This window comes from Pan troglodytes, chromosome 19, assembly GCF_028858775.2.
Source record: "Pan troglodytes isolate AG18354 chromosome 19, NHGRI_mPanTro3-v2.0_pri, whole genome shotgun sequence".
In the NCBI taxonomy this organism is placed as follows: domain Eukaryota; kingdom Metazoa; phylum Chordata; class Mammalia; order Primates; family Hominidae; genus Pan; species Pan troglodytes.
The window spans coordinates 81657882-81729970 of record NC_072417.2 but is presented as its reverse complement, the minus strand read 5'-3'; the positions used below and the strand labels follow the sequence as shown (position 1 = coordinate 81729970).

Genomic DNA, 72089 nt, shown 5'->3' with positions numbered 1-72089 from the left:
GTAAACTCTCAATTAAAAATAGTATTTACTATTCATCTTCTTCTCCCTGCCAACCTCTGCTCAGGATTGTAAAAAAAGCACAACCACTTTCTCAGCTTTAACTACCTCTCTATTCTCTACTATAAAGCCATTTCCCAACCTGTACATTCCAGAAACACAGGTCATTTCATTCTCCACCAGTCCCCAAATATTCATTGTAATCGTAGACATCAACCAAAAGAGAAAAACCTACAAGTGAAGTATTAAAAGGGTGAAATCAAGATCTACCCCAGATACCGTGAAAGGGGCAGGAGGAAAGTGCCACAATTTTGTGGTATATCCCCTCACACATTCTTATGTTATTGTCGTTTACTCTCCAAGAAGTCATGTACTTTGACTATTGCAAGTCTCTGAACCTCCCTGGGAGGAGTACACAGCTCTGTACAACTGTGAAGTTCCTGCATCATCGATCACCCAACAGCCATTCTCCAAGGACATTGCAGAGAGATTCTGGGAGTCACCATCTATGAAGTTCAAGGGCATAAGCTCAGCGATCCCCAGGATGCAGTGAGTAGATTATGCTTTCATTGGCTCTCACTGTCCATGGAACACGCCTGGTGCTCTCCCAATGCTCCAGGGAGAGTAAGATGGTTTCTCCTGGCTGCTTTCCTTTAGTAGAGAAAATCCTGCACCTCCCTCCTTTAGGGAGCGGGGCACTAGTAGATCACCTGGAGATTCACAGCTGCTTATACCAGCAGCAGCAGCCCTTGGACAGCTCTAGTGCCAGGATTCCCAGACTTGTGGCTTATTACACATAACACCAGTGCAGTTTGATAAGTTTATTAGAATATGGCGCTCATGTAGAAAAGATCCTCGTTAATTTTCTTAACAATGTTCTACATTCAAATACCTTTAAAGAGGGATAGAATAGTTTGAAATGAAACCAAACCAACATGACTTTTTAAAGAAGTTGAAGGGTGGCCGGCGCAGTGGCTCACGCCTGTGGTCCCAGCACTTTGGGAGGTGGAGGCGGGCGGATCACAAGGTCAGGAGTTCGAGGCCAGTCTGGCCAACACCGTGAAACCCCGCCTCTAGTAAAAATACCAAAAATTAGCCAGGCATGGTGGCGTGTGCCTGTAATCCCAGCTACTCGGGAACTCGGGAGGCTGAGACAGGAGAATCACGTGAACCCGGGAGACGGAGGTTGCGGTGAGCCGAGATCGCTCCACTGTACCCCAACCTGGGCGACAGTGTGAGACTCTGTCTCAAAAAAAAAAAAAAAAAAAAAAAAGAAGTTGAAGGGTACAGGATCAAAGAATCACAACTAATTGATAAAGATTAAAAAAATAAAACAAAAAAACTTCCATAATAGTTAATCATCGATCAAGTTCTTGCTACATTCCAGGCAGCATACTAAGTGACTTACATAGAGTTTCTCATCAAATCCTCTCAAAAAAACTCTTTAAGAGGATGCAGTATTATCCCCGATTAAAACTGAGAAGACACGGCGGCTTAGTGGTGTTAAGCAACTTGCACAAGGTCATGTGGTAAGTTTTCAATGCCTCGTCGTTTCTAAAAACTTGTATTTAGAGAGTTTCAAAAGCCCTGGAGAGGAAGAGAGAAAACATAATTTCAACATTTCTTGGGTTGCATTTGTAATGGGTCGGGGTACGGACTGGTTGAATGAGTACGATCGTCAGTACCTTTAGGTGTTTGCTGGTTGAGCCGTCTTCCCTGGCAAACGACTATTTCCGAAGCACGGACTGACGTCATCACCTAATTCTGAAAGTAAATATATGGTCTAAGTGGTTTTACAGTGGTTCTTAGCCTCACTTCAGGCTGGGACGATCTTCTGCTAGAACGGAGGAGGGCCAGGAGTTCTAAACAGAGCAGAAAAACTCAGTAACCTTCCCTTCTTAAGCCCTCATGGGCTTGTTTTCCTGTTTGAGGCATAGACACAGTTAACTCCAGCAATCAGAGCCCTCAGAGTACTGCTGATTCCAAATGAGAGAGTCGTATTTCTATTATGTTATATTCCCAGATGCCCCCTCAAGCTCTCCATTCTGTTCATCTGCTGAAGATCACTTACTGAGTTTAAGATTATCCTTGAGTTTATGTACATTCTAATGCAAATCAAAATGGTGATGAAGAACAAACAAGCGTCACAGGAAAGAATCTGCCTTCTTTAACCTCAGAAAGTAAAAATACACCGTTGAAAGAGATTCCACAGTTAACAAACTTTACAATTAAAAAAAAAAAGTCCTAAATTTCACTTGGAAACGCAGCATGTGAACTCACTGGCTGATGAGAAGCAGCTTGCAGAGGCTCAGCTTTGACAGCAAGGAGGCCAGCATTCTGGTTCTAGCTGTGCCACCAACTAGAAGGGTAGCTTTAGAAAAGCTAATCCACTCAAGAAACAACAGATGCTGGTGAGGTTGCAGAGAAATAGGAGCACGTTTACACTGTTGATGGTAATGTAAAGTAGTTCAACCAGTGTGGAAAGACAGTGTGGTGATTCCTCAAAGACCTAGAACCAGAAATACCATTTGACCTGGAAATCCCATTACTGGGCATATACCCAAAGGAATAGAAATCATTCTATTACAAAGATACATGCACATGTATGTTCATTGCAGCACTATTCACAATAGCAAAGACATGGAATCAACCCAAATGCCCATCAATGATAGACTGGATAAAGAAAATATGGTACATATACACCATGGAATACTATGCAGCCATGAAAAGAAACAAGATCATGTCCTTTGCAGGGACGTGGATGGAACTGGAAGCCTTTATCCTCAGCAAACTAACGCAGGAACAGAAAACCAAGCACTGCATGTTCTCACAGTGGGAGCTGCACATGAGATCACATGGACATGAGGAGGAGAACAACACACACTGGGGCCTGTCAGGGAGTGGGATGTGGGGAGAGAGAGCATTAGGAAAAATAGCTAATGCATGCTGGGCTTAATACCTAGGTGATGGGTTGATAGGTGCAGCAAACCACTAGTGCACACGTTTACCTACGTAACAAACCTGCACATCCTGCACATGTACCCGGGAACTTAAAAATAAAAATAAATTTAAAAAAAGAAAAGCTAATCCATGTCCTCACCTTCCTGTAGAGAGGAGCAAAGTCACATGAAACACATTTGATAAATGTTGCATTTTGCTTTCATTATTATAATATTAATCATAGTTTGAAATATCATGACTTTTCATGATGTCAAGTGTACTGGTAGCTCTCTCCCAATTGATGACCTCACTTTGCATTTCTCTAACTGGAAACACTCAGCCAAGAACTATCTCATCTTTCCAGTTGTCTCCCACCTGGTCTCCCTAATTCTGCCCTTGTTGCCTTGGGCCCTTTCTCTGACCAATAATTAGAATGAGACTTTCAAGTCCTAAATCAGGTCACGTTGCTCTGACACCAGAATCTACCAGTGGCTCCCCTTCATTCTTGATGTAAAATCTAAACTCTTTCTCTTGACCTACAAGGGCCACAGGATCTGATCCCACCTCTGACCCCTTTTCCTCGTGTTCTCTTTCTCTTGCTCTCTGTGCTCCAATCCTGCTGACCTTGGATACACAAATTTTGGGGCTTATATTGTTCTAAATTTAGATTCTAAATCTTTGCACAGGTGGCTAGTTTACCATCTATCTAAAACTGACCTCCCATTTCTATGGCCTACTACCCTGGTTTATTCTTAAAGTATATTATTTCTTCATTTGTTTACTTTTTCTTGTAGCCCTCACAATTCCCAAGTGTCTACAATAATGACATGTTGTAGGTATTCAATAAACGTTTATTGAAACAGATGGAGAGATGGATGGATTCAGTTCCAAAGCCTACATGTGTGTATGTGTGTGTTCATTTATTTACTATTCTGGAAGACTGACACTTAGCTCTACAACACTAGAGCAGCTAATTGATCATTGATGCTGTGTTTCTCAACAGTGACCTCAAATGGATTACTGACTGACCACCTGCAGAGGAAATTATCATCACTTCCCTTGTGGGACTCAGTATCAGAAACAGTGAGAACTAAGGAGTATCTGTGATAGGACAAGTAAACCGGAAATCAAAAGACGTATGTCTAAATAGAATAACTTAGGACCCAAACTAGAGGAATACAGAAATGAGCGAAGGAGTCCTGAACCTAGATGAGAAAAATCACAATCTCTGTTGGAGAAGAAATTTCTTCATTTTCCACCATGTTCCAAACTATGGATGCCTTATGTCTTCTGCCCACTCTAGCCCTGCTCCTCCTTATCTATGTCCTAGCTTAGTCAATGTTCTCATCATTCACCCACCCACCCTCCCATGCCTACAACCTTGGTGTCAGCCTACGATTCCTTCCTCAGCTTCATGAATGTTCCTTGTATTCAATCGATTTGCATATCAGGTCAATTTGATCTCACCTTCTCCTTGCAACCACAATCTTAGTTCCTGAGCTCTCGTCTCTAAGCCGACCTCCACATTACTTCTCAAAGGATCTTTCTAAGTAGTAAATCTGATTATATAACCTCCATACTTAAAACCTCTTGAAAGGATAAAGTCCAAATTCTGTAATATGGTTTTTAAGGGTCTTCCGCTCATCTCTCTGGCTTCAATATCTGCTTTACTCTCTCACTTTTACCACCGTAAGCCACACGTACACAGTCACTCTCCTTAATCTCTTTCTATCTCTCACACATTCTGTCTGTAACATTCTGTTTTTGTTTTGGGGGGTTTTGGTTCCGTTTCTGCTTTGGAGATGGGGGTCTCCCTATGTTGCCCAGGCTGGTCTCAAACTCCTGGCCTCAAGTGATCTTCCCACCTCAGCCTCCCGAGTCGCTAGGATTACAGCCATGAGATGCCACATCCATCTCAAACATTCTTGCTGCCTCGCCTTCCCTAATTACTTAAAGCTCCCTAAACACATCTTGATCTTTCTAGTCCTTCCTTAGCACATCTTGTTTCCTCTACTCATCTTACAGGACTCAGTTTAAGCATCTCTATGTTCAGAAAAAAACAATATTTTCCCTGATGTATGAGAAGACATTTTTTGCTTTTTTTTTTTTTTCTGAGACGGAGTCTCACTCTGTTGCCCAGGCTAGAGTGCAGTGGCGTGATCTCGGCTCACTGCAAGCTCCACCTCCCAGGTTCACGCCATTCTCCTGCCTCAGCCTCCCAAGGAGCTGGGACTATGGGCACCCACCACCACGCCAGGCTAATTTTTTTGTATTTTTAGTAGAGACGGGGTTTCACCGTGTTAGCCAGGATGGTCTTGATCCCCTGACCTCGTGACCCACCCACCTCGGCCTACCAAAGTGCTGGGATTATATGAGTGAGCCACCGTGCCCTGCCTTTGTTTGCATTTTTAAAATAAGCCCTTTTTACATGATATTCTAATTATTTATTTACACGTCTGTTTTTCTAGCTACATTGAGTGTTTCTTGAGGGCGAGGATTATATTTTACGTTTGTTTCTCCCAGAACCTAGTTCATAGTCAGTACCAATAAATGTTTATTAAATGATAGAGACAAAGGTAAGATTAAAATGTATTATTGATTTATGTCTTTCTTTGGCTGCTGGACACAAGCAATCGCCATCCGTCTTAAATAGATAACATCAGCATAAGGCTCTTTTCCTTTTCTATACATGTATCTTGGCCATCAAATTAAACGGGTTATCATTGGAATGAATCACAGCCAACACACTACTATATATTTAACATTCAGGATGTTGTGGGTACACAAGCCCCTTAGAAGTGAGTTAGGATCTTCAAATAAAAGAACTTAAATCCAAGAGCCACAAACACAGGGGATTTAGATGGATTTCCTGATCTGCACAAGAATGACTGACATAGGATTCTTTAACATTAACACAATCCAGAAACTCATGGAAATGTTGACTTTTATTCTTTCTTTTATGATGGAAGGTTTCGGGCATCCTCTCCTACAAGTGTCTGCAGACCATGATGCTGAAGGATCATATCGCCCACATCTGAATGACCCTCCAGAGGAGCAAGGCAACTTCTCCCTTGTGCTTGTCCAGCAGCCTGTTCCCTCCTTCTGATCTCCAGTGCTGATTCAGCCAATCTGCTCAAACTGATGCAAGAATCAACCTGCACCAAGGCGCCACTGTGTGAGTCTTGTATGATAGTTACCACCAAGCTAGACACCACTGAAACAGGAGAAGTTTCTTTATCCCCCTTGCAGGGCATGAAACAGGAGTGTGGCTCACTTCTTCAGTGCCCCGCTGCTCAAACCCCTAGGGGAAGCATGAAGATGGGCAGGTTGTGGGGAGTGTTTTGGGGCTCCAACCCCACAGCAGCATCTAGGGTTGAGTGTTTACAGCTCCCAAAGCCCCAGTGGACATGTGTTACATTGTGCTCCTTCAGCTTTGCCATCTGCAGGTGGCTTGTGTTAATCAGCTCAATTAGACCTTCTGCCTTATTGCAAGGACAGAGGGCTTTCTGTATCCTGGGTTCTTCCCTTAGTGTACAGGAAAAATTGGATCACTCGTGGGCTTGGAGAATGAGTGCAAGGTTTTATTGAGTGGTGAAAGTAGCTCTCAGTAAGGTGAATGGGGAGCTAGAAAGGGGAATGGAGTGGGAAGGTGGTCTTCCCCTGGACTTCGTCCACCCAGCAGCCAGACTCACCTCTGACCATCCCTGGCCAAATACCCCTTGGCATCCACGTTGTTCCACCATCGATGGCTTGCTGGTGTCTACTGGTGTCTGTCAGTGTGTTCTGGACATTGTGCACCTCCCAATGTCCAGCCACTTGTGTCCATGCCTGCTATGGTCTCGGATTTTTATGGGCACAGGATGGGGGGCATGGTGGGCCAAAGTGGTCTTGAAAAATGCAACATTTGGGTTCAAAAACAAGAGTGCCTGTTCTCACTTACGTCCATGGGCTTAGGCCCGAGGGTAGAGCCCTCACCAGGGACCCCACCCTTCTCTACCCAGCACTTCCCTGCCCTCTTCCCGTATCATTATGATTAAAAACTCTTAGGGTCTAAAGCCATGCTGATGAACCATGCAGAGGATATGACAAAAGTAGATGTGGCCTCCAGTCTGCTCCTCAGTTATGCTGGCCATTTCTGATCTAAACGGTGAAAGTAGGGATGTATGAGGTGAAAGAAAAGGGAATACAACCCTCGTATGAGTTCAAAAATGCCCAAATGCAGGTGATCTGGAGTAGATATCTGCTCTTCAAAACACTTAGCCATTTGTGATAACTTGTGGTTATCTTCTTGCTTTCACTTCATCTGCAGACCTCAAACAATAGCCCCTGGAATAATATGTGGCTCAAACACTTCTTCAGTTGTGATTCCTAAATAGAAAACATTATCCTCTGGCAGAAACAAATGCTACAGAGCTGCGAAAAGGAAATCCAAGTACAGCCAATGTCTCAAAGAGTGTTTTAAAAATGAAGGAAAAACAAGCTTTCAAATACACTGTTACTTCTCGACAGCACAATTGCTCCTTCGATGTTGAAAACACTCTCTCTAGTATCAGGAAATAAATTATCTTCATGCTAAGTCAAACAACAGGCTGGAGAACTGGGTAGGAATTTATCCCATTTTCCCCACCTCCACCCCTCACCACTTTCCCAGGAGAAATTTTAAAGTTACACCCCTTCTCAACCAGGGATCCTGCAGGGAATTAAGCCCTCAGATCCTAGGGCATCCATTGTATTAACTTATTTGTGTCGAAAATGCTCCTAACTCTGTACTATCTATGGGAGAATTGAGAAAATAGTCATTCAAAGCATTTTCTGTAGGACTTAATTCTCTCAAGGAACACCGGTTGAATAAGTCTGTAGGTAGGAGACTAGATTTTGTTTATTAGCAAGCAGAGCTGAACATCTAAGTGAATATTGTCTCTTATAAAGTAAATATCTTCCTCTGATTCTCATATCTCAAAACAGCTTTGGGACTACTTTTTGGGAATGAACTCCATGGCCCATAGCAACATTCCTTTGACTCTTCAGCACTGGCAAATTTTCATCTTTTCTATGAATTGCATTGAACTAAACACACATATAGTGAAATGTGCAAGCCTTAAGTATGCAGCTCAAGAAACTTTTACAATGGCAAGACATTCACTCAACGGCCTCCTAGAACCTCCTACATTTTTTATTTTATTTTATTTTTTTGTAGAGACAGGGTCTCACTATGTTGCCCAGGCTGGTCTTGAACTCCTGGACTCAAGTGATCCTCCCACCTTGGCCTCCCAAAGTGCTGGGATTATAGACATGAGCCACTGCACCCGGCTTCTCACTTTTTTTTCCCAGTCATAGCCTTCCTCCCAAAGAAAACCACAATTCTGACTTCTATTACTATAAATTAGTTTTTCTGTTTTGGTACTTTATATTAATGAAATTTAACAATATATAAAAATTTCAGTCTACTTTCTTATTGTCACATGTAGCCCTCATTCGTATTTTTATTTTTCATTACCATATGATATGCCACTGTTTGAATACATCATATCCATCATAATTTGAAGCATATTTGGCTTTTTCTCACTTTCCGGCTACGGTGATAATGCTTCCGTAAACATCTCTCATACATTCGTTTGGCAGACGAAATGTTTTATTTCTATTGTTTATGTATCAAATAATGTAATTGATGGGTAGTAGGGCATGCATATATTCATAGGTTTAATAGATATAGACAAACAGCTTTTCAAAGTGGTTATATAAATTTACACTGACTAGTATTGTATGAACATTCCATTTACTCCAAGTTCTCAACACTGCTTAGTAACCAAAACACAGGTTCAGTCACTCACCACCAGCAGAGTCTAACTAACAAGAGTGAGGTCTGGTATAAAGAAAGTGACTTTTTATTCCTAAAGTAGTATAGGGGAAGTACAGGCTTCCTGCCTTAAGTGTCCTTAACGGTACTGCTTCACTTTTGCAGCAGAAAGTGGGTGCTTTTAAAGAGGGAGTCTATGCAGAGGTGGAAATGAACAAGTCGGGGCCTGCATATCACATTGGTGCCTTACCTATCGGGCAGTAGAGTTGGCATTTTCATGGGCAGAAATAGGTTGTAAAGGTGGCTGAAAACTCTCTGGGTGGGAAAGAGTTTTGTAGCAAACATACTTTGGGTTATGAATTGACTATTATCTCTCAAGGCAGTCTCCTGGTGGGTGAGAGTTCCTCTCTGGAGCTTCTAAGCACATAGTTAGATGAACTTGATCTGCAGCAAGTATCTGGTGAGGGGAGGTAAGAGGTTATAATTGCATTTCTAAAGGGCTAAGTAGGAAGTCAGGAATGGGGGAAATAGAGTAAACAGAAATGAAGAGAAAACAATTTTTAAAAAGAGTAACTCATTCTCTTTTTCTTAGAAAAAATAATATTGCGTTTTGTACTAGGTTACACTAATGACAGTTAAATAATAATGTTGCATGTCGTACTAGGTTACGTTTTTGGTTTTTTTAATTTGGGCCATTTGGGTGTCTAATAGTATCTCATGTAGTTTTAATTTGCATTTTCCTGATGACTAATAACGTTGAACATTTTTTCTTTGTTGAATGTCCAGTTAAATAGTTTCTTTGGGAAGTAATTTGTTTACCCATTTTTTTGAGTTTTTTTCCTTAATGATTTGTAGAAATTCTTTATAGATACTAGATATAAGTCCTTTGTTAGATATATATTTCAAATTTCTTTTCCCAGTCAATGAGTTTTGTTTCTTACTCTTTTATTATAGCATCTTTTGAAAAACAGAAATATTTTATTTTCATGAAGTCCAATTTATCAAATATTCTTTCCTTTCACTTATTGTGAATCCTGTTTAAAAATTACTATCCACCCTAAGTTTAAGTATTTTCTCTTTTTTATAGAAGTTTATTGTTTTACCTTTTATATTTTCTAGAATTGATTTTCCTATTTGGTGTGAGTAAGCAATGGAGATTATTATTCCCATGTGAATATCTAATTGATTCAGCAACATTTATTAAAAATGCCATCTGTCTGTGATGCTGTAACGTCGTTGTAAATTAGGTGACTGTCTATGTATGGAATTGTTTTTGCACACTCTTCTCCTCTACCATTGGTATACCCTTAAATCAATAACATTCTTCTATATTTACTGTAACCTCATAATAATGTTATCTGTAGTGTAGAGCCTCCAACTCTATTCTTCAAGATCATCTTTAACATTGTTGGTCACTTGCTTGTCTATATAAATTTTAAAATTAGTTTGTCAATTTAAAAAAAACTTCAAAGATTTGATAGGATATTGGATGTATAAGTTGGTTTGGTGAGCATTACCATCTTTACAATATTTAATCTATGACTATAATATGTTTTTCCATTTATTTAGAGTATTACTAATTTCTCTTGAAAATTGTAGTGTGTTAGAATTGTGGGTCCCCCAGCCCAAAAGATATTTCCACCCAAAACCTGTGAATGGGACTTTGAAACAGGAGAGTTCCCTGATCGCCCTCACAAGACATATAACAGGGGTGTGGCTCCCCTCTTTGGTCTCTGCCACTGCTCACACCCCTGACAGGAGCAGGAGCACACAAACAGGTAGGTGCAAGAGCCGGGGTGAGTGCTTTGGGCTCTGGCCCCATGGTGGCGTCTAGGGGTGGGTGTCTGAGGCCCCAGTGTTACAGTGCTCTTATAGCCTTGCCATCCACAGATGGCTTAAGTGTTAACCAGCTCAATGGACCCCTCTGCCTTTTCACAAGGGCAGAGGGCCAATGTGACAGCTTTCTTTATCCTCAGCTCTTGCCCAGCATCCCAGAAGAATCAGGTCACACATAGGCTTGAGGAATGAACGTGGAGTTTTACTGAGTGCTGGAGGAGGCTGTCAGTGAGTTGGATAGGGAGCTGGAAGGGGGGTGGAGTGGGAAGTTGATCTTCTCCTGGAGTTTGGCCATCTAGTGGCCAAACTCTTCTTCGACCACCCCCAGCCAGACTCCTCTCAGTGTTTAGACGTTCCTTCTCTTCTCTACTTCTCTGTCATGCCATTCCACCATTCATCTGCTTGTCTCCTCATCTGCTCATCTGTCTGCTTGTCTGCTTGTGGAGCCTGGGATTCGGAGTTTATATGGGTACAGGATAGGGCGTGTGGAGGGCCAAAAGGCAACTTTTTGGGTGTGAAAACAGAAATGCCTGTTCCCACTTAGGGCCACGGGTCTCCAGGCTTGAGGGTTGTGCCTTTGCCAGGGAACCACCCTCTTCTACCCAGTGTTTCCCTTTCTCCTGTTCACGTCATACTTATCAGGAAAAGAGTCTTTGTAGATATAACTAATGTTAAGGATCTTGACATTTAAAATTTTTCGAGATCATCCTGGGTCTAGCATAAGTCTTAAATCTAATGTCAGGTGTCCTGAGAAGAGAAAAGCAGAAGGAGATTTCACACACACACACACACACACACATATACGGGAGAAGGCTATGTGAAGATGGAGGAAGAGATTAAAGTCATGCAACCAAGGAACGCCCGGAGCCACCAGAAGCTGGAAGAGGCAGGGAAAGAGATCCCCCTGGAGACTCCAGAAGGTGGATGTCCCTGCCAACATGTTGGCTCAGACTTCTGACCTCCATAACTGTGAGAGAATAAATTTCTATTGTTTTAAGGCACTAATTTGTGGTAATTTGTTACAGCAGACCTATGAAACTAATACAATAATTTTTATGGTGTTCTATGCAAAGATAATAAAATCTCATTTAGACATATTTCTAGATTTTTTAAGTTATTGGTGTGACTGTAAGAGGTGTCATTTAAAATTTTTCATTTGTAATTATTGGTACTGTATAAAAATACAGTTGATTTTTCTATGTTGACCTTTTATCCATCAACCTTGCTAAATTTACTTATTAATTCTAATTGTTTGCTAGTAGATTCTTTTGAATTTTGTACATGCACAAATAGTGTTTATATATGTGGCTTCCTCAAATAGTAATTGTTTCATTTATTCATCTGCCATTTTTAAAGGCTTTTTTTTTTCATTGCTTTATTGCACTGACCTTCTATGCCATACTGAAAATAGGTGGTATTTGTAAGCATCCTTATCTTGCCCCTGATCTCAGCGGGAAAGCTTTCAATATTTCACCATTAAGCAGGATGTTTGCTATAAGTCCTTTATAAATAACCTTTATCAAATTTAAAAAGTTCCCTTTGTTTCCTAGTTTGTAAGGTGATTTTTTATCATGAATAGGTGTTGAATTTTATCAAATATTCTTTCTGCATCCAATGAGATTATTATGTTTTTTAGTCTTTATTCTGTTAACATGGTGACTTACATTATTTGATTATCAAATGCTAAACCAAATTTGCATTCCAGGAGGCAAATTTGCATGATGTGTTACCTTATACATCACTGGGTGTGATTTGCTAGTATATTGTTTAAATTTTTACATATTTTTGTAAGAGAGATTGGCCTATAGTTTTCCTTTCTAGCCAAGTTTTTGGTATCATTCTTTTACAAAATGAAAATGAATAACCTCCAATTTTTTTAATCTACAAAATTCTTTCTCAAAATGTCTATATTTCATCTTCATTTATTAAGGGATAGTTTTTCTGGGTGTAGTTTTCTATATTAGCACCTTTTTCCTTCGGCACTTTAAACGTATCATTTTATTATCTTCTGGCTTCTATAGTTTATGTTGAAAGACAGCTTTTGGCCATATAATTTCTCCTTTGAATATAATATGTCTTTTTTCTCCAGCTGCTTCTAATATTTTTTTACTTTCTTGGTCTTTCTGCAATTTTAATAGGATGGGCTGTCTTTACATTTACTTCGCTTAGTGTAAGAGATTCTTCAATTTGTGAATTGATGCCTTTTGTCAACTTGGAAATTATCAAGCAGCATCTTTTCAAATACTGTTTCTCCCTAACACCATTTCTCCTCTTTTTCTGGCACTCCAATTACACATGCTAGCCAATTTCAGAAATTTTCATATGCTTCTTATACTTTTTCTATATTTTCCATTCTTTATTTTAGTATCTGTGCTCCAATCTGGGTATTTTAAAAAGAATTTACTAACCATTTCTTCTTCTGTGTCTAATCTGCTATTAAATCCATTTATTAAATTCTTCATTTCTTATGTTATTTTTTAACCTATAAATTTCTATGTCTTTTTATCTACAATAAAATCATGTCCAATTCTCTAGTGAAATTCTCTATAGGTTCATTCGTTTTTTAACATATTTATAATATTTATTTTAAAGTCTGTGTCTCACTACTGTCTGTTTTTCCTCTTAGGACTGGGTTGATTGGCCCTGCTTCCTGGTATATCAGGTCATTTTAATTGACTGTCAGACATGGTATGTAAAAACTACAGTGGCTCTAGGTGATGTTATCTTTCTCCAGAGATGATTAATTTTCTTCTGGCAAGCAAATATGGTTAGTCTCATCACCTTGATCCAACAAGGGATGAAAGCTCTGTTTCAGGCTTTGTGAGAGCTGGTCAATTTCTGGTCACCTTAACCCTAGTGCATAGCACTTGATGAGGCTCAACTAAAAGCCTAGGATGTTCGCCAGGCCCCTCCTCCTTGGCAAGCTCTGAATTTCAATGTTTGTCTCTCCAGCAGTGAGACTGCTGAAATCTCTGCTTAGCTTTTTATCTTCTAAGCTACTATTTTCTGCTTGTTTTTTTTAGATCAGCGCTCTAGGCATGTGGAATTTAGTAATCAGTAACTGCTTCAAGGAGAAATAGCACTTAGAATGTGAGGCTTATTTCTCTCCAGTTTACTGTGCTCTGGGACATAGGTATCTCACGTCCTGGCTGCCTTGGTAATCCTGAGCTCAAGTTTTACCCTTAGTCCAGTGTAACTGCTACAAGCTCCAAGCAACCTCATTTTGTTCTCTATGACCCATGATGTACATTTGCAAATTCCCTGAGGGGAGGATAACACGTAAACCTCACTTCAAGGTATTTTCCTTCTCACCTGAATCTGGGCCCCTCTTGTTCAACTGCTTTGGCTGCCTTCCAATACCTTCACAGAAATGTTTATGAATGTTATCCATCTTTCCTAGTTATTTTCAGCAGGATCGTTAATCTGCTATAAGTCATTCCATAGTTGTTGGAAGCAGAATCTTTATTTTACATTTCAAATTTTTTGAAAATGAGCAAATTAGCCACAAACAATTTCAGCAAAAATGTTATATATATATATATACACACACATCTAGGGTTGTATTTTGTAGGTTAAGAAAAAGGATGGCTATAAAACAATTTTGCCAGTATGTGCAAGGGTTAAATGAAAATACAGATGATTCATACTGGCCAGATGTAAGACACTAAGAAATGGAAGACCTCTGCTAACTACTGGAGACTGTGTGTGTCCCGTGTAAAGGGGTCAATAGCTTTTCAGCCCTAGATCTAATCAGCCAAGCTTTTCTGTAAGGGCCAGATATTAAATGTGTTAGGCTTCGTGGGTCATACGGTCTATCAAAACTACTCAGCTCGGTCATTGAAGTGTGAAAGCAGTCATTAGACAATAAGTAAACAGTGGGTCCGGCTGTGTTCCAAGAAGATTTTATCTATAAAAACAGGTGGTGGCTATATTCATGAGAGACATTGGCTTGTTGTTTTCTTTCTTTGTACTGTCGTTTTCTGTTTTGGATATCAGGGTAATACTGGCCTTAAAAAATGAGTTGGGAAGTGTTTCCTCTTCTATGTTTCTGAAAGAGATTTTATAGAATTAGTGTTAATTCTTCCTGAGACATTTGGTAGAAATCTCCAGCAAAACCATCTGAGCTTAGAGATTTCTTTTTATGAAGTTTTTAAATTAAAAAATTCAATTTCTCATATAGTTAACAAGGCTATTCAAATTATCTATTTCATCTTTTGTAGTAGTTTGTGCCTTTGGGGGAATTGGCCCATTTCATTTAAATAGTCTATTTTATGTTTGTAGTGTTGTTTGTAGTATTCTCTTATTAGCCTTTGGATGCCTGTAGAGTTGTAATGATATCTTCCGGTTCATTTCTGGTGTTGGTAATAGGTGTTTCCTTTCTCTTTTTTCTTTGTAAATTTTGAAATTGAGGTTTCTCAATTTCATTGATCTTTCCAAAGAATCAGATTTTTGTTTCATTTATTTTTACCTATTTTAGATTATTTTTTTAAAAAATCACTCTGCCACTCTCTTACTTTTCTTTCCTTTTCTTCATCTTGCTCTTCCTTTTATTTCTGAAGGATATTTTCACTGGATGTAGAATTGTGAGTTGACAGTTCTTTTCCTGAGCACATTATGCCATGTCCTTCTGGTTTTCATGGGTTCCAAGGAGAAATTATAGTGAAAATGTTATCTTTCTTTCAATCTTTTGCAGACTTTTTCTTTGTTCTAAGTTTCTGGATTTCGCTTATGAGGTGTGTTGGCATCAATTTCCTTGGTGTGGATTTCTTCAGGTAGGGGGCTGGATTTGGCCCACAGGCCCTGGCTTGCTATACTCTGCCTGGATGATTGATGCTACATGAAAATCCAGGCTCAGTATTGTCAGACTTTCTGATTTCTTTAAGAGAAACTGGAAATCCAGAGTTCTTTAAAACTTGAAATCACCTGAGTTTTTAAGTCTCCCAATAAATTCTAATTTTTTTCAGCAAAGAACTGGACAAAAAATGAAAACAAACAAAAAATCTTCATACCTTCAAAGGCCATGGGACATATTTGTTAGATATTAATGTGGTACTGTTTAAAATTGTAAAGTGTCATTCTTTGTTTCATTTAATGCTTTTTTTGTGCCTTTACTTTAACTTTGATACAAAAATAGAGATTCATACTTTTTTTTTTTCAAGACAGGGTCTCACTTTGTTGTCCAGGCTGGAGTGCTGTGGTGCAATCACAGCTCACTGCAGCCTCAACCTCTCAGGCATAAGCTATCCTCCCATCTCAGCCTCTGGAGTAGCTGGGACCACAGGCATGCACCAACCACCAAGCCCGGCTAATTTTTAAAATTTTTTTTGTGGAGACAGGATCTCACTATGTTGCCTAGGATGGTCTTGAACTCCTGGGATCAAGCAATCCTCCTGCCTTGTCCTCTCAAAGTGCTAGGATTATAGGTGTGAGCCACCAAGCCTGGCCCATACTTTCTTTTAACTTATATTTGCTTGTCATGCATTTTCCCATCCTTTTATATTGAATTTCTATGAGTCACTTTGTTTTAAACATGTTTTTTTCTCAGCTTATAGTTGGGTTTTGAGTTGGGAAGTGTTTCCTCTTCTATGTTTCATATTTTTAAATCATATTTTTAAATTATGGGTTTTAGCTCAATTATAGTAATTGACATGCTAGATATGATTAGTCTTAATTTGTTTCTTCTCTGATGAATGCATGGGCTTTTATGCATGGCTTCTGAAGACAAAGAAGTAATGATTATAGAAAAGGCCTACTCCAGCAAAGATCTGGAATAAGCATGTCATCAAGATGACTACATTGATAGGGTTTAATGATGTTTAATGCTCCCAGGGATGTACAGCTTTTGACATAGCAAATATTTAAAAGGCCATTCTCATTTATTTATAGTTAAACCACAGATTCCTTTCAAAGAAAATCATTGGAGAATAAAGCAATTATACTTCCCTCCTTTCTTTCTGCTTCCAATGCCCAAAGGAGCCACAAACCAGTTAGGGTGGTGGGTTTTTAATGTTTCCCATACACCAACTGGCACCTCCACATCCCTTAGCTGCTGGCTGTCAAGCAGCTGGCCCTAATTTCAAGAAGTGGAAGAGCTCAGGCATGTGACATTTGGGACTCACTCTGCTGCCCAAAGCAATTGGAAAAACCTGTTCTGTTTTTGCATTCCTAAAACTCAAGCTGCCAAAAGGCAGAAAGGAATCATGAGAAAATTACTTTTTCATCTCAGGCCTTCTTTTTGTCCTAAATAGGGAAAATTGATATGGGAGAGCTATGTCATCCCTTGGTCCAGTGGCCCCTCTCCTATATCATGGACCCTGGATTTACTTCCTTCCTCCCTTGTGCCCTATGCTTTTTGGATCCCATGTTTACACTGAGAGAGGCAGGAATCAAGGGGGTTGAGGGCAGAGGGCTGCTGCCAGGAAATATCGAGAAGCAACGGAAAAGCAGAGCATCTCTTTGGCACGTGGTTGATGAGATAATGGACTCTCCAGGTGAACTCCCAGGCACCTGGGATGGAAAAAAAAATCACCTCTCCTTCCACTGAAACTGAAGGGCTCAGAAGGATCAAGTCATCCTGATCCCAGCCAACCTGAGCTGGCAAGGACCTGACATTGTGTTTTCTCAGCCTTAAAGACCAGCTGTGTTTTGTACAGCATAGCACAGTGAAGCAGAAAGCCCAGTTACTTGATTCTCCATTAGTTCCTCACACAAACAAGAGTATCCATGATCCAAGTTCTAGTGAAAAGGCCTCATTTCCTGGGGTGGCACCCGAAGTTCTTTGTCTGACAGCCAAGGAAATCAAGGATGCAGACACACCAAGGGTGAGGTTAGAGCAGAAGTTTACTGGGCAAAAAAAAGAGAACAGCTCTCTGCTGCGGAGAGGGGTCCCAAAAAGGGTTGCCATTCTGCAGTGAAATGCAAGGGTTTTTATAAATGAGCTAGTGGGGAGGGGGTACCTTATCTACATAGGGTACAAAAAACAGTTAAAACGAGGTGTGTCATCTGCATAGAGCATGAATCTCTGGCAGTCCCCATCCCAATCTTTTATTATGCAGGCGGGTCCTTAGCCTGAACTACTCTGTCTTGTTTATCTCTTTCCTACAGTGCATGTGCTAAAGGAGAGGGGATGGTGCTCCCACAATGAGCATGCCTGGCCCAAGGTAATCCTTTCTATCAGTGCAGCTGCAGGCATTCCCCATGCAAGTTTCCAACTTTCTTATCTGAGTATGCCTAAAAAAGGAAAGGAATGTGCTTACTAAGCCCCACTGTGCTTGCTGGGACCCACCGTATGTATGTGAAGCTAGCTGATTACCCAGGAAGCTCCCTCTCTGTGCCAGAGTGCACTTCCTTATCTATGTTTGCAGCCCAATCTTCCAGGCTGCTCTTTGTTGTTTCTTGGGCTGCTTTTCGTTAGAAGGAAAGTTCTGCCGAGGACTCTGCCCTATCTGCCTTGCTAGTTTCTTTCTACTGTCTCTCTCACTAGTTTTTCAAAAGTCCTTTTCTGGGCCCCAAGGAGGGTGATTTGATGAGGATAACATGGGACTTGATGTGGATTTGAATATTGTCTCTACCACTATTTGTAGCTATTTGACCTTCAACAATCAATGCCCTTAAGAATGCAGTGAGATATGCACAGAGTGCCTGTGACATCACTGTATGGGTCTGAACTCTCCAGAGAAACAGAATCAAGTGGATATGGAGAGAGAGAAAAAGATTTATCTTAAGTCATTGGCTCACACAATTGTATAAACCTGGTGAATCTAAAATCTGACTGGGGAGGCCAACAGGCTGAAGACTGACTCAGGAAAAAGTTGAAATTCAAGTCTGAAGACAGTCTGCTGGTGAGCCAGGAAAAGCCAATGTTGCAGATGAAGTTGGAAAGCAGTCTGCTGGCAGAACTTCCTCTTGCTCATGGGAGGTTAGTCTTTCTTCTACTCAGTCCTTGAACTGACTGGATAAGGAGAACTCATATTTTGGAGGGCAATATGCTTTACTCAAACTCTACTGACTTAAGTGTAAATCTCATTGAAAAACCCCCTCACAGAAACATCCAAAATAATGTTGGCCAAATATCTCAGTGCCATGGCCCAGCCAACTTGACATTACCACTGCCAACAAACACTGGAGATCCAGTAAATATAATTCCTTCTTTCTCATTTCCCTAATTCCTGAACTATTAACTCCTCTTTCTCCCAGCTCCTTTACTTTTTTCTCTGTCTTGGGCCCTTTGGTCACTGACAGTCTCTGTCACTGTAACTGCCCAATGGGTTCTTCCTTACTATTGCACAAACACATACCATGGCATTGCAGTGAGGAAAGCATTTAATTGACATGAAGCCAGCCATATCACACAAGAGATGGAGTTATTACTCAAATCAATCTCATTGAAGGCTTATATGTTAGGGGTTTTTCAAAGATCATTTGGGGGAAGGAGTAGGGTCTAGGCAATGGGTGCTGATGGTTGAGTTGGAGATTAAATCATAGGGAGTTGAAGCTTTCTTCTTGCACTGAGTCACTTCTGGGTGGGGCCACAGGAGCAGCTGGCAGATCTAGGTGGAGCCATGGGTGTCAGACATGCAAAAAAACCTGAAGATATCTCAAAGGCCAATCTTAGGTTCTACTGATAGTGATGTTATCTGCAGGAATAATTGGGGAAGTTGCATATCTTGTGACTTCTAGAATAATGGCTGGCCATTGTTTATGTTTACACCTTAGCAGAATTTAGGCTCCTCTCCTCCTCCTAGCCTAGTGGTCTCTCATTAGCTTTACAAAGGAAGTTGAGTTTTGGGAAAGGGCTATTATCATTTAAACTAAATGTGTCCCAAAGTTACCCAGCCTAAGCCCAGGAATAATTAAGGCAGCTTGAAGGCTAAAGGCAAGAAGGAGGTTAGCTAGATCAGATCTCCCCCCCTCCCATTTCACTGTTATAATTTTTGCAAAGGCAGTTTCATGATTGCTGAGTGAGAATTGTCTCCCAGAATGCTTGCCCCCAGAATATTCTGCATGTGCTTTTAAACTGCTGTCTGCTTTGCTCCTGATAACCCTCTGTCCTTCACTGTGCCCTTGCCTTCTTGTTCTACTGGCCTAGGCACTTACCAAATGTTTACTCATCCTCAAGGCCACCTGTCTGACATTACATGCAGTCTCCCCTCCACATTTTTATCTCCTCTCAAGAAAATTAATGATGATTATACATAAAAATAACCATGAAGAGGAAATAGCAAAGACTGAATTTAAATTCTTCTTGATAATCACCTGTTTCAAATATTTCTGTGTTCCATTTCTCTTATATTTGGCTTCCTGGTCTTTGCTTTTGAGAAAACTGAACAAACAGCCTCCCCACTTGGTTGCTTTTCCCTTGCTGCTTCTCCTCTTTCAGTCAAGGCAGTGGAGCTCATTTTGCAAATCTCTTCAGGTATTTTCTTTTAACAGATGCAGAGTGAATGAAGATTTTCTCTAGGCCATCAGTGACCCACTGATATGGTTTGGCTGTATCCCCACCCAAGTCTCATCTTGAATTGTAGTTCCCATAATCCCCACATGTCATGGGAGGGACCCAGTGGGAGGTAATTGAATCATGGAAGCAATTACTCCATACTGCTGTTCTCGTGATTGTGAGTGAGTTCTCATGAGATTTGATGGTTGTATAAGAGGCTTTTCCCCCTTTTGCTCAGCACTTCTCCTTCCTGCCATCATGTAAATAAGGACATGTCTGCTTCCCCTTCCGCCATGATTGTAAGCTTCCTAAGGCCTCCTCACCCGTGCTGAACTGTGAGTCAATTAAACCTCTTTCCTTTATAAGTTACCCAGTCTCAGGTATTCCTTCACAGCAGCATAAGAATGGACTAATATACCCACTGACCAATTAACAGAAAAAATTAATTTGGGTAGAGAAAAACTTTCTCAAAACTAGAAAATATGCAAAGATTTATAAATGCATATTAATCTGTAATCTGTCTCTAAGAGATAAATGTAATGGTCTTCTATATAAATTACAGAACAGGAAAAGAAAGATCACTTCTTGAATATACAGTTTTACAGAGCTTGATCCGGGGTACTGGGAAGGCACTCTAAAGATAAAGAAGGCACAAAAGGCCAGTCACAGTGGCTCATGCCTGTAATCCCAGCACTTTGCGAGGCAAAGGCAGGCAGATCACTTGCGGCCAGGTGTTCAAGACCAGCCTGGCCAACATGATGAAACTCCATCTCTACTAAAAATACAAAAATTAGCCAGGCATGTTGGTGCAGGCCTGTAGTCGCAGCTACTTGGGAGGCTGAGGCATGAGAATCGCTTGAACCTGGAGGCAAAGATTGCAATGAACTGAGATCATGCCACTGCACTCCAGCCTGGGTGAAAATGTGAGACCCTGTCTCAAAACAAAGAAAGCTACAAGAAGCAATAGACAATGAAGATGGAGGAAATTTAGAAAATACCTTAAATGGCAACCAATGCATAATTGAAAGAATGCAAAGAGTAACAAGCACTCCTAGATTCAATAAACACCCAGAAGAGCATCAGAAGCACTTTGTCCTCTTCTCCAGACAGCTAATTTCTACCCAACTTAAATCCCCAGATCAAAACTCTCCTCATTCTTAAAGATTTCCTAAAGCACTCCAACTCACATGTTATCACTTTCTTCTCCAAACTCTTAGAGAAGTGTGTTGCCATAAGCTTTGTTCAGCACAAGATTGTGATGTCTAATAAACTGCGACAGCTTTGCTTTGCTATTGATTGATTTTTCACCCTTCTATGTCGTGCTTTTCTCATTAGACTGGAACATACTTGAGGACTGTGCATATGACTTGTTTCTCCATGTCACTCGGAGAACGTAAGACAGTGACTGCAATGGTCACTCAAGACATAGGAGTTGTTTGTTAAAATGTGTCCTATTTTACCCACACTATCAGGAAATGACCCAAGAACACCCACCTAGTATGGTGAATTCTTACAATTTTATGTTGCCTCGGCATTCATTTTGAACATAAGTTTAACTTTCTCATACCAAAGCAGGGCTCAGTCACACTTAACACAGTTTCTAGTTCTATATCTCCTTACAGTACCTCAGTGAGGCTGATCCAGTTATTTGCCTGTAACAGGAATGGCACAGCAGAGATTACTGCCCAGATATCAGAAGTAAAAATCACCATACCTAAATGGCCCAAACCAGTGGCCAGAGATAAGAACTTAGAGGCATTCTTCCTGCCTACTACACTGGGCTCCCACTTTTCAGCTGCTTCCTTTAAACTGATCATTCAGACATTTACCCAGGAACTTAAACGTGATCCACATCCTATTCTTCTATATTCACTGCTAGTTGTTGCACTCTCTCTCAGGCTCCTTTTTTTTTTTTTGAGATGGAGTCTCACTCTTTCACCCAGGCTGGAGTGCAGTGGTGCGATCTGGGTTCAAGTGGTTCTCCTGCCTCAGCCTCCCAAGTAGCTGGGACTACAGGCATGTGCCACCACATCTGGCTAATTTTTTTTATTTTTAGTAGAGAGGGGTTTCACTGTGTTAGCCAGACTGGTCTCCATCTCCTGACCTCATGATCCACCTGGCTTGGCCTCCCAAAGTGCTGGGATTATAGGCATGAGCCACCATGCCTGGCCTCAGCCTGACTCTTTATTTCTGCCTTGCCTGACCTGGAGATGGAGGACTGCCCTTCTGACTCATTTCTCTAATGATTAGTGATGTTGAGCATTGTTTCTTATGCTTGTTGACCACACATACATCTTCTTTTGAAAAGTGTGCCCTCCCTACCTAGGATCTGTAAGTAATAAATCTTTGAACTTATTTCCTGCTGCAGTGGTGGATTGAATTTGTGCCTTCCATCTGAGGAACCCAGGCTGAGTTTTCCCTAGGATGTTGGGAAGAACGCAAGGCCAGGCTCCCAGTGTCAGAGAGATGGTGATGTGGGTATAAACTGGAAATGGCTCATACAAGAGCCATCAAGATGTCTGCCAGTACAAACAAGTTTCCCATGTGAGGGTCAACTGGTCGTAGGTTGGGCAACTAGGCATTAGGCCGTTCATAAGGTAAGAGAAAGATCCCATGAAAGGCAGTCACTTACAGACACCCACTCCCAGCTCCCTTTTATTTACCACTATCACAGGGGTGCTAGTTGCTTTGGTACTGGAACACCAATTTAGCTAGGAGCTCTCAAGTCACCTCGTCATATATATAAATTACAGAACCGGAAAAGAAAGATCATTTCTTGAATACACAATTTTACAGAGCTTAGGGTCACCCTTAGCTAAACTAAGCTCTTTAGTTTAATTTAGCTCTTTAGCATTTTTCATGGCTGCGTAGAATTCTATGGTATATATGTACCACATTTTCTTTATCCAGTCTATATTGATGGCATTTATTATTCTATCTTTGCTATTGTGAATAGCGCTACAATGAATATACATATGCATTTTACACGTTTCTTTATGGCAGAACGATTTATATTCTTTTGAGTATACACCCAGTAATAAGATTGATGGGTCAAATGTTAATTCTGTTTTAAGTTCTTTGAGGAATCACCACATTGCTTTTCACAATGGCTAAATTTACATTCCCACCAGCAGTATATTAGCATTCCCTTTTCTCTGCAACCTTGCCAGCATCTGTCATTTTTTGACTTTTTAATAATAGCCATTCTGACTAGTGTTGGATGGTATCTCATTGAGGTTTTCCTCTGCATTTCTCTAAGTATTAGTGATGTTGAGCATTTTTCCTTATGCTTATTGGCCACATGTACATCTTCTTTTGAAAAGTGTCTGGTTCATGTCCTTTGCCCACTTTTTAAAGGGGTTGTTTGTTTTTTGCTTGTAAATTTGTTTAAGTTCTTTATAGATACCGGATATTAGATCTTTGTTGGATGCATAGTTTGCAAATATTTTCTCACATTCTTTAGGTTGTCTGTTTACCCTGCTGATAGTTTCCTTTGCTGTGCAGAAGCTCTTTAGTTTAGTTAGATCCTGTTTGTCTATTTTTTTGTAGCAATTTTTTTTGGTGTCTTCGTCATGAAATCTTTGCCAAGTCTTATGTCCAAAATGGTATTTCCTAGGTTATCATCCAGGGTTTTTATAGTTTCACGTTTTACATTTAAGTCTTTAATACATCTTGAGTTGATTTTTGTATGTGATGTAAGGTAGGGGTCCAGTTTCAATCTTCTGCATATGGCTAGCCAGTTATCCCAGCACCATTTATTGAATGGGGCCATTGCTTGTTTTTGTCAGCTGTGTCAAAGATCAGATAATAGTAGGTGTGTGGCCTTATTCCTGGGCTCTCTATTCTGTTCCATTGGTCTGTTTGTTTCTGTACCAGTACCATGCTGTTTTGGTTACGGTAGCCCTGTAGCATAGTTTGAAGTTGAGTAACATGATGCCTCCAGCTTTGTTCTTTTTGCTTAGAATTGCCATTTCTATTTGAGCTCTTTTGCAGTTTCATGTGAATTTTAAAATAGCTTTTTTCTAGTTCTATAAAGAATGTCATTGGCAGTTTGTTAGAAATAGAATTAAATCTGTAAACAGCTTTGGGAAGTATGACCTTTTTAACAACACTGATTCTTCCTGTCCATAAGCATGAAATGTTTTCCATTTACTTGTGCCATCTCTGATTTTTTTGAGCAGTGTTTTGTAATTCTCATTATAGAGCTCTTTCACCTCCCTGGTTAGCTGTATTCTGAGATATTTTACTCTTTTCATAGGCAATTGTAAATGGGATTGTGCTCCTGATTTGGCTCTCAGCTGGGATGTTGCTAGTGTATAAGAACGCAATTGATTTTTGTATGTCAATTTTGTATCCTGAACTTTTGCTGAAGTAGTTTATCAGATCAAGGAGCTTTTGGACAGAGACTATGGGGTTATGGGGTTTTCTTAGAGTGCAGTGGCGTGATCTCGGCTCACTGCAACCTCTGCCTCCTGGGTTCAAGCGATTCTCCTGCCTCAGCCTCCCAAGTAGCTGGGATTACAGGCATGCGCCCCACGCCTGGCTAATTTTGTATTTTTAGTAGAGACAGGATTTCTCCATGTTGGTCAGGCTGGTCTTGAACTCCCGACCTCAGGTGATCTGCCCACCTCAGCCTCCCAAAGTGCTGGGATTACAGGCATGAGCTACCACACCCAGCCAGGGTTTTCTAGATATAGAATCATGTCATCTACAAACAGGGATAGTTCTACTTCCTCTCTTCCTATTTGGATGCCGTTTGTTTCCTTCTCTTGCCTAATTGCTCTGGCCAGGACTTCCAATACTATGTTGAATAGGAGTGGTGAGACAGGGCATCCTTGTCTTGTGCTGGTTTTCAAGGGGAATGCTTCCAGCTTTTGCCCATTCGGTACGATGTTGGCTGTGGGTTTGTCAGAGATGGCTCTTATTACTTTGAAGTATGTTTCTTCAGTGCCTAGTTTATTGAGGGGTTTTTTTTGTTTGTTCTAACATGAATGGATGTTGAATTTTATCGAAGTCCTTTTCTGCATGGCCCAAACCTTCTTATTACTGCTGACCCCTATACTCCAGAGCTCTGACAACATTCCACCTACTTTTCAAGGCCCAGCTGAGATTTGCCCCACCCAGGAAACTTAGCCTTCTATTTCTTTCCTCATCAGAATTTATCCTCCTCTCCCCCTAAAAGATGACATTTGTAATAATTTCACCACTGATGACTTGCATTCAGATAAGCTTCCTAACACAGATGAGAGGCACAAAGCCAGAGCTGGTAAGCTGGTTGGCACACATACATCACCACGCCTTATGTCTCAGCTGAAATGAAGCAAGCACTCCTTATATAGATTCACAGGGGTATGGGGGACATGTGCATCAGGAAAAAAAATTTAAGTTGGAAACTACATATTTATGTGAGTTTCACACACATAAATAATGCTAGAAAAATTATGAAGGGTTATAGTCAAAATAACCCCGAATCCACTTAGATTTACTTTTCAATTTTTTTTTATTTCGTTTTGTTTTTATTTTTGTGAGACAGGGTCTCTCTTTGTTGCCCAGGCTGGAGTGCAGTAGTGCCATCTCATTTCATGCAGCCTCGATCTCCTGGGCTCAAGTGATCCTCCCAACTCAGCCTCCCAAGTAGCTCAGACTACAGATGCACACCACCATGCCTAGCTAATTTTTGAATTTTGTGTAGAGACGGGATTTCACCATGTTGCCCAGGCTGTTCTCCAACTCCTGAGCTCAAGTGATCCTCCCACCTCAGCCTCCCTAAATGCTGGGATTACAGGCATGAGCCACCGCACCTGGCTAGATTTATTTTTCTTAGTGCATTTTATTCAGTACTTTAACTATTACTTGTAACAAACTGCTGATGACATGTCTCACAACTGATAGACCCCACCAGAATGTGTTAACAGCAAGGCTGAAAGCTGCTGAACTGATAATGCCTCCTCTTGCTTCAAAGGCTTTGGAAGGCACAGACTGTATCTTCTTTGCTTAAAGGTCTTAGCCCTGTGCTTCAGTCATAGGAGGAACTTATGAATTGTGAATGGTATTGACCTGAACTGACTTTACCAGACCTGAATGAGGGTTTAATCAGAAAAGCTCCCAGAGTAGAAGAGAGAGCATCCTGAGGAATCCAGCAGTTGATAAACAAGCCTTTACTGCACTCCCTCGGGAAATGAAGCCCTGTAAGTAGGCACTCTAGATAATGGATGGTGGGGAACAAGCCTGTCCCCACCCTGTAAAGAGGGCGTATGGGAGACAAGACCAACAAATATGTAATCAGCATAAACACAACGAGAAAAATACAGTCATTCCAAGAGTATGTTGAGGGGGAAGAATGAATGGGTAAGGTGGGAGAAATGAACCACAAGATCACTGGAGAGAGAAGAGCCTGGTTGTTGTGTGTCTGGTTCAGCTAGTCATTAGTACCCTGAAAGCAGAGAAATCCCAGAAAGCAGTCTTCCAGGGGCCTCACACTGCCCATTCTCCACCAGTGCAAAGGGCTGGGATTAGCAAAGTCCTGCTCTGAACTTCATAAGGCTTTGTTTGGAGTGTGGAGAAGTCAGAGCCACTCAGTCCACTAGGGAAGGGTGACCCATCCTCGCTGGGAACCCAGATGAGTCTTTTCCTGTATGGTTCTTTCTAGAGCATTCATGTGGTCACCAATACATGAGAATGGGAGGACAGCTCCACACAGAATGTGGCTTAGCTGTGGATGACTGTTCACCTCTTGATCTCTTTGCTACCACTAGTTTTGATGGAGACATCATTGTATGGAATGTGGAGACCCCATTGGCCTCTGCTGCTTCCGAAAGACACTACATGTCCCTCTCAGAGAGAGATGCCAAATGACAAAAGAAGGTTGGAGATCCAAGCTGACTTCCTTTCAAGTTATATTAGTTGATGATTAGGTGAAAAAGGAATCTTTCTGCTGATAGACTGGCTTCCCTGTGATCAAGTTGACCCTTTAACAACACAATTTTGAACAGTTTGGGGCCACTTATATGCAAATTTCCTTCTGCCTCTACCACCCTCGAGACAGCAACACCAACCCCTTCTCTTCCTTCTCCTTCTCCCCCTCCTCTGTCTACTGAACATGAAAATGACAAGGATGAAGACCTTTATGCTGATCCACTCCCACTTAATGAATAGTAAATATATTTTCTCTTCCTTAGGATTTATTGGTAACATTTTTTTCTCTAGCTTACTTTATTGTAAAAACACAGTACATAATACATATAACATACACAATTTGTGTTGATTGTTTCTGTTATCAGTAAGGCTTCTGGTCAACAGTAGACTACTGGTTAAGTTTCTGGAGAGTCAAAAGTTATACACAGAATTTTCTACTGTGCAAGAGTTAGCACCTCAACCCTCACATTATTCAAGAGTCAACTGTATATTCACTATTTGTATATAAATCTCAGGAAATATCCTTTTATATGAAAGGTTCTTATTAACATCTTCCTGCAATATTATTTTAATGAGCTGGGGAAATGAGCAGACTTGCTCTCCTATATTTGACTATCCCAAGAATTCTCAAGTGATACAACTTAGCAATATTTGTGCGGCCTCTAAAAAAACTGGAAAATCAGTTCTTAAAGAATTAAACCATTCCACTGAGCAGTTTTGCAAATATTCAGTTGCCTGTCTGCTGCAGAAAAGCAATTAGGTTAGTAGAAGAGTACTGCATGTACTTTTCTGCTTGTACTAGATCCTAGAGGATCTAGGACTGCTGTTTTTAAAAAATTTCACAAGCTAATTTTTATTTATTTATGACCTCTTATTTCCAGTATCATGCAATGTGTTTTTATGAAGATCAATCTTCACTACCACAGATTCATTACTTTTTGGTCCAAAACAATGGGATAGAGGAAAATATTCTAAATGTCCCGGACTTACTAATGACTTATGTTATTAGTAATGATAGTAGGTAAGTCTTATAATCTCTGGACTTTAATTTCTCCCACTTCAAGAATGGAGAACTAAAGTGTCCCATGCAGGATTGAGGAGATCAAATAAGAAAATGCATATGAATCTCTTTTGTAAAGAATAAGATATACCAATGTTAATGACAGTGTTGCTGTTACTATTTTTACCCTCACTGTGATCACAGGGCATTGGTCACCAGATTCAAGAGTGTCATTAAAATCCACATTTAAGGATAAGCAAGATCCCACTCTTTTCATCAAAATTTAATAGTGTGGCATTTGACTATTTAGCTTTGATTCTCAGAAGTATAATTCATTGAAACTGAACTGGGCTGAAAGATTATTGGATAATCTATCGGCTACCCATGTTTTTATTTATGAGTATTTTCTCTGTGTCAAAGCAACTAACCTTTTCTTAATTCTTCTTTAAGGAATAAAGGTAAGTTTTAACCCATTTCTATGTTCATTTTTCCTTCTGACATCATGTGAGGCTGGCAGTTTTTCATTTGTGTAGGATGGGCTCAGATCTGCCTGATTCAAAAAGAGTAAGAAGATTATCCCAGAAGAAATAAGAGTAAAGCTGAAATGGTCTTATCCTTCCATATGATGGAGGCAGCCTACATAATCTGTCTAGTTCTATTTTTTATTTCACTCTAGAGCTAATAAAACACATTCAGTGATCATTCTATTAGCAAGAGATAGTGCAAATAATGGCAATAAATCTGCAGGACAATTCAAGCTTCTAGAGCTTCTATGGACCATCTAAAAGAATCAAGTTAATATCTGAATGCATTAATATATGTGTGCCTGGCACATAGGATGCTTCACGAACTTGGTAGCTTTTAACATTGAGTGACAGCAGTTGTTTTTTGTTTGCTTTTTTAGACAGGGTCTTGCTCTGTCACCCAGTCTGGAGCACAGTGGCGCAAACACAGCTCACTGCAGCCTCGACCTCCTGGGCTCAAGCAATCCTCCCACCTCAGCCTCCCAAGACACTGGGATCAAACGTGTGTGCCAACTTGCCCTGCTGATTTATTTTTATAGGCATGGGGTCTCCCTATGTTGCCCAGGCTGGCCTTGAACTCCTGGGCTCAAGTGATCCTCCTACCCTCAGCCTCTTAAAGTGCTGGAATTACAGGCATGAGCCACCACTCCCAGCCAGCATGTCTTCATCTATGAGGTGGGACAATGTAGCACAACTAGGCCTGTCTTGTGTTTCTTACTCTAATTTTCACCTCCTTGATCCCATTCGGTAAAGTGGAAGCCCAATAACAGAAAGTACTTCTCAGGTCCCAACTTCACCTCCTGTCAAACTCTGGCATCCTGATGGCACCATCTAGGGGTCCCCAGGTAGTGTCTCTTGATGAAAGATAAACAAGTCTTGTCTTCTAAAAAGGACTTGCATCTCAGCCTTCCCACAAACAGACCCATCCAAGAAACCCTCCAAGACATCATTAAATGTCAGGGTAAATACAGTATCATTTGCCAAAATAAGACCTGGCTGACTTATCATAGTTTCCCCACAGGAGACAGCACAGCACCTAGAACCAAGATTTTGGAATCTGACAGACCCAGAATCAAATGCAGCCACAGCTATTTACTAAGTGTGACATTGAGTAAGTCATTTAACCTTTCTGATCCTTATGTTCCTTGTAAATGGGAGCTATTTGAAACCCACAATATATTTGGCCAATCTGTTGCTTCGGTACAAAATTTGTATTTTATCAAATACTTGTATGTAATTTATTAAGTGCTTAGCAAACGTCAACTCATTTAATTCTCCTACCAAGCCTATGGTGTAGGTACCATTTTTATCCACATGTTATAGACGAAGCCAGCAAGACACAAGAAGATAAAATAGGTCACAAGGTCACACAGAGTGTGGCAGAGGCGAAATTCAAACCCAGGTATTCTGGCTACTGAATCCTTATTTTTAACCATCATCCTAGCTAATCTTTAATAGCCAAACAAGGAAGTATTTTTTAAAACTTTTTCAGGGAATTAGTTTTTAAAATAAGAAAGTATTTTTTAAACCATGTTGTCATGGACATTTTCAAACACACAAAAGCAATGAGAATTCCTTGTGCATTGCATTTTCCTCTCATTGCAATAAAAAATATCTTTGTTATTCTTTTTGATCTTGCTCATATCATTGGCTAAATTATGGTACTTACCATAATTTACCTTTCGTCTCCTCACACAATCATAAAAGTAATCATGGTGAGTTCTTATATTTGTGCAGTACTTTCTTTCTTTCTTTCTTTTTTTTCTTGAGATAGATTCTTGTCCTGTCACCCAGGCTAGAGTGCAATGGCGCGATCTCGGCTCAATGCAACCTCCACCTCCTGGGTTCAAACAATTCTCCTGCCTCAGCCTCCCAAGTAGCTGGAATTAAAGATGCATGCCACCACTCCTGGCTAATACATATATATATATTTTGTATCTTTAGAGACAGGGTTTCATCGTATTAGCCAGGCTGGTCTTGAACTCCTGACCTCGTGATCCACCCACCTCAGCCTCCCAAAGTGCTGGGATTAAAGGCGTGAGCCACTGTGCCCAGCCTTGTACAGTTCTTTCATTGTATTATTTTCTACATTACTTTGGAATGTTCACTAAGTACTTTTATTTTATTGTTTCATTGAATTCTCCAGCAATCTTCTAAGGCAGGCAGTGAACTTTCTATAACCCCATTTTACAAATAGTCAAATGCAGCTCAGAGAGCTTAAGGAATTTTCTCAAGTTCACACACCTAACAAATGATGGAGTCTATTAAAATATCAATCTGATTTTTAAAGTCTTCAGCTCATTTATTCTCTGGACAACAATATATAGTGGAAAAATTAGTGAGTTCTGGAACTCAATAGACTTCAGCACAAATCCTCATTCTTCCTCTTAAAAGTATGACCTTACACAAGTAATTCTCTAAGCCGAAGACATTTTATCATTAAAATGGGCTAATACTACTTATATCACAGGTATTTGGAAAGATTATATTTTAAATTATTATAATATATAAAATATTATATTATAAATACATATAAAACACGTGCACATATAATGTGTGTAATCTAATATGTACATATGCATAAAATCTATACATACACACATGTAAGCATGTATGTATGTGTGTATATAATCTAATACCACGGCTATCCCAAAGCAGATGCCCATTGAATGTAAGTTACTTTTTCCTGCTTCTAGATAGGATCAATCAGAAGAAACACCCTACTGATTGCTCAGTAGTCAGGTGCCCTACATCCAAATCTCCCCAAACTTTTTCAGCATTAGGATATTCACCAAAGACTCCTGGATGCTTTTTTTCTTTCCCAAAATTGCCTACTTCTTTGGTGCTCAGTTGCCCCATCAAACTGAAGATGTTCCAGTTTTATTGATTACATTACATTCATATCTTTGGAAAAACTAAGCAAAGCCTCCATTATTTTATTTCAACCTGGGGGTCAGGTTGGAGGCTATATGTTATATTCTTATAGAAAGAATCATTTGTGTAAAATCAATTTTAAAAATGCATTACAAGGCTGGGCACAGTGGCTCATGACTGTAATCCCAGCATTTTGGGAGGCCGAGGCAGGCGGATCACGAGGTCAAGAGATCGAGACCATCCTGACTAACACGGTGAAACCCCATCTACTAAAAATGCAAAAAAATTAGCTGGGCGTGGTGGCTGGTGCCTGTAGTCCCAGCTACTTGGGAGGCTGAGGCAGGAGAAAGGCGTGAACCCAGGAGGCGGAGCTTGCAGTGAGCTGAGATCACGCCACTGCACTCCAGCCTGGGTGACGGAGCAAGACTCTATCTCAAAAAAAAAAAAATGCATTACAAAAGTGGTCTTCCCACCCCTGAACTAAGCCTTCTCTATGTCAAATAAACATATCTGTGGCTTCATGTCTTCCTTCTATATTTATGAATAGTTTATTAAGAACATCATGGATGAATACTTTTTAGCTGAAAAATATTAGACTTTAACAGGAAGGCACAATTTGTCTTTTGTGACTGGATATGTCAGCTAGCCTGTTTCTTTACTCATATGTTTGCATTTAAACTCTCCTAAATCAGTAGAAACCATAAGTGACTTTTAAAGAAGAAATTCAAGAAAAGCGGTTCTTTTCACTTGTTCCATTACAAAATGAAACTTCCCTGCTTAGAACTAGATGGCATAATGCCTGGTACGGAATTGGCACTGAATATATTTTTGTTGAATGACTAAATGAATGAATGAGATCATCTAAGTATCTTACTGAAGCATATGAATTATGACACTTTCCAGAAATCCGCTTTTTGATTCTTTTCCATATATATGTGAAGTAGTTTCAATTAGAGCTAATAGTTTCTTCAAGTATTAATATTTTGAAAACCTATTTTAATGAATAGTGATAATATTTAGTGAATATATTGATCATATTATACAATAAATCTCTCAGACACATACTGTTGCTCTCTCTTTCTTTCCTAAAATAAAAAATATGAAGGTAAATATCAGGTTTTCTCCTTCTAAATAATTACAACTTCTGAATTAGTGAATTAAGTGAGGTTGTATTGTATCTAACTTTAATACTTTATGTTTAAATTGGAATCCATTTTCATACTGAGATATGAAAAACATATGGTTGCCAACTTTGTAGTACCAGCCCCTGGGCAGGGTGCATCACTTTGCAAAGCGAATGCATGAACTCACATAGACCAACCCTCAGCTGTTCCACTAGTTGAGCAATTGCAGCTCCTTAAGGCTTTTCTCAAAAGGCCTTCTTTTCTCCCTTTCAGCTTACAGTGTCCAGTGGAAAAATTCTTGTTTCTCTAGCATCATCCTACCCTTTCCTCCCTAAAGAAGGCTGCAGTCCTGATATGCTCCCATTCAGGGTCCCTCCACTGATGGAGTGTCTCCGAGGAGAGAAAGAAGTATGACAATACATAGTTCACAGTAACTATGGCCTCAAGGCACAGGGGTACACTGGGGGGTGGGAGGAGACTTGGGTGGCCTTTATACCTGGAATGGTGAATTTGGACTCAAGAAATCAATAGTCCAGGTCTGGTTCTATCATTAACTGTGAGATCCTCCTCTTCTGTATTTAAGAAAAAAAACATCAAAACTCAGTGTTTTAAATAACCTCAAATATCATCCAATCTGACTCAGAGGGCATCACCACTTCCCAGTGCAATAGGCTTAGATTTTTTTGGTTGAAATCTCCTGTTTTCACAGTCTCTTGCAGACAAAAATGGAATTAAAATGATGTGAACCAGACCTGGCTTAGTTATTATTTCACTGTTTGGAACCTCTGTGCCCTGTATCAGAGTAGCATGTCTTTATTTTGGTCTTCTGTGAAAGATTGAGATTCTTGATGGGAAGTTTCAGTATTTTTTTTTTTTTTTTTTTTTTTTTTTTGAGATGGAGTCTCGCTCTGTCACCCAGGCTGGAGTGCAGTAGTGCCACCTCGGCTCACTGCAAGCTCTGCCTCCCGGGTTCATGCCATTCTCCTGCCTCAGCCTCCCGAGTAGCTGGGACTACAGGTGCCCACCACTAAGCCTGGCTAATTTTTTTTGTATTTTTAGTAGATGGGGTTTCACCGTGTTAGCCAGGAGAGTCTCGATCTGCTGACCTCATGATCCGCCCACCTCAGCCCCTCAAAGTGCTGGGATTACAGGTGTGAGCCACCATACCCGGCCTCAATAGATGTTTTTTTCCATCTCCAATGTTTTATGATTCTGTATCCTTTGGATACTGAGGATTGCTCATTACTGGTAACTTCAGTAAGCCAAAGCTAACCCCACAGCTAACACTGATACATAAAAATTCTATGTATCCTCTTTTCACCCACCCTGCTAATGTAAAATACAATAAAACCTCAAATAAAAAAATCAGGTAAGCTTGTGAAATGGCTAATAAATACAGGAAATATTTTATCATAATTTTAAAAAATCATAATGAAACTACAACATCAGCATCAAAGTTAAACTCTTATAAAGAGAATATTAATAAAAATACATCAATTATTAAATTAATAATATTTGTTATTTTTAAACTACCATGTACTGAATATTTATTGTGAGTCAAACTCATAGTAAATAGAAAAAATAATAATAATATGCCAGACATTAGTCCAAATAGAATTTAATCAGAAGAAAGATATGTGGATTACATTTTTAAAATACTGATCAAAATAAAGATGCTCTAACCATATAAATTGGCAGATGAAATAGACTTTAAAGTAAAAACGTTATCACACAATATGTCAGAAAAATATTACAAACCTGAACCAACAAACATGAGCAACATAGCTCCAAAATATTAGATCAAACCGTAAGAAATTCCTAATAGTTGACCACTTTTTGACCTACAAAAGCAACAACTCATATAAAGTAAAGGTCAATAAAATTATGGTATATTGAATTTCTTAGAGTGTAATTTTTAATACTTAATTATTACAGACTGATTGATCAAGTGATCAAAAAATTAACGATGTTGGTGAGTTAAACAGCATGATTAAGACATTTGGTCAAATTCACATATTTAGAACTTTATGTCAACTCTTAAATAATCTGAATTCTTTTCAATTTTCCAGGGAATATTTTCAAAAACTGAGCACATACCAGACCATAAAGGACATTTCAATAAATATTAAGGAATTGATTGATAAAACATGCAGACTATATTCTCCAACACAATGCAATGAGAACTCAATTTCAAAGAAAAAAACAAAAATACTTTTGTGTGTTCAGAAACTGAAAGAAATATGGTTCTGAATTATTCATGACTCACAAAGGAAATTATAAAAGAAATTAGAAATAATGTCAGTCCAGCTTATCACGATCTGATTTTCCTATTTGATTTGGTCAGCATGACTTAAAATCTGGTAACGCTGCCAAAGCTAATGTAGTGGGCTTCAGGAACAACAAAAAGAAAATTGCTTGTTTATTTCACCCATTTGTCCATAGCTTTTGCCTCTAGGTTTCATTCAGTCTTTTCTCTATTTTTTTTTCTCCAGGGTTTATCTAAGTGTCACCCCCTTCAAAGCTGAAAAGTACACAGGAACATCATCAACGGTGTTTAGTACTTCTCATGTGGCCCCATGATCATCATGTTTGAGATACTTCTGCAAGAAGCTCCAAACAGTGAACTACTGAGAGAACACTTGTGGGAATATTTGCAGAGACAAACAAATGCCATCTTAAAATACCAGCTACTGTAACTTACCTACAACAAGTAGGCTTCTTGGTCTGTATTAACCCTGTAGGTACTATTGTTGAAATAGGCATCTCCCCTACTCAGGAATGTGGGCAAATCTGATCATGCCTCTTTAAGGTTCTAATTTGACAGAAGCACGTGAATAAGCAATCATTTAGAAGAGTATATGCCTCCAAATCAGAGCAATACAAATAAGAGCAGGGAAAGCTATTTCACTTCACTGCTCACTTCCCAAGTATCCAAGTAAAACACTTCCTTAAAGTGTCACATGCATTAGAACACAAAGGAGAAAAACAGGCAGAGGTAAGCAAAGTTTAAATCTGTAAATCTGTTCTTTAAGACTCCAGTTAATAAAAACTCAGGGATTCTACTTGGAATATCCTACGCATAACATCATAATGTCAATAATCCAACAGAATCAAGAGCCCCAGAATCAGGGTCTAGAATGCCAGATGAAGAATAGAGAGGAATCCCCATGAATCCTGGCGTTTTGTATAATGGCAAACACTAAGAAGTAAGATAGAAAGAGTGAAATCCTATTGACACTGTTGAGTCTGGACACCATCCTAAAAATGTCCCATTTCACTAATTGGAAGGGCATCCAAGTAAGGAGAAGCTTGATGCCATATGACAACATCAGGTACTCAGCTCATTTCTCTCTCTCTTTCTCTCTCTTTTCCTTTACGTCACCAAGGACAAACTCAGGATGTTGACAGGACAGACTTTTGTAGGCAAACGGTTTGGCCAATCTCTCACCAGTATATTAACCACATGGGCAAAGAAAATATTTTTTCAAAATGGATGTTTTTGCTTTAGGGTGGAGGGATATGACATTTTTCTTTCTATCTTAATTTCCTTCCATGTTTATGTTTAAAATGACTTAGTAAGTAAAAGTAATGGTTATGTTAGATAAAATTCATTCACCACCCTTAATATGACTCAGTGACTCAAAGACAAAGGTCCAGAGCAAAGGGTCAATCTTGTGAGAGAGGTCATGCAGAATTTACAAAACAAAATTTATACAGAACACTCATAAGTATAAAAAAGATGAAGTTCATTATTGTTTATAATTACTCTCTTACTCTTAAGCTACCTTTCCTCCTGCTGGCAGAGAAAAATTCAAATTAATTAAATTAATTTTAATTAAGGGCAACTGACTTTGTTCCTGTTTAAAACATTTCACTTTGGGATTAACTCAGCTTCATTTGGGTAAATTGCCCAGGAAATTCAAAGACTGCTTCCCTCCTCTCTCAAGGGGTCACTTTGCCCATATCTTCTTCCCAAGGTGATATCTGGGGGCAGAGAAAAGCTGGCATATAGTCCTTGGAGTCCTGAGTCTTCAGCTACACGCTGGTTTTGTCCCTGAATGTCCTTGGCTGGTGTTTACTTAGGTGTGGCCAATTTCACTGTCCTTTATGGGCATCCGCTGGCATCTGCTGCTGATGTCCAAGGTCTCTGGGTCCCTCAAATCACCAGCCCTCTATGGTTTGTGGCCTCTTGCTTCTTAGCCCTGAAGTCTATACCAAGACAACATTGTTCTCAGCACCTTGGTGTCCTCTCCCTGGGGCAGACAGGAACTCTGGGCCATAAGGAACCCTCTACCCTGGAAGAGGGATGGTGGAAGTTTCACCACTTCCCTAGCACAGTAGTCACAGGGGGGACACGGGGGACAAGTCAAGATGTGTTGACTCTCCCTCAAGCTATCTGGGCTTTCTGTGAGGGTTTCCAATGCCTCATCACACCCTGCCCCAATTTTGCTTAAGTAAGGTGGGGTTGGGGAGGAAACAGTCATTTCTCAGTGACCAAACTGTGGTACACATCCTGGTTGTGCCCTCTCAAAATCTCCCTTCCTTCTCCAGGGCAATGGTTTCTATTTTCTCTTCCTGTCTGGTGGAAATTTCCCACAAGTCATTTCTCCTGCCTGCTCTCCACTTGTGGCTTTGATCCTCTGTGACCTAGCCTGGCTTTCTATATGTTAATGGAAACCTCCAAGAATTTTAAAAACTTTTTTCTCTCTCCATGAAGCCTGATTTCTAGGACCATTACCTTGCTGTGGATTCAAAATATTGTCTTGAGATTAGAACCTTAAAATTAACTCCTTTTCTTTGATTTTTACTTTATTCTTTTTTTTTTTTTTTTTTTTTAGACAGAATTTCACTCTGTCACCCAGGCCAGAGTGCAGTGGTGCAATCTTGGCTCACTACAACTTCCACCTCCCAGGTTCAAGCGATTCTCCTGCCTCAGCTTCCCGAGTAGCTGGGATTACCTGTCACCATGTACTGCTAATTTAGTATTTTTAGTAGAGACAGTGCTTCAGCATGTTGGCCAGGCTGGTCTTGAACTCCTGACCTCAAGTGATCCACCCACCTCGGCCTCTCAAAGTGCTGGGATTACAGGCATGAGCCACCATGCCCAGCCACAATTCTAATTTTTTTTTCAAGGCAATGGAAGCTACATCAGCTGATGATTTACTCCAAGTAGGATAAGTAGAAATTGTTTTGATAAAAAAGATTGTCTACAAAAGGTTCAAAGACATATGAGAGCACTGCAAGAAACGTGACAGAGCCTCAGGGCTAGTGAGAGTGTCATCATTACCACCCCAGGTCCAGGACCTCATGATCTGACGGAAGGGTTACCAAACTCAGAAGGAGAGAATATTTGAAGGGAAGTAGTAACCTTCAGTGAGGGTCTCAGCAGGCTCAATGCAATGCCTTAGGGAAGAAGCTAGACAGGGGAATAAATAGTGACACCATTATCCCCTACTGATATAATCCAAACAAGTCAGCTCCCGGGTGGAACAGGGTGAAGGGTGGATGTGATAGCAGAAGATTCTCTGTCAAATGCTTTTCCCTAAGAGGAGAATGTAGAGAAGACCAACTACAAGGAAGTATGAAAAAAGAAAAATTCACTGTATTTTTCAAAAATATTATGTCCCTATAACAAACGTGTGTGTTATCCACAGTTTAATTTCTGTCGGTGTCCACTTAGGTATGTATTTCAATTAGATACCCATTAATTTGCAAAGCTGCCTAATAATGACCATAATAATAGCTAACCCTGAGTTCTTTCTCTCCACCCAGCACTGTGAAAAAAACTTTTTAATTGAGGTTTTTTAATCCTCAAAAGAAACTTTTGGGATAAGCGTTAATGATTATCATCTTCATTTTACAGACGGGATAACTGAGACTAAAAGAGTGAAAGTGTTTGTCCAATCACATGAGCTGGTCAGTAGTCAATATAAGAGGTAACACTAGGTTATCTCTAAGATAGAGCACTAGGAAGGAACAGTGGAGAGAACTGGAAAGAGCCTGCCCTTCTAAGTTACAGCTGATGGTCATGATCTGGAATGCAGGGGGTCTTGTGTTGCCAGATCTGGTTTTTCAAAAGAAGCTTGTCATCCACATTGCATAGGAAAGGTCTCCATTTTTTTTAACTTAATTGGTCAATTTGAATTTTTAACACAATTTGAAAAATAAGTGAGTTAAACACACCAGGAGCTTCCCTTTTGCAACATTTGCTAGACTGTAACAGAGAAGCCCTACCCCATCACTCCAGCGCCCTCTTACCATGGTTTTAGTGCTTGTCAACAGCCCTTACAGGGCTACAAACCAAGAAGGTATATTTCCTGTCAAACTGACACCATTATGTTTGTATATTCAATGATAATAGCATGACAGACTATTTGTGGTAACCAGCATGAAATAAGTATCATCTAAGAACTTTACATATGTCATATTATTTACTCTTCACAACAACCCAGCCATTTACATATGTATAATTATCCATACTTTACCGACGAAAACACTGGGTTCAAAGACATTAAGTCACAAGCCTAAAGTTGCAAAATAGAAAACAGCAGAACTAAGGACTGAACTCAGGGCTCTCTGACTCCAAAACTTAAGCCTTTTCTATACCAACAGTAGAGGAGTCTCCCCTGCACCATTCTGAGATTCTACACATACAAAGCAGAAACCTGCAGGGACAATCTCCTTTTCCAGGTCTGGTACCAATGCTAACATCAAAGTAATGTATTTTGCTTTGCAGACTGTTCACTAACCAACCAAATATTATGGTTTCGAAAAGCACCATGGACCCCTTTTGAACACCAAACAGAAAGAGATAAGCAAAGAGTGGGACAGCTTGTACTTGGAAATGGGAAGGCAGGTAGAAAAACAAGCCCAATCTGCTGAAAATTAATAGGAAGGCAGAGACTCCACTGAAGAAATGTTAAGAAGGGCCTCAGGTCATTTTTTTTTCATGCCTGATTTACAGAGAAAATATCATTTTAAAGAGTAGCTTTTAAAAAAATGGGCTGCACTCCATAAAACTCAAAGGACAATATTAAATAAGTACATTGTATCATTTCCTAAGTGTACCTTCCAACCCTGGAGTACTTCCTCCTCTCCCTGAATCATAAAGCTCATCTTCCTTGCTGGACGTTTTGGCCATCCCCCCTCAGCACAAGCAGCCCTCACACTCCCTGCACCCACATCTCAGTCAGCACATTTGTTTCCAATACAGAAATAAGGTCTACTCAGACAGGAAGCTACAAAGGAGAAAACCCATGTTTACACTTTCCCATATGCTATGTCATTTGCTAGATTTATTGCTAACCCTGAATCATCTCTGATTTTCCGGACTTCAGTTGTTTCAAGTTCCATCTCATGTTTTTCCAAACGTTTCCGTCATTACGTTGAGAGTTACAGCAATGAGTTACAAGGTTTGCCCTTTCAAGAGATATATTGCCAAAAGACTTCTTCATTTCTACATACAGCTTACTAACAGGTCTTCCCAATTAATAGGTTCAAGATGAATTTCCATTCCCCACCTTCCCACAAAACAGTCGTTCCTTCCCCAGGACTCTTCTCACAGTCACTAGTACTGTCAGCCACCTCATTGCAGGTCAACACGCTAGCAGCTCCCTTGAGTCTTCCTACTGTCTATCTCCTCTATCCAATGCACCCACAAGTCTTGTCAATTCTACCTCCAAAACCTCTCTCAAGCTCATCCTCCTCTCCCAGTCTCCAATGATGCTATCCCAGTGCAAGCTGCTGTGGTCCTCTCTCACCTGGACTGAGCCAACCACCTCCCACCTGGCTTCCCTGCTTCCCCCTTCCCCCTTCCAATCTGTTCTTCATAGATAAGCCAGCCTAATTCTCCTAAAATGTAAATCCAAACATGGCATTTTCCCTTGGCTTTCCATTGCTTTTGGAATAAAATCTAAAATCATGAACATTTCTCATAAAACCTCCCTGGGCAGGCTCAGGTTTCTCTCCAGCCTTATCACCTGGCATCCCTCCATGCCATTTTCCCCCTCTCTGTCCACTCCAACTACATTGGCTGGTTTTCTGTCCCTCAGATACTGCAAGCCCTTGTAGCTCAGCATTCCCATCTATCATATCAGGAAGCTATGCGGTGCATTTTTAGTCAACCTCAAGTCCACAGTGATGACCAGAGGCTTTGATAGGCTTTGACTATCTCAAAGCCTTTGCAGATGCTGTTTCTTCTGCCTGGAATCCTCATCCTTCCATTTCTATTTGAGAGGCTTGTTCTTAGCCTTCATGCCTCAGCTCTAAATTCTTTTCTAACCACCCAATCTAAAGATTGTCCTTGACAATCTTGGCTTGATTGTCTCTGTCTCCCATGTTTATTTCCTTTAGGGCAACTTTTGCAAACTATAATTACTTTACTTATATATTTACTTACTGAGTATCTTGTTCCCACTGTATCCCCAAAATGTAGCATAGATTCAGGGGCATGACAGGAAACAGAAAATAAGTGCCAAATGAATAGAGCCCACCAACATCATGCTTTACCTCCAATAAAGCACAACTCAGAGTCAAAATGAAGGGAGAAATATCGCTGGCTTGTGTAAGGAAGCAAGCAGCCAGATAAACTTATAAAAACATGCTTTCTGCTAAGATCACAGAAGATCTTTTTCTAACTGATTATGCTGAGCTGGGGAGCATGACGCAAAGATAATAAACACGTTTAATTTGAAACAGATGGAAATCTGGTCAGTTCCCCCACAGGTTCTTTGACTTGGGGGCCTTTAAAAAGCATTCTCTTCTCTTCAACATTTTATGAGTATGATTTTTAAGTGCCAGAATTTGTTCCCAGGGAGGGCATCTCAGCTCACCAGCAGTCACTGGAAAACTATGCATCTTGACAAGGCATGGCTTACTTGAGTCCTGTGGGCTCACATCATTTGCATATCTTCTTGATATGATAGATGGGAATGCTGAGCTACAAGTTTATAAACGAGAATCCCAAAGCGAAAGAAGCATTTTCAGATTCTTCAGTGGGACACTGGAGAAATGTATAATAACCTATTTATTGAGCATAGATTTCCTTAGTGTTCCAAAATATGCCTTAGGGTTGTCAGTTCAAATGTCACAACTTGCTAAAAAAGTTGGCGGAATCTAATGAACAGACACAGAGCAGATGTTTTTCCAAGCTTAACAATTTTGTTTTCCTAAAAAAAACTGCCCAGCTAGTCACAACTGTGCAACACATAAACCGCTTAAGCTGAGTCTTTTCAGAGGAGTAAAAGAACCATCAGAAATGAATAGAAGCTTCAAAAAACACAACTTTGGGCACCAAATTGAAACTCAAATGAAAAATGATGCATCTTTTTTTAATCTGGATGACATGAGAAAATTTCAGGTTTCTATCCAATATGGATGAGGATAGTTCCCATGTCTGATGTGAGTATGAGGCTCCAGTTGGGACTCTATTATTAACCATTCTCTTCTAATTATCACCTCCAGGATCCTTGTTTTCAGATTAAATTTCTTTGGCTCTCAGGGAAAAAAATATATTAAACCTATCAAATATGTTGCCACTTAGTGCTTCTGTAGGTGGGCTACCCACAAAATGCCAAAGCAACGTCATGGCCTGTTGTCTGAGCCCTTACTATGCAGCAGGACACTCTTGAACAATCCCAAACACAACCTTCTTGGGTGAAGAAGCACACCCTTGACTTTCTGCTCCTGACTCACTCTGGTCATCACTGTGGACTTGAGGTTGATTAAAAATGCACCACTATCAGCCGGGTGCTGTGGCTCAAGCCTGTAATCCTGACACTTTGGGAGGCTGAGGCAGGCGGATGACTTGAAGTCAGGAGTTTGAGACCAGCCTGGCCAACATGGTGAAACCCTGTCTCTACTAAATATACAAAAATTAGCCAGGCGTGGTGGCACAAGCCTGTAATCCCAGCTACTCGGGAGGCTGAGGCACGCAAATGGCTTGAACCTGGGAGGCGGCAGTTACAGTGGGCTGAGAACAGGTCAGTGACCTCCAGCCTGGGTGACTGAGCAAGACTCTGTTTCAAAAAAAAAAAAAAAAAAAAAAAAAAAGCACCACTATTAACTCTCTCTTCTTCATAGTTAATATTTAGAGTCTACAGTCTACTATCTATGTTTCCTCTCTACCTTCATCCAATACTTTGTAATCCATCCATCTATCCCTCCATCCATCCATCCAACAAATACAAATTGAGCATCTACCTTTTGCCAGATATAGTACTACATGGTAGGGGTACATTGGTGAACAAGGTTTGCAGAATTCTGACCTCATGGAACATATAATCTAACAGTGGAGATAGGCATGAAAACTGACCATTACATATAGCACAACTGGTCATTACTAAAAATATATAAATGAATAATTAACATAATGTGAACTGAAAAACAGAAAATACAGTCTAACATGCAGTATGTTGACCCTACTTACTCTAAAATGAAATACTTTGTTGTCACCACTGGAAGCATTAGTGTGGAAAACCTGTTCTCCAATCGTCTTACTATTTAGAAGAGTATTCCCACTTAATGAGACTATTAAGTGGGAATTACTATCTTTTGCAAGAATAAGCTGACAGTATTCTTTCTTTCTTTTTTTTTTTTTTTTTGAGTCAGGGTCACTCAATCTGGAGTACAGTGTCACCCAGGCTATAGTGCAGTGACGCCACCATAGCTCACTGCAGCCTCAACCTCCTGGGCTCAAGTGGTCCTCCTGCCGCAGCTTCTGGAGTAGCTGGGACCACAGGCATGCACCACCACACCCAGCTAATGTTTCAGCTTTTTTGTAGAGACCAGGTCTCGTTATATTGCCCAGGCTGGTCTCAAACTCTTGCCTCAACCTCCCAAAGTGCCTGGATTACAGGTGTGAGCTGCCGCGCCCGGCTCATTTCTTTCCTTTCTAGATTAAGTCATTTTTCATGAAGTTGGGGGTTCCAGTTCAACATCTTCCTCTTGTGACCCCATGGTGGGTCACCCACTGAGGTTTGTTGAGTCACTCAGCACATCACACCTGAGGGTGGATGTTTCTCTGTCCAGATTTCTCCGTGAGAGGAAGGATGGGAACAAGAGGCAAGAGGGCCGGCCTGAAGACGGGCACTTGCCTCCCAGTCAGGCGTTGCAGAAGGGGGAGGGTGCCTGGAGCACTGAGGACAAGACAAAGGAGGCAGGAGAAGATAAGGCTGCTGAACAAAGCCCTTCTCTCAGCAAAGCAGAGCTGTGTAAAGATGCAAAGGGTGAGGCCAGCCCAGGGCTGCAGACCCAGCCCTGGTGCATTTCAGTTTATGAAATGGAGCCCTGGAGCTAGGGCCTTTTGGGACAAGGCCAGAGCCAATGTCCTAGGACAAGACAAAGAAAAAAAAAAAAAAAAAGCCAGGCACGGTGGCTCACGCCTGTAATCCCAGCACTTTGGGAGGCCAAGGCAGGCAGATCACCTGAGGTCAGGAGCTCGAGACCAGCCTAACCAACATGGAGAAACCCCGTCTCTACTAAAAATACAAAATTAGCCATGTATGGTGGCAGGTGCCTGCAATCCCAGCTACTCGGGAGGCTGAGGCAGGAAAATCGCTTGAACCCAGGAGGTGGAGGTTGCAGTGAGCCAAGATTGTACCATTGCACTCCAGCCTGGGCAACAGGAGCAAAACTCCGTCTCAAAAAAAAAAAGTTGTAAACAGCAAGTCCGCAGAGCTACTACTACCCACGACTGGAATCTGGCTTGAAAACTCTAATTCTCATATTTAGGTATTATCTGGTGTTGGGCCAAAGAGGACGACTGCCAATAAAATCAAACCTGTGCATGCCACTAGCTCAGTAGCTGCATACGGCATCCTGGGTCCTGGAGACTCAGCCCCATCTTCTCAATGAGAGAATCTGATCATTTGAAGGAAATGTAGAAGTCATCACCTCCAGGGACTAGCTTGATTCTGGCCAAGGGCCCCCCACTCTTTGTCGCATTTATTGCCTTTGTGTCTGTGGAGTTGGGCTCCTCCCGGTTGGGTTCAGTCTCCAAGCTTAGCAAACCACATATCTGAGCCCCAGGCACATCCCATTAAGGCAGGGAGCAGTCACTAGCCAATGAGGCATCTCTTCAAGAGGAATGAATCAGCTGGGGATTTGGTGTCTAGAGCAGCAGGCCACAGTCATGAGCTGATGCACAGAAAGGCAGCTGAGCTGTCTGGAAGCATGTTACCACCTCTCCTCTTTTCTCGTCTTGTAAATTTTTTTCTCTTTTTTCCGCCTCTCTTTGTCCCTCCTCCCCTGCCTAACCTATTACCTAAGGAATCACCTATCCTTGCCATGGCTCTCAGAGCTCTGACTTACTAACCTGGGGTTCAACACACAGAGGAGCCTGTGCTCTCTATGCCAAGAGAGCTTGGGAAGGCACATAGGCAAGTCGTCTTTGTGTTTCCATTTCTTTCTCCAGCTAAAGAAATCAAGCCTTTTGCAAATAGCTCTACATGATGTTTCTGCTAAGTGTGCCGTATTGATGGAGGAGGGAAAGAAAGAAGGTGTTTTATCTTTAAGCCTCATTTAGTAAGTAAAATATGCAACCCTTTGTGATTATTAACATAGAGCTATTACTCCAAGTACTAAAGAGAGTGACAAACTGCAGCTGGCAAAGGGGGGGTACATAAATTCTCCAAATTTCCTCTAGAGCTCCAGTCACATACAGTCAGAGAGGGTTTTTAGTTATGCAGATGCTGTGTGCTTTTTGGAAATCACAGTTTCGATTCCCTGAAGTCTCAGCTTTAGTCACATTCAGGCCAATGAAAGCTGTCAAGATGTGAATTTGTTAAGAGAGAGTTTCGAAATGGGTCTTTTGCGAAGCCCAATCTTACCATCCAGAACTGAAATTAGCTATTAAGGAGAATTGCAGTGTAGGGAAAGAGAAGAAAAGAGATGTAGCAAAAGTGATAGGAGAGAGAGGGAAGACCCTTGATCTCAGGATAAAGGCCTTGGCCTTGAAGCAAAGCAAGGGCAAAATCTTCACTGCAGAGTTCAGAGTGAGATGCAAACTTCAAAGGTATGTGAGAGAAACGACAGGCCTATACCAGGCTGAGACACTTTCCAATGGTCTGCATATGAGCCGTGGCCTCGCCAAACATCCCTACGCAGCTATGTTGGCTCCGTTATTTTCTTTCAGCCTCCCCAGTTTATATTTCTCTCAAGTTCTGTCTAGAGATCAAAGTTCCTTTTGTTTTTTCTATTGTTGTTGTTGTTGTTTTTAACCTCCATTTCAGATATCAACCAAATACAGAGCCAACTAAGACACAGAAACTTTAGAGAGAGCTTAGGACACAAAAGTGCATTCATTCTGTCATTCAACAAATGTTTGTTGAGCACCCACTATGTGTCAGGCACTGTTCCGGGTGCTGAAAACTCGTTGGTGACTAAAACCAAGAAAGATGATCCAATACACTAACACAGGGAACTCATTAATGGGCTCCGATCCATCATTCTCCAACTCATCTCCAGCCTTACAGAGCAATGTTGGGAGGGTGAATTTGATCACCACTCCCACCCACATATGGTCCAGTCTGTGCCAAATAAATCATTTCATGAGAAAGTGAGTTCTTGCTCCCTAAGAAAGTATTGCTTTGGAAACATTTACCCCAGGGGCCTGCAGTTCAGAATCCACAGACTGCACCCATGCGAGCTTGTCTGTTTCTTATTTTCCTCCCACTTGAAAGCAATTAGGCTTTTCTTCCATTTGGGGGTTTCTACCCACTTCTGACCCTAAATGCTCAGGAAATTACAAAGCAAGTTTCCCAACAGATGCTTTTACCAGCGTCAGACAGTCTTACACAGCTGCTAATTTGCTCTTGCTACATCTTTCAAGCCTGATGCACCACGGAGGAATAGAGGCTTGAGCTGAATGGCCCTGCTCCTTCCTTATGAGATGCCCAGCTGCAAAAGTAAGGTTGGCTTTCATTGCCTGATGAGGTGCTCCCAACCCATGGAGGTTCTGCCAGGCAAGAGGTCCTAAAAGAGAAAAGCCACAGATATAAGATGTAAAGATTGGCTATGGAGTGGGGTAGTGTGTGTGTGTCTGTGTGTGTGAGAGAGAGAGAGAGAAAGATTCACAAATGTTTAAAAAGAAATTGGCTTTCTTGGAGGTGTGTGGTTTCTACAGCAATTTTTGGAATGTTAGTGCAGAGAATAGCGGGGGCGACTGAATCTGAAGAATCCACAGCCACGCCCCAGTGAGAAAGCCATGTGTTCCATCAAATCTGAACCACAGCCCTTGCATATAATCTGCCTCTGCTTGGGGGTATCTGGGGAAATTTGGAAGATTGCAGATCAAAGGGAGAGCTTGCTTCAATTTGTCCAGTCAGGAAAACACATCTTTCCGACCAATACTGGGTAACTGCACATCCTCCCCAAACGTGCTTGCCAAGCCCAGATGGTTTTTTTGCGTGTTTTTTTTTCTCTGAAAGAAACAGCCGTTTGAAAAAGAAAGGAGACTAGAGAGAGCAAAAGCTCAGAGAAAATGAAGAATCCGCTACATATGTGTTCCGTGGCTTTGTACAACTCACTCCGGATCTTGGTACATCAGTTTTCCCCATGCAAAATGGAACTCATTATACTCAGAGTATCAAAGAATCACAAAGTTAGTAGAGATTTCAAAGGTTGTAGTCAGTCAGACCAGGCTGTAAGAGCCTGACACATGGCAGGCACCAATAATTGTTAATTCATCAATTAACAATTAACTAAAAGAAATCAATTAGTTCATTGAGTGAAGAAGCCAACAGGTGAATGCATGCTGGGATCCCTGTACCACATCCCAGCAAGTGGTAGTTCCATATGTGCTTAAATACCCCCAGCAGTGGGACCAGCCACTGAGATGGGTCACTGTGTCTTTGACATATACAGATCCAAATCCCAACCCAAATCCAAATATTGCAACCTGGAAGTTTTTACCATTGGTTCCAATTCCACCCACTGGGACTGAGCCAGAGGAGATTGATCCTTGCTCTATGTGGAAGCCCTTCAGATTTGAAAATAACTGTCACGTCCTCCACTGGGTCCACTTTTCTTCAGGACATTATTCCTACTCCTATAGTCATGGCCCTAAAATAACAAACAGGGTTTTGGTTTTCTGCCCCATCCTCATCACTTTCCTCTTACTGAGCCCCAGTTGGTTGGTCCAGGTGCCTACTGGAGTCAAGCCCTTGAGCTAAATTCAGGGGTTTGGCTGTGACTGGACTGAGGAGAGAAAAGTGTGCTCATCCCCTTCTTGTTCCATAATATCTGGTGTCTATTGATGCAGATGACGTCTGATATGGTTTGGCTGTGTCTCCACCCAAATCTCATCTTGAATTGTAGCTCCCATAATTCCCATATGTCATGGGGGCACCCAGTGGGAGGTAATTGAATCATGGGGCCAGGTCTTTCCTGTGCTGTTTTCGTGATGGTGAATAAGTCTCACAAGATCTGATAGTTTTATAAAGGGGAGTTACCCTGCACAAGCTGTCTTGACTGCCACCACGTAAGACATGGCTTTGCTCTTCCTTCATCTTCCACCATGATTGTGAGGCCTCCCTAGCTACGTGGAACTGTGAGTCCATTAAAATGGCCTTGCTGGGGTATACATTGGTTACTGCCCACTTGTCTTACCCCAAATCCCTACATATTTTCTAGATCTCAAGTGAACTCTCTCTCAGGCAAGGGGTGTTCAAAGACAGAGAGCAACTCTTTCTTGGGTCTTCCCTGCCTCAGTCAAAATTAGACACATTAGGCCTGATGGGCAATTCGTTACTCTGATTAAATTATATTTTGGCCACACATTCCCATACCATACCAGGATACTTACTTCCCACAAGTCAGTACTGAAGAAGAGAGACATCCCTGTCTCTTCTCCTTTCACACTGATTATATCTCTAGAAAGGGATCTTTAATAATAAAGTTGTCAAATGACTTCTTGCATATGTTAACATCTGATGGCTCACTGAGTATTTTCAAATATTTGGGAAGGTACCTTATGAGGCAGGTTTTTACATCAGCTAGAATTGCATTTGGCCTGAAGGGATAAAAAGAAAAAAAAAAGATCACCAATAGAAAGAGAAGTATATTTCCACCACGTGTTAAGATGTCCAAAGGAAGGCAGGGAAGGGCTGGTGGATGGCTCCATGATGCCATCAGAGACCCAAACCATTCATAGCTTTCTGCTCCTCCTTATCCTTAGGCTCACAGGATGGCTGCTCACCTCAGGACATCACATCTACATTCCAGGTAGGAAGAGGACAGGCAGGTAAAGGGAAAATGAAAAGGAACATTCTAGCTGAGTACAGGAAAATGATAACTTTCCAAGACACCCCTTCTTTACCAGTAGACTTTCACTTCTCACTAGCCAGAGATAGGTCTTACAGCCATCCCAGCATCAAGACAATGAAATGGTTTTAGTTAGAGCACACTAACTTCATCCCACAGTTAGGCTCCTCCTACTGAAGAAGAGAGGAGAATGGATACTGAGTAGGAGGTCTGCCCAAACATTATTATCCCTGTTTTATAGAAGAGGAAATGAAGGCTAAGACAAGTCAAGTGACTTGCCCAAGGTTACACAGCTGCCAGAGGGTAGAGTAGGGTTCAACTACCTTTGAGTCAAAGTCCATGTCGTGGGCAGTTACAGAGTTACATTGCTCATCGGAGCTCACACAGCACCATTCAGCTTATAAATACCTATGGAATGCTCTGGTGCAGGACACCCATGGCCTTTGCACAAGATGATAGAGGGGGTGGTGACCACCTCTCTGAGAAACCATTTAGAAGCCAACACAAGAACACACACCTCTGTTCACAAAAGCTGGCTTTGGCCACCCAGCACAGCCAATATCCTGCAAGAGAGCCCATGTGGCCCCAGTCTGAGAATAACCAAATCTTAAAAGTTCTCTCTATCAATCTCCTTAAGAAAATGGAAAAGCTGGGCTGGGCGTGGTGGCTCACGCCTGTAATCCTAGCACTTTGGGAGGCCAAGGTGGGCAGATCACGAGGTCAGGAGATCGAGACCATCCTGGCTAACACAGTGAAACCCCGTCTCTACTAAAAATACAAAAAAAATTAGCCAGGCATAGTGGCGGGCACCTGTAGTCCCAGCTACTCGGGAGGCTGAGGCAGCAGAATGGTGTGAACCTGGGAAGTGGAGCCTGCAGTGGGCTGAGATCGCGCCATTGCACTCCAGCTTGGGCGACAGAGCAAGACTCCATCTCAAAAAGAAAAAGAAAATGGAAAAGCTGGACTAAAATGTACATTACTAATGAAAGTAAAGCTTAGCTTTTCTTTAAGAAAGGACCACTGTATAATTATGAGGTTTAAATTCTGGATCTGATCAGAAATGTAGGCCAACACCCTCGCCTCTCAGCTGGAGCAAAGCAGATATGGTTGTCACCAGGCGACCACAGCCCCATCTCTTTCTTTCTTAAGGTTTATTTGATGTTCAGTAAATTGGCCTTTGAGGTCCCAGTTGTGATTAAAACAGCCTTCTTCAGTCCTTCTCTTGTTCATGACTGACATACGTACCAACTTGGGGGCACAGCTTGGAGTGTGGATCTGGAAAAGACACCATTTCCACGCCTCTGGCCCTGACCCTCCACATGTGTGGCATATGCTGGCGGCTCCTGCCTCTAATTCCACATCATTGCACAAAGCAAGCAAGACTTTGAATCCACCTTGGTTTTGTCCCAGTTTATAGCTTTCAGAAAGCCAGTGGGCTAGTGCAAATGAGCCTCATTTTATAAATAAATGGTGGCGATGGTGACATGGTTAAACAGCTTGGGGTCAGAAATGTCAGGGTTTGACTCCCAGCTCCACCAGCTCATAATGTGGATCATTGGCCAAGCCCTTTAACCTCTCTGTATCATGACTTTTCCACTGGTGTATTAGTGTTCTATTGCTGCATAACAAATTACCACATATTTAGTGGCTTAAAACAACACCTGTTTATTATGTCATGGTTTCTGTGGGTTGGGAATCTGGGTGTCTTAGCTAAGTCCTCTTACTCAGAGTCTTCTCTGGAGCTCTGGGATGTCAGCAGAATCTATTTCCTTACAGCATTAGTACTCACGGTGACTTGCTTATCAGTAGGCCTCCAATCTCTAACACTTCTTTTAAAGGGCTCACCTGATAAGGCCAGGCCTACCCAAGATAAGCTCCCTTTTGATTACTTTAGAGTCAGCTGATAAGGAAACTTAGTCACATCTGCAAAAGTTCTTCACCTTTGCCATAATATAATCACAGGAGTGATATCCCATCATATTCATGGGTCTGGCCCACATTCAAGGAGAGGGGATTATATAGGGCAGGCACAATAGGGGGCAGAATATTGGCATCGTCTTAGAATTCTGCCTTCTGCACCTTCCTAAAGGAAGATACTAATAGGACCTACCTCATATGGTTGTTTTGAAGATCACATGAGGTGTTCAGTGTAACAGTAGGTACCCAGCAAGCAGCAGCTACTGTAATTATTGTAGCGTTTTTGACTATCTACCACATGGCAGGCCTCATTCTAGGAGCTGGGGATTCAGAAAACTGTAACACAAACCTTGCTCTAAAAGAAATCATGCCATTTCTCTAGCACTAATAGTCTCCACCCAATTCAAAAGTTGGCAAAAAGCAATAAAGCTTTAATCCAACTAAATGACTTTTTTATATAAAGATTCAGGGTTTGCTTGACTTGTTGGAACCACTGCCAAAAATAAAAAGTGCTGACTGTAATCAAATACTGTAATCCACAGGATTATTATTTCCACTCTCCAAAGCCCCCTGGTTTGACTGCTATTTTGCAATCGGAGGAGCAGCTATTTGGCGCTAGTGCTCCAGCATGGGTAAATGCCAACTCAGGGGTGTCTCAGCCTAGGCTGCCCACATCTGAGTTACCTGGAGAGCTTGTCCAGGATCCCACTTGCCAAGACTCAGATGCAATTGGTGTAGAGAGCACCTGTGTGTTGGGATTCTTTTAAACCCCTCAGGAGGCTCCAGCATACCACCACGGTTGAAAATTCCTGCTCTAGCCAAAGCTTGATAGTTTCCCAGTGGTCTGAAAACTGAATTCCCTTTTTAACAAAACTGTTAAAGACATGATAAGCCAAAGAGACATGAGCAGCGATAACACATTTTTCCATTTATTTTCAGCAAAGGGATTGAAATTCAACACATCGCACACCTTTTCAAGCCACTATCGCAGGTCTGGATGTTGAATGTAATTCTGCTACTTTTTGCAGATAACAGCTTGTCTCTGGGTAGAGAAAGGCTGGGATCGTACTGAGAAAAGATTAAATTTCCCACATATCCAGAAAAGCTGATGGTGCTCAGCATGTATTCTGCTTGCTCATCTGATGTTCACTCTGTCACCAAGTATTAAGCACCTACTGTATGTCATGCTTCATGCTGGATGCCAAGGCTTCAAAGATCAGTAGAACCTGAATTTTACCTTAAAGAGACTAGAGTCTAATGTCAACATGCAAACTTGCCTTTTCTATACCAGAGGAGAAATGCTTCTGGCATCAAGGGCATGGAACTAATTTTGAGGTTATAAACAATCTTTAGAATTTGTCTCAATTTGGCTAGGCGCAGTGGCTCACGCCTTTAATCCCAGTACTTTGGGAGGCTGAGGTGGGCGGATCATGAGGTCAGAAGATCGAGACCATCCTGGCTAACATGGTGAAACCCCATCTCTACTAAAAATACAAAAAATTAGCCGGGCATGGTGGCAGTCACCTGTAGTCCCAGCTACTCAGGAGGCTGAGGCAGGAGAATGGTGTGAACCCGGGAGGTGGAGCTTGCAGTGAGCCAAGATGGTGCCACTGCACTCCAGCCCAGGGGACAGAGCGAGACTCCGCCTCAAAAAAAAAAAAAATTTTGTCTCAATTTTCTTTGAATATGTCTTCTCTCTTTCCAGGGTCTCATAACTTCCAGAGAGCAACCCCTTTCCAACTTCCCCTCCTTCTCCGCCCACTCCCCCCAGCAAAAAAAAACCAAAATTGTTATTAAGGATGGGAACTTAAAAATTGCCCAAACTTCCTAGTTATCTCACAAGGAAACAGGGCAACACAGAGCCCCAGCCTCCACTTCTCCCACCCCTCCGAACCCCCAGTTCCTTCTCCCCTACAAAGGAACAGTCTCTACAATCCAGAACAAGTCCTGAGCTAGGTGGGGGCTCATGGCTTCTACGTGCTCAACATTCCCTGCTGCCAGTAGGACCAATTGCAAATGCAGCAGAAAGCAGATGCTTATTGATTTGGGCTTTGGCAAAAACCAAGGAAGCTGGATTCCTCTTTTGAGATAATGCTGAGCCAGTAGCAGCTGTTAGAAACAGGGAGCCGTGTGGACTCTGGTGTCATAAAAGTAAGACTGGATTTGACGTGCCAATTGCCTGGGATCCAAAGGGGAACTTCTCTCCACTCCTCAGAATGTCATATGTTTCTACAAAGACCTGAGAGGCAACCCAAGAGGCAGTTCAGCTGGAAGGAAACCAGAATTCCTGTTCAGACAAAATGCTCTCCTAAACCCTCACCCCCTTCATTTGTATAGTAAACCTTTATGGAGAGCCTACTAGATACAAGATACTGCACTAAACTATGCCAGTCCATCACCTCCCCACCCCCACCAATGAACATTTTTTTAAATATCAGAATCCCACCATGGTCTCAGAATTCAGCGCCTTGGCAGACTCCAGAAAGAATCATCCTGAGTTATTTTTTAAATGCCTACTCTGGTATCTTGAGAAAACTGCTACATTAAGCTTACTTTATTCTCTATTTTTAAATTCTGTTATAGTGGTGCTTCACTCTGGGCTGCTGGAAACATTCAGGAACCACATCAGCAAACACCACCCCCGTTCTCCATAACATCAGCTCCTTCCATCTAGGGAAAAGGAAATGATCCACACCTAAGGTCATAGCTGGCCCAGTAGAGGAAAATGTCAAATAAAACCCAGAAATGGAGAGTCGCCATTATTTACCCCTTTGGTGCATATGTGTAGGGGAATAAACAACTCTCTCCATTACATTACATTACATTACATTACATTACTCATCCAAAACATTAGGAAGTCAGATTGCATTACACCCCTGAAAGCTGGCCAGTGTGAAAATGAGTGCTTAAGGGACATGAGGATGAAATTGTTTACTCTAGGAGTTAAGGTCTGTTTTCCTCTAACAGAGAGGGGCCGTGTATCCCTAAGTTGGTTTAAATGTGGTCATAAAGTCTAGAATATGACCTGGAAGACTTCAAGGTCCCTGGAAGCCACAGATTTCATAATGGAGTTAGGCAGGCAAGTCCAGGCTTGGTTCTTTTCAGACTTATAATGGACCAGTTATCTAGCCTGAAAATGGATTTTGAAATTGCTGGGAAAACTTCAAAATACTCATTTCTATCTTGGAAACTAGCTCCGATCTCCTTACGACAGGAGGTGCATTGAGGCATCCCCTAAGGCAGGAATCAGCAAACTACAGCCCACAGGCCAAATTTGTTCTACCACTTTGTATGGCTTGTGAGTGAAGAATGGTTTTCCATTTTTAGATGGTTGACAAATAAATCAAATGAACAGTTTTTTTTGACACATGGAAATTATATGGAAGTCAAATGTTAGTGTTCATATGTAAAGTTTTATTGAAACACAGCCATGCCTACTCATTCACATATTGTTACTTTTGTGTTCCAACAGCTGTGTTGTATAATTGCAACAGAGACCACATGGCCCACAATGCCTACAATATTTGATACCTGGTCCTTTAAGAGGAAGTTGATTGACCCTTGCACTAAAGTAAAAAAATAATAATAATAATAAGCCTGTACACATACAGAAAAATGAGAGGGTCACATAATTTATTCTTTAATTATCTAATTAAACAATCCTATTGTAGCTCCTAATTATCTTCTCCACTCAGTAAAACCCCCACAATGAGAATCAACTCATGTGGCATTAGCAGAGCAACTTACCAATAATGCACCTGGCAAAGAGACTTTTCCACCATGTTTCCATGTTCATCACATTCTCAGAACTTCTAGAAAAGCATATCAGAATATCAGGTAGATTCTGTTTATCTCCTAACCAGAGTTTTCATTCTTGGCTATGGGCTGGGGGTCTGCTTCCTTCTCAGCTGCACAAGCCTCTTTCTTGTTATGCTGTAAGGTCAGGCACCCCTAATCTCGCCATGGAAGAAGTGAGTGCCATATATGGAATCCTACAGTGTGGCATTTCTCTCCCTGCTTCCTGGCAACAGATTGGATGCTGCCACTTTCCCTGGGACCTGTTTATCCACCATTAATCTCTTCAAGTCTGACCACCAACAAACCTGTGGGATGAAGCTGGGAATTGTCTTCTCCAATAGCAAAGAGCTTCCTAATGCATGACGTAAGTCTTTCAAGGATCCCTTTTTATCTCTTATCCTTTGCAGACTGAGAAGTGACAATGTACCCTATACAGGGGTGGGCTGAGTAAACAAGGTGTTGTGATAGACCAAGACCAAAAAAGCAGGAGTAAGGGGTTTCAGTTCACCACCATCCCCACTCTCACCACCCCCACCCACCCCCGTCACCTCTCTGCCTCCGTGTAAGGGCAGCTCGGGGAGAGAAACAAAGCCCTTGAAGTCAGTCATAATGCACAATAAACCTCTCCAGCAATCCTCAAAAAGAAAAAAAAAAAATAAGAAATTCTTAAACTCGAACGGTTTTCTGATATTCCTAATGATTTTTTCCAACCCCCTGGGCACCCCTGTTCCTCTTCCATACCCTAAATTTCTGCTCCATGTTGACTACATACGCTGTTATGAGTCTCATCCCCTGATACCTTATCCTGTAGTTACTAGGTTCATTTTGCTTTGTGTGAAAGAGGCATTTTGGAAAAGTTTGGTATTATCCTAACTTTCTTCCTATTATGTTAAAATCCAGAAACGTCCTCCTTCAAAACTTAGTCGTTTAATGTGACAAACTCCTGGTGAGCACTTCCTACATGACATGTAATTCATGTAGAAAGATAAAACGCAGGCATCGTTCTCAGGGACCTTGGAGTCTGAGTGGGACATTATTAAGTATCTCTACTTGATCACTTACACAAGCAATGAATCAACTCGGGGACACAGACCCTTGAAGTAAATGGTGTGGAAGCCCGGAGGAGGAGGAGCTAATTCTGATTTGGGGGCCAGAAAGGCCTGCAGTAGAGGTGACACTTCACTGGAAGTCCAAATTAGGGTCCTGAAAGATGAATAGGAGTGAGGCAGGAGGAGGCAGGAGAGCAATGGGTGGAGGGCAGTGAGTGATACAGCCAGAAGAAGAGATACATGCAAGCTTCAGCTCCTATAGTAAAAATGTAATGATAATGGTGATGATGGTGATAGTGGTGATGATGGTGATGGTGATGGTGATGATGAGGGTGATGATAATTATAATGGTGATGGTAGTGATGATGACGATGGTGATGGTGATGATAGTTGTGATGATGACGATGGAGATGGTGATGATGGTGGTGATGACGATGGTGACTCTCCTGAAGAAAGGCAAGATGACAAATCAGGGGAAAGAGAAGAGCCAGAGAAGTCCAGGGATGGAGGCCTCTCTCATGTTTCACTGCAGGCACAGCTCTGCACTAGGTCAGCTCTGAACCAATCAGAATGACCAGTTGGGCTGGCCCCTTTGAGGTCCACTGGCATCAAGCTGCTGCTCTTCAAGGTGAACTCTGGAAACTACCTTTTTTGGAACCCAGTCTCCAACCTGACGCTGCCTAAATTAATTTAAACTTGATGCAAGAGAGTGACAGCCCTTGGGAAAATGTTTGCTTTCACTTTGCTGGGTCTAAGTTTCCTCATCTGAGAAGGAGGATATTTGATCTCTGAAGTCCCCGATGACCTCTGATTTTTGCCAGCTCCTCTGTCTCCTGCCTGCCTCCAGAGCTTCTATCTCAGTTCCTGTCTGGCATCTTTATGGTCAATGCTGGAAGAAATAAAACAACACACATCTTTGTTTCCTGCTGTGTGGGAGGCAGGAAATGGCCTAACTCCCTAATTGCCATGAGGTTCTTGTGGTGTGTCCAGCTGCCCACTCCTTAGCACACCCCCACCCTCCCAGGTGTCTCAGCCAGAAAGGAGGGCACGCTCGGCCATCAGAAGCTGGAATCCATTCACCACCACCACCAGTTGCCAACCACACCCCTGGCTGTGTGGACTATAAAATAAATCAAGATGTGGGTAGAGGTAGCATTTGCTGAGCCTCCTCTGAACACAAGGCGGATGGTCAAGCATGGCTGAGGAAGGTTTTCTGGTCAAGAATCTAGGCTGGGCATCATTCTCCCAGTGACCACACGTGGACAGAACAAGAGCAGGTATGAGCTCCAAGGGAGAAACTGATGTACAAGCCAAATTTGGGCCTCTGTGGTCAGTCCAAATGAGCTAGACCAGAAGAGAGAAACTAGTTGAGAGTGAGATAGTCAGGAACTAGGAAAACCAGCGGAGATCTGGGGTCAAAGCAATTGGAAGCCAAAGTCTGGTGCTGCTGGAGCTGTGGCCCCCAGCACAGGAGTTGCTGTTGGTAAACCAACCTGTAGACCTGTCCTGGGCAGGAGGCTATTGTTAAGGAAGACTTCCTGGTTGGCAGAATTCACTGGGCACCCTATGTTGGTGTCTTTCCTAGTGGAAGGCAAATGGGGTTCCTTTGCTTCTCGGTTTCTAATAGAGGCAAGATGAGAATTGCAAGACAGGACCCCTCATCACACATCAGATCCTACCTCCTGCCTCTGGGAAGAATGACTCTCAACCCATGACATTCTCGTCATGCCTTTTTTTAATGTAGATCATGAAATCTCATGGCTATAAAAAGATCTTAATCAATAATGCACTGCAGAAATGAGTGATGAGGCAAGGTCTCGTAGTGAGTGGCACAGTTAGAGCTAGAGCTCAGTCCCAGGTTCCCAGCAGCAAATAAGGGGATGGCTCTTGGGTCTGCCTCCCCAAGGCTACAGAAAACTTTGTGTCTGCTTCCCCAAGCCTACAGAAGACTAAGAAAGATAAATGGAAGTCCACTAATAAACGAGAGGCGTGAACAAGAACCGCCTGCTTTAGAAAGTACACCTTGCCTTGGAGTGGGCACGTGGTACTTGATAACCACATGCTATCTGGCTCCTCTGCAGGCACTGCAGGTCTGCCCCAGCAGGGCCCTTTCCAGCGCTTCATGAACAAGAAGGTGGAGAAGAGACTAGCCGGCTGGAAGGAGCGCCGCAGTCTCTAAGGAGACATTGACGTGCACAAGTACTATCAGTCTGGCTGGTCTTCACCCCTTTCCAAGCCCTCACCACCACGGTGAGCCCTTCTTTTGTAATATGTTTTGCAACCCAAATTCTTTCTCTTTTGAGAAGTGAATTAGTTCTGGCCGCAATCATGCTGAGAAACATATGACCCTAAAACTGAGTGGCTTGCAATAGCAAATATCAATGCTTCTCAGTCATAAGAAGGTGAGAAGCATTCTCTTCCGCTTCTGTTCACTGCAAGCTCACAGAGCAGAAGAAAGTCAAGAGCTGAGAACGGTAATCTCATTTGCCACAAGAGACTAAATCTAGCCCACTGAAGGACAGTGACCTGAGGTTTAGGGGAAAATCTGAGAGCAGACAGCTGCAGCTGTGGTGTTCAGAGACACAATCATTTCAAGGAGAGGAGGAGATCTGGGGAAAAGGGAGGTTTTTGTGATATAAAGGAAAATGGTTCTGGTTCCCATTCCTCTGTCTCACCTGCGATTTTCTGTACCCAAGTCAATTCAGGCAGGGCTATTCTGAAGTCCATTTCTTTAAGACTATTACTATTATGTTTTTGTGATACTTTCTATATATACATTCTTGTGATTCTAAAATTTGAGCATGCATGTGAATCACTTGGAAAGCCTGATTCAAATACAGATTCCCAGGCTTGTAGTGATTCCACTTTGGATGGTCTTGAGTGGGGCCTTTAAATTCCCTTTTTTAACAAGTCACTATTCACCACCTTTATGCATTATTACTCAGTCAGTGCTTCCCAACCTTGTGCATGTCATAGCACACACAGAAAATGGCATATTTTGGACGGCACACTGGAGTGAAATGAGAAGGTTGCTAATGGGGCTAGACAACCAGTGCCGTTGAGTCTGAAGGGAGCCAGTTTGTTAGCCCCGCTGTAACCCATCCACAGCTCAACGATGTGCACTGCAACCCTGTCAGGAGCTCCTGCTCATCAGCACTTCTCATCCTTTTCTGAACATCAAAATCACCTGGGTTATTAGACACACTAATGTCCAGGCCTCACCCCAGATCACAGCTTATATCTGAAGCTCTGGGGCTGAGTCCCAGCCATCACATCAACATGTTTTAAAGTTCCACTGGTAGGGTGACCACTCATCCCAGTTTCCCAGGACTTACTTTCACACCTTTCCCAGGACTTTCCAACTTTTAGCACTAAAAGTCCTGGTTTTAAAACTGAAAGTCCCAGGTCCTTGGAAACTGGGCAAACGATGGTTGGTCACCCTATCCACAGGTGACTCCAAGGTATAGCCAAGTGTGAGAACCACTGCTCTCTGAACTTTCTAGAAACTAGCCCCAATTCTTCATATCACAGGTAGTTGCTGCCCATCTACCCAATCCCTGGCCAACATTCCTTGCACATGTGCATGTGTGCAGCCCAGAGCTCTGCATTCTTGAGAACCCAAGAATGGAAATCCCAACTCTTCCTTCAAGGAGCTTCTCATCTGCTAGGGAAACTGAGCCACATGCCAAAATCATGCTACAAACACAAATACAATTAAATGTGAATGAGAAAAAGAGTTCCATGAGTTGACAGACCCAGAAGAAGAGGGTTATCCAAATTTGAGCTGCCATCTGCTAAATCCAACTCCAGAAGGTCTTGCTAAAGAACAAATTATCCCGATAGAGACATTTTCTCCCAGTCACAGTGACACTTGGAAACAGCAGTTGTCCCATGTATTGTGAGTAGTAGTACCCATGTATAGAGTTCTTACTACATATTAGGTATAACGCTAAAGACTTCACACATACTTCATCCTCATGACCTCCACCATATTACCATCATACACATTTTATAATGAGAAAACAAAGTCAGAGACATGTTAAGTAATTTGCCCCGAATTCTTATTAGTCACTGGCAGCACCAGGATTTGAACCTGGTATTGTGGAACAGGTGTTTCCAATCCCCACGCTCTATTTTATTGCTATTATTCTGTGCCTCATAGGACATGCAAAGATTGGTGCTTCCCTGAGACCTGCCCACTAGTCACCACATGCAGACAATGGACACTTCACACCTCACTGATGTGAACCTCCAGGATTGACCCTTGTCTTCCACAGAGCTGGATTTGTGAAAGGATGACAGCAACCACAAGAAAAAGAAATCAGTGAGCCACATTAAAACGCCTTTATTCCCTGCAACAGTTAAAGCAACAAAATCTAATGACATGAAATAAACACTGCAAAACTGCATTCTGACCCCTTGCTGCAAGGTTTTTCATTAAAACAATTAGAGCCCACGGCCCCAAGAATGCTGAGACACTTTCAAACTTGACAACATTTAGATAACTGGAGGAACACCAGCATCATGCCTCTGTGTGAACATTTCGGAGAGGGTGAAATAAATTAGGACCTGCAATACAATTGGAACTGAATCCTCAATAAAAACACCTTCCTCAGAAGTCTGAATATGGGCTGAGGAGATGGTTATATTTCGATGAATCAAGGACCCCACTCTTTCCATTTTTCTGTTCTACCATCCTCAGAGTACTGGATGGTGACCTCAGGTTTTGCTCTTCATGGTCATAAGATGGCTGCCACTGCACCAAAAACCACATGCTCAAAGGGTACATCAAACACTGGAAGGCTGATGCTTTTCCTCATGTTACACGTGCGCGCACACACACACACACACACACGCACACACATACAAAGAAGGAGAACCTCTCCCAGGAGCCACTCAGAAGATTTCCCAGCAATTCTTGGCCAGAATAGGGTGGCTCGCCTATTCCCTAACTACAAAGGAAGCTGGAAAAACAAGTACTGGGCATATACTGGGAGGCTAGTTCTACCATCAGGAAAAGAAAGTAAGAAAATGGCTGATGAAAAAGCAATTAATATCTGCCCCCAGTGGGAGATTCAGTAGTTTGCATGTCAGATCATTACAATGAGAAATTTTTATTTATGCTGAGTGAAAATCTGCCTTTTTATAATTTCTAAGCATCAGTCCCAACACTGCATCTCTGAGAAGGTGGCTCCACCCTAAATAATTTTTATTTTCCTTTGACATTTAAAAGTAATACATGCCAATAATAAAAATTGCTGAAAGGTATAAACGAGAAAATAATTACCCAAAATCTTACCATTTAGAAATAAGTTGTGTTTGCCTCTGAGAACTTTCAGACCTTTTTTTCAATCTCTTGTCCCTATTTATAGTGTTGAGGTTGTCTTTGGGCTGAGAACTCTTTTCCATAGTTTTTATTAGGGAGTCTTCTTGGAACCATTGCCCCATAACTCTCAAAGGATCATCCAGTCCACTTCTGGGTCCTGTGGTCCACTTCCGGGTCCTGTGGTCCACTTCTGGGTCCCCTTCCAGGAGGCTACGGTTACAGAGGCTATGGCATCCATTTGCATTACAACACTGTACCCAGGCGAGCGCCCATCCTCCCCTTGCTACAAACTTCTGCACAGACTAAACAACCCCCCAAAACAAAAATAAAACCTATTCCTTCTTTTTTAAGAAAATCATTAACCTTTTTACTAGATTCATGGAAAGCTTAGCCTTTTTCTTTTTTTAACATCATCATATTTATTTCTGAACTACATATACGCGGAAGACACCATAATTTCCCTACTTTTTGGCACGTGTCGTCTTTCAATCTGAGGTAAACAGTTCCCATTGAAGCTATGTTGGCTTCTTTAATAATTGCCTTGTTAGTTTTCAATTTGCTGTCATCATTTACAATGACACAGGCAGAATTTTGTATTTTCCTGTTTCCCATTCCTCATCAGCCAAGGGTCCACAAACTATACAAAACTGTTTTTATAAATAAAGTTTTATAGGAACACAGTCATGCTCAATTGTTTACACATTGTCTGCGGCTGCATTTGTGCTACAATGGCAGAGCTGACTAGTTGCCATAGAAAGCGTATGGCCCACGACGCCAAAAATATTTACTACCTGGCCCTTTACAGAAAAAGCTTGCTGAACTGTCTTAGGCCAAAATCCCCTCTATGTTTTCTACTTCATTTATCTTTGACTTTTTTAGTTAAAAAATTAAAATTTTAGTTAAATTTTAATTTAAAAGTTATTTTTTAGATTTCCCTAAAGTCTAGGGCCCATGACTCTCCGTCTAAACTTTCCCTCACAAGTATGAATTCAAGTAACGATCATACTAACAGCTAATGTTTATTGAATATTTGCCATGTACTAAATGGACTGATTTATTTGATTTTTGCAACCATGACATGACGTAGGTACTACTATCATCCCCATTTTTCAGAGGAGAAAACAGAGGCACGATAAGGTAAAGGAATGTCGCTGATAAGTAGCAGAGCCAGCATTTGGACCATGGGGCATGATCTCAGTGCCTATGCCCTTACCACTGTGCTATCTGCCTGCCCAGTGAGGTTATTTTCTCCCAAAGCTTCCCTCACCTTTGTGCTCCCAATCAGTTTTTCCTTACTGGTTTAAGTTCCAGAAAGAAGATCTCCATGTGGTTTTCTTTACCTTCTCGAAGATTAATTTGCCAGCAAAGAAAGTCAAAGACTTATCCAGTTTCCTTCTACTTTTGTTTAAATGTTTGTCCCCTCCAAAACTCATGCTGAAATTTACTTCCAAATATGGCAGTATTAAGAAGTGAGGCCTTTAAGAGTTGATGGGGTCTGCCCTCCTGAATGGATTAATTGGATTAATGGGAATGATGGGTTATCGAGGGGGTGGGACTGGTAGTTTTATAAGAAGAAAAGAGGACATGATGAGCATGCTCAGTTCCCTTGCCATGTGATGCCCTATGCCAGTCACTCGGGACTCTACAGAGTCCCCACCAGCAAGAAGGCCCTCACCAGATGTGGCTCCTTGATCTTGAACTTCTCAGCCTCCATAACTGTGAAAAATAAATTTCTTTTCTTTATAAATTACCCGGTTTCAAGTATTCTGTTATAAGCAACAGAAAATGAACTAAGACACCTTCCTAGAAGGACCTATAGTTGGCATCTGCCTAGTGTCATCCCCATCACGGCTCTACCTGCCCACAGGCTAATTTATCATCTGTATTCAGAAACCAGCCTGCATACCTTGTGCGCGACCTGGCAGTTTGTGTATAACTTCTGTCTCTCCTATTGTTCTAGCCATGAGCTGCTCTATTCCATCTGTGGAGGGAGGGAAGGTTCCATACAGTTGGCCCCATACAGGTGCCAATGAGGGCTTAACATCAGTGTTCCCCTACCTACATGTTTTCTTTTAGACAAGGAATAGCCTTCCAGAACCCAAGCAAAGTTCAATGGAGACCAACAAGTGCTGAAGACCCACAGAAGAGATTTCCAACATTTAGATCACATGCCCAAGCATTAAAAAGAAGAACTGTCAATTTAGTTTCACAAGTGACAGTAGATCCAAGGTATATACAGCTTTGCAGGAGCCCATTAATTACACAAAGCAAGATCTACATTTTAAAAAAAGTGTATCTTCTACTCAGAGGACTCAGGAAAGTAAGAACTCAGAAGTGAAAATTAGTAATATTTGTATCAGCCAAAATATTCTGAGTAATTACTTTGCTCCATGTGTATGTTAAAAGCTTTTGCGGATTCACCTCTTTTAATCCACACTATTGTTCCACTATAATAATCCAGTATTATTAACCATGAAAAAACAGAAGTTTCAAGATATTTTAACAGTGCTCCCATATACCTACCTCCCTCTCTCTACCTGATCAGCAAAAACTAATCCTGCACATTTGTGCCCAACCACCACACACATTCTTACCCCATCCTGCCGTGCAGTTTATTTGTTCTGTGTTCTTTTCTCAGTTCTCTTGGTAAAACAGCCTGTGCACCTACAATAAACGCTAATGGATTCGTCTGCCACTGTTTCTTCTTTTTTTATAATAAAATCCAATACATTTGTTGAATAATTAATACATGCTGATACATGTACACAAATTCATTTTATTTCTATCTCTTTCTTTGTTCTTCCAATTTTGACTGCTGCCTTCCAGAGCTAAGACATGAAAGTGAGCACATTAACCTCATGGCAGCTGAGTGGGGCAGGCAGGTTCCATGGTAAGAGCCCTGTAACGAAGATGCTAGAGCTTTGGAAGTTGGGCAAGTTCCATAGGAGGGGAAAAATCAGAGGAAAGGAGGGGAGCAAGCTAAAGTTAGTCCTGTACGGTCAAAAGCTGGAAGATGGGTTCAGGCTGAAGCTCTGCCACTTATGACCCTGGTGTGCATGTATAAGTGTGTGTGTGTGTACATGTATATGTAATGAATTCAGGTAGAGAGGTGAGAGACATGACTGGGGCTGTGAAATCCAACAAAGCAGCCTCTTATTCTAGAATCATTCCCTCACACCAACCTGGCAACCGTGCCTGTCTCTCTGATGACTTACTCTTCTCCCTTCCAGTGAAGATGTCCCGTGCCGCTATTCCTACTATGAAGAGCAGGGCCCTCACCCTTCCCTACAGCCCAGACCAGAAAAGCACTGCCCTTTGATAGGTGCCCAGAGCCAGGCCTGAGGATAGACAGAGAGACCCAGCTGCTAGGCAAGGGCCACTGTTAAGGGTAAAATCAAGAGCCTGCAGTTTGCCGTTTGCAAGGAGGAAGCAAGACTAAAGCCCACAGAAATGGGCTCAGCTCCATTTTTGTGGGGATCAGGGATACCTTTTATTTGAAATTCTAGAAATTATGACTTTCTCATTGTACGTTAATTAAACTTCCCCATCTGCTTTGCACTGTGACCTCCAATAGGGTCACTGCATAAAGATGGATGTGGCTCACGCCTCGTAACAGCCCTCAAAAACCCTCCCAAAATGCTTCAAGGTGGAAATTAGTGATCCTGGTTAAACTGGGCTGGGCCTGAGCCAGAAGGAGAGATGCTCTGACATGAGCCTCCATCTGTGGTTTCCTGCCCCTGTCCTACATCTGCAGGGGACTCTGGGTCCTAGGGGTAACAGGTAAGGGAGTGAGGCAGGGACGGATTGGGAAAAAGGAAAAGCAAGAAGGGGCCCCCCCAACCTCAGACTCTGCATTCATCTACGTCTGTAGTCAGCAGTCATTTCCTGTGCATCTCCCACTCTCTGGGCCTGGACCAGGCTCTGGGCTTAAAACACCAAGCATGACAGTGTCCTTGCTTGCAAGGAGTCCTCTGTCTACCCTCCCTGCTACCTGTTCTCAGCCCATTACCTGAGCCCTTGTCGCCCTGCTCTGTGGTCCTCAGGTCATGGCTCCCTCCCACCCCCTGCCCCGCTGGGATGCCGGTTACAGACTGTGGCAGCCACCACCATGGCTTGGCCTGATGCCATCTCTATCCTGACTGTTCACCCAATGGGGTGGCTGTGGGGAGGGGCAAGCCCTGTGGCCATGGGGGGCAGTGGCACTCTGAGCACCTCTCGCATGGACATAACGTCATGTACAGTCACAAGTGCCTGCACCTTGGGCACATTCATTCATTTGGCAAATATTTGAGTGAGTGTCTGTCATGTTCCAAGCATGGTACAGGTATGAGGGATATCACAGGGAGCAAGACAGATATGGACTTTACCCACCTACACTATCCTTCGAGCCTAGAGGTTAGTGGGAAGAACAGATTCATGAACAATCTCCACAGGAAAACAGCTTTACCTGGAGAATCAGGGAAGGCTTCCCTGAGGAAGTGACATTTATACTGAGATAGACATGAGTCAATCATAGAGCAGGCATCTACCAGACATGGAAAACAGTATTAGTGACGTCCCAATGGTGAGTCAGCACAATGCTTTCAAGAAACTGAAAGGGGGCCTATGTGGCTAGAATAGGAGATGATGAATGGGGAAGAGGCACCAGGTGAGGGGAAGAGGCACCAGGCCCTGCTGCAGAGGACCTCAGAAGCCATGCCAAAGACTTCAGGCCTTACCCCATAGGCAATGGGAACCCACTGAAGGGTTTTTAACATGGGAGTGCCTATTGAAAGGACATATTTGGCCAGGCGCGGTGGCTCACACCTGTAATCCCAGCACTTTGGGAGGCCAAGGCGATCACCTGAGGTCGGGAGTCTGAGATCAGCCTGATCAACATGGCCCCATCTCTACTAAAAATACAAAATTAACCAGGCATGGTGGCACATGCCTGTAATCCCATCTACTCGGGAGGCTGAGGCAGGAGAATCATTTGAACCCAGGAGGCAGAGGTTGCAGTGAGCCAAGATCGTGCCATTGCACTCCAGCCTGGGCAAGAAGAGTGAAACTCCATCTCAAAAAACAAACAAACAAAAAAGACATATCTACCCATCACGTGGAGGGAGTATCAGAGTATCAGAGATAAGAGACTCTAGTTGGGACACTAATGTCATGGTTCAGGCAAGAGATATGAAGGCTTGGACCAAGGTGGAGGCAGAAGAGATGATGAGACACACAGTTTGGGGTGGACAAAATGTGTGGTTTGAGTGGACGTAACAGGTGGGAGCAGATACTTTTCAAAATAGCTTCTTGGTTTCTAGCTTGAACAACAGGATGGAGGATGATGGTGTTTGCTAGAACAGGATTATTTGCCCAGGCTGGCCTGGAGACCTATAAATTACCATCTCTATGCAAACCTGAATTCCAAGTCTCAAAATACAGATCTAGCAACAAACTTTTGAAGCAAGCCTCCATAAAAATTGTGAATAGCCTGTACTTTTATCATTTTATTAATATCAGGTGTTTTCAAAAGAGGCTTGTTCTGTATAACCAAGCCTGGGTCTCAGATATCCACATCCTTGAAAAGCAAAACAAAACAGAAAAAGAGAACAAAAAATATTGCTCACAGTTTGGCTTTGTTTTGTTTTGTTCCTATTTCTTGCTGACTAAAACTAAATGCTGCCATATGCTCAGAAAATATCCAGCGTTTGCATGTTTTTTTTTTTAATTTAGTTTTATCTGGTGGAGTCACAGAGACTTCAGCTAAGTAACCCTATAATCTGCGCCTCGTGAATAACCATACAATTGAGCAATTGCAGTGATCACTGAGGGCTGCTGTGTGGACAGTAGGTTTTGGGGATTTTTCCAAAAATTTTTTTCTCAAATGCCAGGAAAGAGAACATGTGTGTTGAGTCTCATGGCCCAGTGTCCTTTGGAATCTGCAGCCTTCCTCCAAAAATAATTAAGGTGAAGAAACAGGGCCTTAGTAAGCCAAATGCATTTCCAGGCCTAAGTCCATTTCCCAAAATAATCTTTCGGACTTTTTTTTTAAGTGGAGAAACTTGGGAATAGCTAAATCTGTGCAGAGCCTTTTTGAGTGCTTAGAATTATCTTTTTAGAACTCTTCACTGCCTGATTATTGCTTATAGTGTCTCCACATCTCAGTGCATTATCACAAACCCTGTAGATTGATATTAACAGGCCCCATTTTTCTGTTGTGAAAGCTGGCTGGTAGCTGTGGGTTAACCTGTATAAAGTCAGGATGTTGGGGCCAGGTGTGGTGGCTCACACCTCTAATCCCAGCACTTTGGGAGGCCGAGGCGGGCAGATCACCTGAAGTCAGGAGTTCAAAACCAACCTGGCCAACGTGGTGAAACCCTGTCTCTAATAAAAATACAAAAAATTAGCCGGATGTGGTGGCACATGCCTGTAATCCCAGCTACTCGGGAGGCTGAGGCAGGATAATCGCTTGAATCGGGAGATGGAGGTCACAGTGAGCTGAGATCATGCCACTGCAATCAAGCTTGGGTGACAGAGCAAGACTCTGTCACAAAAAAAAAAAAAAAAAAAAAAGGCAGGATATTGGTAAATTTGAGTGACAAAATTTGAACTTAAACTAGTCTAATGCTGAAACTCAAGATGATAAAGATTCCCATTTTACTCTAAAGTTGTTGATCCATAAGCAAAGTAAAGGACAGAGATGTTCTAAGGCTCAGAAACAACAGCACTGGTAGTTTCATACTATTCCCCTGAGTTCTAGATTTGACTGGATATCTCCAAGTTCAACATGTCACAAACACAAACCATCACGTTCCCTCCAAAGTTTGATTCCTTCCCATCTTCCCCAACTCATTCAATAAAGCTGCCATCTACCAAGCTATTGGTACTAGAAATCTTGGGATCAATCTTCATGCCTCTCACTTTTGGTGTTGCCATCTATAGCTCCTACCTTCTAAGCATCCTTCAAATTAATTATGTTCTTCATCCCCATCCATCTTCCACTACATTAGTTTTAGCCCTCATCATCTCTGCTCTGCACTTACCATAGCCCAATAACTCTTCCCCTTGCCAGAGAGATTTTTCTGAACACAAATGAAACCATGTCCTCACTCCTTAAATGGCTCCCCATTGCCTCTACACAATGAGAGCCACAATCCTGATCATTTTACACGGGGTCGTTCTTCATCGGTTTCACCTTCATCTCCTGCTTCTCCTCACCCACTTCCTTCAAATCCCCCCTCTCACATTCATCCCTTCCCTTCACACCAACCATCTCTTGGCCATTGAATGTCTTGCTCTCTTATATTCCTCTGTGCCTTTGCATATAATATTCCCTCTGTCTTGATTCTTTCTTCTTTTCTTATCTCTTAGGGAATGCCTACTTATCTTTCATCTTCTCTGGGAAGCTTCCTTCCAACTCACAGGCAGAATTAGTTCCTCTCTATTTTGCTCCACTTTTATAATGTTTATCACAATGAATGGTAGTTGTCTGTTGTCTGCCTTGAGAGCTCTGATTTCCTAAAGAGTGGTGATTATGTATTATTCACCACTATATTCCCCCATGCCCAGTACATGCCTAGTCCTCAACAGCATCTCATTAAGTGTCTGGCAAAGAAGTGGATGAAAAAAAACATGGCACCCAAGCTTTAGAAATTGGGTGTGGTTTTGCACTAATACAGCAGCTATTATCAGCGAGCAGAGAAGACACTAGAGACAGCACAAGGTGACTCAGAGGTGAATGTGCGTGTGACAGAGGGCCAATGGGATGTTTAAAAAGCTTCAACAAGCATAAATGAATATGGGCAGACTCCCCTGAAATTGGCAGGCATTTTCCTTAGGGAGCTCTGTGTGATTTGCATAATTGACGCAGTTCTGCCCATCTCGTAAATCACAGTCTGAAAACAGCCACATGACAGCAGTCTGGCAGGGAAACCGAGGAGGACTTTGTGTGAAGGACTTTCCCAGCCAGGCTGGGCTTCCAGTTCTCATTTTATTTTAACATGAATATATTACATGCCGATTCGGTATCTGGCCTTTTGCTCTATGCTCTAATGAGGCTTTTTTTTTTTTAAGTGTTAGATGTTCTCCTCCCATTCAGGAAATTACAGTCTCACTGAGAAAGCTAATATATACACCTGGAATTATCAGAAGTCACAAGGCTAGGTACGATCAATGTTAGATTGTGCAAAATCACTTGGAAGTAAAAAAATACCTAGGGGATGGATGGATGGATGGATGGTTGGATGGATGGATGGATGGACAGACAGATGGATGGATGGATGGATGGATGGATGGATGGATGGATGGACACATGGACAGATGGATGGACGGACAGACAGATGGGTGGGTGGATGGATAGATGGATGGATGGATGGATAAATGGGTGGGTGATTGAATGGATGGATGGATGGGTGAGTGGACGGGGGGGTGGGTGGCTGAATGGGTGGAAGATAGATGGTAAGCTGAGATAATTAGGGAAGAGTTTATGGTGTTCATTTCCAGGCACAGAACTTAACACACAGGCCAAGCTTAAAAATGTTTGAATAAAAGACATGGAAGAGGAGTCTGGTAGGAAGTGGAAAGGCAGAAAGGAGGAGAAAAAACATTGCAAAATGGAGGAAAATCTTGATAAAAGTAAGAAATGAGCACAATGTGGAGCAGAACAGAGTCTGAAGGGAAGAAGATGGATACAATAACTATCACTATAAAAATGGCCGTTTACAGAGCTCTAACCATGTGCTAAGTACTTTTCATGTGCTATCTCCAGCATTCTTCACATACGTATACACATGCGCACACACACACACACACACACACACACAAAATCCTACGAGTATTGCTAACAACTCAATATGGTATATTAATGGAAGGAAAGCTCAAAGAAGTTAATCACCTTGCTCGAAGTCACCCAGCTAGTAGATGATGAGGACAAGACCAGAATCCAGGCTCTCGACTTCTTCTTACCACTGCACTGACCTAACTGATAAACAGAGAATAGATATGGAACATCTTGACTTCAATAATGTGGAATTCCTCCAGGTCCCTAGATCACTAGGCAATGTTTCTAAGGACCATAGAAATCATATCTTTTTCCTGCTTCCCAAAACTTTTAAGTTACTCCATGCAGGATATATATTATGCAGAGTAATTGATTCAGCTGAAGAGCCCTAATAGCCAATGTACCTGCAAAATGTTGATTTCTGATATGGAAGATCAGACTTTTCCAAGCCTCAGTAAAAACTCCTGTTTGTGGGGCATGATCCCTATGCTCACAAGCTACAAACTGATCTGATAATGACTTCAACCTCCTCTTTGCTGGCTCCTCCTCTTCTTACTAATCTCTAAATGTGGAGTTCTCCAGCATTCCTTCTCTATCAACACTCTTTTCTAGGTTATCTTTTGTAGTCTCACAGTGTTAAATATCTTCCATGTGCTGATGACTTCCAAATGTCTATCTCCTGCCTGACCTCTCCTGGGCTCCTCTTATATATGCTCCTGCCTACTAGGCACCTTCTGTCACAGGGTTCATAGATGCTGCAAACTTCAGTATCTAAAACAAAGCTGTTAGTTGTTCCCTGCTCCCCACGTCTGACTACCCCTCAGTGTCTGTTGTCCCAGCCAGGATGTCAGTGTTCAACCAATTGCTCAAACCCTGCACCTGGAAGCCATCGTTGGTTAATTTCTTTCCCTTTCACTCTATGTCCATTCCACCAGCAAGCCCTATGAGCTCCACATCCTCAATCTGTCCCTTTGTCTCCATCAGCACCGCTACCTTTCTCTTGGACCTTTAACTTCTTTTTTTTTTTTTTCTTTTTTTTTTTTTTTTGAGACAGAGTCTCGCTCTTTTGCCCAGGCCGGACTGCAGTGGCGCTATCTCGGCTCACGCAAGCTCCGCCTCCCGGGTTCACGCCATTCTCCTGCCTCAGCCTCCTGAGTAGCTGGGATTACAGGCGCCCGCCACCGCACCCAGCTAATTTTTTTTTGTATTTTTAGTAGAGACGGGGTTTCACCGTGTTAGCCAAGACGGTCTCGATCTCCTGACCTCGTGATCCGCCCGCCTCGGCCTCCCAAAGTGCTGGGATTACAGGTGTGAGCCACCAAGCCCAGCCTGGACCTTTAACTTCTATCCTTGCCATCCTAAAGTCTATTCTCCACATAGCAGCCAAAGTGATGCTTCTGAAATGTAAATTACATTATGTCATCCCTTTGATTAAAGCCCCCTGCAGTGGGCTCCCATTGCATTGAGAATAAAGTGACCAGAAGTCTTCAACAATGGTCTACAGGGCTCTCCTTGGTGTGGCCCCCAATTTCTCCCCTTTCCTTCCTTCTATCTCCCCTTCCCCCTCCCACCTTTTCTCTACCTCTTCTCTCCACACTTCACTATGCTTCAGCTCAGTAATCTACACCAAGCTTGGCCGGGCACAGTGGTTCACGCCTATAATCCTAGCACTTTGGAAGGCCACTTGAGGCCAGGAGTTCAAGACCAGCCTGAGCAACACAGTGAGACCTCATCTCTACAAAAAATATTTAAAAATTAGCTGGATGTGATAGCATGTGCCTGCAGTCCTACCTACTTGAGAGGGTGATGCAGGAGGATCTCTTGAGCCCAGAAGTTCTAGACTAGAGTGAGCTATGATCATGCCACTGTACCCCAGCCTGGGTGACATGGGAAGAATCTGTATCTAAAAGAAACAAACAAACAAAACACACCAAGCTTGTTATTCCTCAGTGCCTTTGCACTGTCTGTCTCTTCAACACAGAACACTCAACTCATTTCCTTCTTTGGATGGATGGATGGATGGATGGGCGGATGGATGGATGGATGGATGGATGGATGGATGGATGGATGGATGGATGCATGGATGCATGGATGGATGGATGCATGGATGGAAAGGTGGGTGGGTGGGTAGGTAGATGGATGAATGGATGGATGGATGGCTGGATGGATGGATGCATGGATGGAAAGGTGGGTGGGTGCGTAGGTGGATGGACAAATGGGTAATGGAACATGCTGTGCACTTGGAATTGCTCCAAGCTAATCAGATATATGAGAAAATTATAATGCATCAAGATGCCAGTCTTTCAGCATTCCAAATAACAGGATGATTTAGCACAAGTTAAAATACTCAACATTAGTTTAAGGAATGATACTGATTGATGAGTGAAAGGTGAGAATTTTTGGAAGCCTGCAAGAAGGACTGATATTTTTTGGTCCCCAAATGACACCTTCTTTGCCCTCATAAAATGTTATTCCTGGCAGGAAGTACCAGTCACTCCTCACCGCTTGAATGAAAATAAGAATGAAATGAATGAAGGA

The 72089-nt window shown here is 41.9% G+C and overlaps 1 long non-coding RNA gene across 3 annotated transcripts; it reads left to right on the top strand.

Annotated features, from left to right (window-relative positions):
* The first annotated feature begins 17858 nt into the window (after positions 1-17858).
* LOC107969307 (uncharacterized) lies at positions 17859-59882 on the top strand. 3 transcript variants are annotated; one of them, XR_001711059.4, is made up of 9 exons: positions 18247-18488; positions 29467-29556; positions 32717-32851; positions 34936-35775; positions 44856-44965; positions 48618-48664; positions 51560-51611; positions 54652-54782; positions 59630-59882. It is a non-coding gene; the product is annotated as an uncharacterized LOC107969307 (long non-coding RNA). The 3 variants fall into 3 exon arrangements; XR_001711060.4 differs by lacking the exon at positions 32717-32851 and having other exon boundaries at positions 17859-18488; XR_001711061.4 differs by lacking the exon at positions 48618-48664.
* Positions 59883-72089: the final 12207 nt, after the last annotated feature.